Source organism: Vicia villosa, unplaced genomic scaffold, assembly GCF_029867415.1.
Source record: "Vicia villosa cultivar HV-30 ecotype Madison, WI unplaced genomic scaffold, Vvil1.0 ctg.001440F_1_1, whole genome shotgun sequence".
In the NCBI taxonomy this organism is placed as follows: domain Eukaryota; kingdom Viridiplantae; phylum Streptophyta; class Magnoliopsida; order Fabales; family Fabaceae; genus Vicia; species Vicia villosa.
Window position 1 is genome coordinate 196,600 of NW_026705619.1, and position 72,089 is coordinate 268,688.

A 72,089-nucleotide genomic window follows, 5' to 3' on the forward strand; every position below is an offset into this window, starting at 1 on the left:
TATTTTTTTAATTACCCCTTAAAATATGAATAGTTTTATGTTTTTGCCCCCTATGACCCTCTGTAAAATTGCTTTTTTGATTTACTCCCCGATTTTTCGTTGTTTTTTATACGTTTAGGATATACCCTAAAATTACAGGAGATAATCCAAAAAAAATTTTATAGAGAGATAACCTGAATCCCGCCTATATGACAGGGGCGACGTATGATTATCCCTTTATTTTATAATCGTTTAGTTTTATATTAAATGTTGTATTTGCATTGTTTGTGCTTTTTTATAAAAAAAAAATGCTTAATTAAGTTAGTAAAATTAATATTAGTTTTTAACTTTTTTATTAATTATAATAATTAAAATATATAAGTGAATAAAAATTTTAAGAGAAAATGTTATATGTACTGACAATATAAAATTTTTTTACATTGTCAACCAATCACCACCATGATTCCCGCTATACATACTTTAAATTTTAAATTACTGTTATGACATGGCTGAATAATCTATTGTTATTTGTTGACAATGTAAAATTATTTTACACTGTCAATGTATAATCCTTAAATCCACATATTAAATAAAAAATTAGAATTCACAAATATTTTAAAATTGGAATTATTTTGAAATTGAGAAAAAAATATATTTTTTATCATTTTTAATGAGATGGAAGCAATTAAATAATGTTGTATTTTCCAATTTATTTAAAAAAATAATAATTATGAACATGACGGGACATTTCTGATATTTAAGATTAAATTTTTTTGATATTTACCGTATTTGATGAGAAATTAAATTTATGTGTACTCAAATTTTTTTTATATTTATCTTATTTGATAAAAAATACAGCAATGCTATGTTTACACTAAAGTGTACACCTACACCGTATTGGTATATGTACGGACGACACTGTTCATGTACGGACGGTACTATTCACCGTCCGTACATGAACAGTGCAGTATTATATTAATATATTTTTTTTATGTTTTTTATTTATTTTTTTAAATGTTATTTTTTAAAAAAATACTTTTTTTATATTTTTAAAAAAAATATTTGACAATACCTGCAGATTTACTTTCGAATTTACCTGCATTTGAAATTACCTGCGGATTTACCTAAATTCGTAGGTAAATTCGCAAGTAAATCCGCGGATATTGTCAAATTCGTAGGTAAATCCGCAGGTATTGTCAAATCCGTAGGTAAATCCGCAAGTAAAATTTGCAGGTATTATCAAATCCGTAGGTAAATCCGTAGGTATTGTCAAATATTTTTTTAAAAAATTTAAAAAAAAATTTAAAAAAATAATATTTAAAAAAAATGTAAAAAAAAATTAATATAATATTGCACTGTTCATGTACGGACAGTGAATAGTACCGTCCGTACATGAACAGTGTCGTCCGTACATAGAGTGTAGGTGTACACTTTGGTGTACAAATAGCATTATTGTAAAAAATAATATACTTTTTGCTAAAAATTGATAAAGCTATGTGCAAAATCACCACATCTAAATCTGCTTCAATTTTGTTTTATAAAAAACGTAAAAACAAAATGCATTATTTTTTGGAGATATATATATATATATATATATATATATATATATATATATATATATATATATATATATATATATATATATATATATATATATATATATATATATAAATAGGGGATGTATCAAGTAGGAGGAATTTTTAAATAAGAGATAAGAGGATGCAATCCTAACCATTGAATTAATCAAGGAGAGAAATTAAATTATTTATTAAAATATTAATATAATTATTATTTCTCTCTCTTGATTAATTCAATGGTTAGCATTGAATCCTCTTATCTCTTATTTAAAAACCCTCCTACTTGATACATTCCCTATATATATATATATATATATATATATATATATATATATATATATATATATATATATATATATATATATATATATATATATATATATATATATATACACGCTAAAAAAAAGTTCACTTTAACAAAAAGTGAACATGAGAAATTAAATAATAAAAAATATAATTAAGCTAAAATGATAATAATTTAAAAGTAATGATTAATTTTAAAATTCTTAACTATGATCACCTCATTATATATGTAACTAAAAATACAATTAATTTTCTTATAAAACCAATTTGACAAACTGTTGAAAATGAAATGTTTAGTGCTGACTTGTCGTTTACTTCTAGTATAGATACGATGTTGATGATTGTTTACATTCATTTATTTTAGGGTAAACAGTGATTTATCCCGGTCATAAAGGTAAGATTCGGTTTATCTTTTATAATTATTTATTTTTTTAATTACCCCTTAAAATATGAATAGTTTTATGTTTTTGCCCCCTATGACCCTCTGTAAAATTGCTTTTTTGATTTACTCCCCGATTTTTCGTTGTTTTTTATACGTTTAGGATATACCCTAAAATTACAGGAGATAATCCAAAAAAAATTTTATAGAGAGATAACCTGAATCCCGCCTATATGACAGGGGCGACGTATGATTATCCCTTTATTTTATAATCGTTTAGTTTTATATTAAATGTTGTATTTGCATTGTTTGTGCTTTTTTATAAAAAAAAAAATGCTTAATTAAGTTAGTAAAATTAATATTAGTTTTTAACTTTTTTATTAATTATAATAATTAAAATATATAAGTGAATAAAAATTTTAAGAGAAAATGTTATATGTACTGACAATATAAAATTTTTTTACATTGTCAACCAATCACCACCATGATTCCCGCTATACATACTTTAAATTTTAAATTACTGTTATGACATGGCTGAATAATCTATTGTTATTTGTTGACAATGTAAAATTATTTTACACTGTCAATGTATAATCCTTAAATCCACATATTAAATAAAAAATTAGAATTCACAAATATTTTAAAATTGGAATTATTTTGAAATTGAGAAAAAAATATATTTTTTATCATTTTTAATGAGATGGAAGCAATTAAATAATGTTGTATTTTCCAATTTATTTAAAAAAATAATAATTATGAACATGACGGGACATTTCTGATATTTAAGATTAAATTTTTTTGATATTTACCGTATTTGATGAGAAATTAAATTTATGTGTACTCAAATTTTTTTGATATTTATCTTATTTGATAAAAAATACAGCAATGCTATGTTTACACTAAAGTGTACACCTACACCGTATTGGTATATGTACGGACGACACTGTTCATGTACGGACGGTACTATTCACCGTCCGTACATGAACAGTGCAGTATTATATTAATATATTTTTTTTATGTTTTTTATTTATTTTTTTAAATGTTATTTTTTAAAAAAATACTTTTTTTATATTTTTAAAAAAAATATTTGAGAATACCTGCAGATTTACTTTCGAATTTACCTGCATTTGAAATTACCTGCGGATTTACCTAAATTCGTAGGTAAATTCGCAAGTAAATCCGCGGATATTGTCAAATTCGTAGGTAAATCCGCAGGTATTGTCAAATCCGTAGGTAAATCCGCAAGTAAAATTTGCAGGTATTATCAAATCCGTAGGTAAATCCGTAGGTATTGTCAAATATTTTTTTAAAAAATTTAAAAAAAAAATTAAAAAAATAATATTTAAAAAAAATGTAAAAAAAAATTAATATAATATTGCACTGTTCATGTACGGACGGTGAATAGTACCGTCCGTACATGAACAGTGTCGTCCGTACATAGAGTGTAGGTGTACACTTTGGTGTACAAATAGCATTATTGTAAAAAATAATATACTTTTTGCTAAAAATTGATAAAGCTATGTGCAAAATCACCACATCTAAATCTGCTTCAATTTTGTTTTATAAAAAACGTAAAAACAAAATGCATTATTTTTTGGATATATATATATATATATATATATATATATATATATATATATATATATATATATATATATATATATATATATATATATATATATATATATATATATATATATATATATATAAGCAAATTTCTTAGATTGCAAAATCATAGTGGTGACTATGCGTGTATTATATATATATATTTTTTAAATATAAAATATTCTTTTATAAAATGCTTGCCGTGATGTTTGGTTTAGTTTGATGTTTCCTCGAAGTTGTATTTAATTGCTACAAGTGAAAATGATTGTTGGATTATATTATATATAAGTTGTGTGAGTGAAATTAAATTCCAATAGAAACAGAGAGAGAAGAGATGGAAAGATATTACAAATGTGTTGTACTGTTTTTGGGGTTGGTTATAATTCCACAATCATGCTTGTGTGCTAATTCAAATGTCCCTTGCATACAACAAGAGGTACAAGCTCTTCTTGATTTCAAAGCGTCCATTGCACAACACTCATCAAACAAACTTTCATCGTGGAAAGGCTCTCACTGTTGCCAATGGGAAGGCATTGGCTGTGACAATGTCACTGGACATGTTGTCAAACTTGATCTCAGAAATCCTTGTTACCCACCAAATTGGCGGCAACACTACCTTCAATATATTCCCTGTTTGCAAGTAATTGCTCCAAATGTCAGCTCGTCTTTGCTACAATTGGAACACTTGACTTATTTGGACTTGACTGGAAATGATTTTGGTGAGAGTTTATTTCCTATGTTCATCGGTTCCATGGGACGCCTTGAGCACCTCTCTCTCTCAGACGCTGAACTTAGCGGAAACATTCCCAACAGTTTCGGAAATCTTAAAAGCCTACAATTTCTTGATATCAGCTCTAATGACAATTTCAGTTACTCATTTCAAATAAGACAAGACACCAGTTGAATATCTAAACTTCATTCACTCAAACACCTTGACTTGAGTTCTGTTCCCATCAATGACCCACACTACTTGTTTCAGGTACTCAATTTACTTCCATCCTTGTCGCATCTTTCCTTGTATGATTGCCAACTTGACAATTCACTCATACCTCATTATGCTTTTCAAAACATGACAAATCTTGTCTATCTAGATCTCTCATTTAATAATATGCTTTCTGGTCCAATTCCTGAGGTTTTTCAAAACATGACTTCCATTGAATCACTCTATCTTTCTCGAAACAATATCAATTCTATTCCATTATGGTTTAGTGAATTAGACAAACTTACCCTTCTTGACCTTTCTGGCAATGGGCTTCGTGGTCAAATACCTTCTTATGCTTTCACGAACTTGTCATCACTTGTGCATCTTGATCTCTCCTATAACCAACTTGATTCAGTTTCGTCATTGTCATTTGACAACCTAAAAAAGCTTGTGTATCTTGATCTTTCATTCAATGAGTTCTATGGTCCAATTCCTGAGGTTTTTCAAAACATGACTTCCATTGAATCACTCCATCTTTCTGGAAACCATTTCACATTAGTTCCATCTTGGTTTTGCAACTTTCAAAAACTTACATATCTTGATCTTTCTATGAATGGCATCCATGGTCCAATTCCTGAAGGTCTTCGAAACTTGACTTCCATTAAAGTCCTAGACCTTAGGGATAATAGTTTAACTTCAATTCCATCGTGGTTTGTTGAGTTGAAGAGACTTGTGTACCTAGATCTTAGTTGGAATCAAATTACACTTAAAGAATACTTTCTATCATCCATCATAAATTCCATGTGCCGCCTAAAAACATTGATTTTATCAGGAATCCAGCTTTACACAGAATCAATGGAACACTTTGAAACATCTAAATGTACTAAATATGATTTGGAGTACTTGGAATTACGGCATAATGATATCAGTGGCCACCTGCCAACTTGGTTGGAGAAACTTGAAAATCTAAAATACCTTGATTTTACCTCAAGTTTTCTCCATGGACCTATCCCTGTGTCAATTGGAAAGTTGTCAAAGCTGCGTGAGCTATCTCTATCCGATAATACATTTGAAGGGCTTATTCCTGAAAGTATAGGTCAACTTGTCTATTTAACTAACTTAGATCTTTCTTCTAATAAGTTTGATGGTTCAGTTCCTCAAAGCCTATGGAGACTGACAAATCTAGAGTTTCTTGATCTTTCAAACAATTCTTTTAATGGGTTCATTCCGGAAAGTATTGGTCAACTTGGCTATTTAACTCACTTAGATCTTTCTTCCAATAAGTTTGATGGTTCAATTCCTCAAAACCTATGGAAACTGACAAATCTAAAGTTTCTTGATCTTTCAAACAATTCTTTTAATGGGGTCATTCCAGAAAGTATTGGTCAACTTGTCTTTTTAACTAAATTAGATCTTTCTTCAAATAAGTTTCATGGTTCAATTCCTCAAAGTCTATGGAAACTTGCAAATTTAGAGTCTATTGATCTTTCAAACAATTATTTTAATGGAATCATTTCTATAAGTCTTTGTCAACTTGTCAATTTGGATTCTTTAGATATTTCTTCAAACAAGTTGGATGGAATGATCTCTATGGAAAAAGGATGTCATTTAAAGTTGCAGTATTTGAATCTCTCTCATAATCAAATGACTGGTTCAATACCAAAAAACATTGGCCATATAATGTTGTATTTGGGAAATTTGTTTCTAGGAAACAACCACATAAATGGTTCAATCCCAATCTCTATGTGCCAAATGCAACTTACCAATCTTGATCTTTCAAAGAATAATTTATCTGGTGAAATTCCAAATTGTTGGGAGGATAGCCAAGGGTTGTCAGAGATAAATTTGTCATCAAACAAACTAACAGGAGAGTTCCCAAGCTCATTTGGGAATCTTCCCTTCCTGTTTTGGTTGCATTTGAACAATAATAGTCTTCAAGGAGAGATTCCAACATCGTTTAGAAATATGAAGCGATTGTTGCTTTTGGATCTTGGTGAGAATCAACTTTCTGGAAGTATACCATCATCATGGACAGAAAACACATTTCCTTTAGTGCAAATTATTCGACTACGGCATAACACGTTGAGTGGAAGCATTCCTTCACAGTTATGTCAACTCAAATCACTAAAAATTTTGGACCTCTCCAGAAACAAATTACAAGGTTCGATACCTCGATGCATAGGAAATCTGGAAGGAATGAAATTTGAAAAATCAATATCATCATCGATTCACATGCAGTCATACAAGTTAACATCATTGCCTCCACTAGCACCTCCAGCACTGTCTCAAGTATTTTCTGCAGATGCTCCTTCTATGGAGTGGCCCACTCAAGATCTCACAGAAAGGATGAAAGGAATGGAACTTGAATATACCAAAATCTTAAAACTTGTAGTCAACATTGACTTGTCAGAAAATAGATTGGTTGGATTTATTCCTAAAGAAATCGCATGGCTTACAGGATTGCATGGCTTGAACTTATCAAGAAATCAATTGAAAGGAGAGATTCCTGGGTTAATAGGAGAAATGAAATCACTAGAATCATTGGACATGTCTCATAACCAACTTTCTGGAAAAATTCCCAATACCATGTCTGCTATAACTTCATTGAGTTTTTTAAACTTATCTCACAATAACTTCTCAGGACCAATTCCTAAAGATAATCAGTTTTCAACTTTTAATGACCCGTCTATTTATGCTTACAACCCATACCTTTGTGGATCTCCACTTCCAAACATGTGCCCTGGTGATGTTTTGCATGGAGCTTCTGAAAGCAAAGGTAATGAAGATGAAGATGGGATAGAAAAAGTATGGTTCTACTTTGTGATAGCACTTGGCTTTGGGACTGGGTTATGGGGAGTTATTGGCACTTTGTGGTTCAAGAAGAAATGGAGACATTCTTACTTCAGATGGGTGGAAGATGTTGGTGATGATATATATGTGACAGTTGTAATAAAAGTGGCAAGGATAAAGAAGAAGATGAAGAGAAACCATGCACGAACATGAGTAGCTCTATGTTTATGTTTCTTGTTCACTTATTTCTTTTTACTGAATGTTTCATTTCATATTAGCATAAGGTTAATGCCACACTTTGTATTTGCTTTTCTTCTGAGTTAATTTTATCTTTATGATTGAAAAAAGTATGTGTCATTAAGTTTGTCTTTTGTTGTCTCCATCTCATATTCAACTCTTGTCATCCTTATCATAACATTAAGTTAATATCGTCAATAAAGCATTTGGATCTAAGTAAAATATTTCTGGAAATAATTGTGTTCTGACATGAGTGGAGCCATACAAACATCTATAACATTTAACCATGTGTGATATGTATTGATAGGGTAGGAAGATAGTATAAAAACAAAGTGAAAATGAGAGACAAAATAAAAGATGTTTCAAATGGCACGTAACATGTTATCAACACATCAAACATTTGTCTTATTGAGTTTCTCCATGCTGGCTGGCCAGAAATAAAACAAGACATCCACAACCACACGTCTTACATTGTATTCTCAAGCCTTCATTCTCCTCTTGCTTGTTTTTCACACCCTTCTTCCCTTTTCATAATGGCTCAGGTACTTATCTTCCCATTTGGGTTTCTGCACAATAATTTTTTCATTACTAATAATTAATAAAGTGACACCATAAACTGGTTATAGTTATATGAATAATCTGATTTAGAATTGTGTTAGTTTACTCCTTTTTCTGTCTGTTTTTTACATGTGCTATCACTCAATGGATCCGTAGCAGAAGGTGGTGTTAAAGGTCCTTACTATGACGGATGACAAAACAAAGAAGAAATCAATAGAAGCAGTTGCAGATATCTATGGTGGGTGTTAACTTAATTTAATTTTCATTTACTCAAATATATCTGTTTAGCAGAAAGTCAGTTTTCTCTGCAACGTATACACATTAATGGAATACAATAAAAGATGCATCCGTGTAAATGTTGGTACTTTGATAACAGGAGTTGATTCAATCGAGACAGATGTTAATGAACAGAAGTTAACAGTGATTGGCGAAATGGATACAGTGGCAGTAGTGAAGAAGCTGAAGAAAGTGGGGAAGGTAGATATAGTATCAGTGCTGAAGGAATTCCACGCAACACCAACTGCTGGACATTCTGGTCTCAAAGCCACACTAGCACGGATCTCTGCATCTTTTGGTTGGCCTGGTATCTACAAGGAAACAAAGTCTATGATTCAGCAGTGCAACGAATGTCAACACAACAAATACTTGACAGAAAAGAAGAAGGGACTATTACAACCGTTACCTGTACCAAAACAGGTGTGGGAGGACATCTCCATGGACTTCATCACACATTTACCTAATTCATTCGGACACACAACAATATGGGTCATCTGTGACCGTCTCACAAAATCTGCACACTTTATTGCCATGCCTTCTCATTTTACAGCACAGGATCTAGCTAAGCGCTTTACAGTGGAGATTGCACGCCTTCATGGTCAACCGAAGTCCATAGTGTCAGATCGGGATCCATTATTCCTCAGTACTTTCTGGAAAACGTTTTTCAAAGAGCAAGGAACAACATTAAAATACTATACCGCTTACCATCCTGAGACAGATGGTCAAACAGAAGTCATTAATAGATCGATTGGTACTTACCTTCGTTGCTTCGTCAGTTCTCAGCCACGAAAATGGTACACCTTTCTCCACCTTGCTGAATATTGGTACAACACTTCATACCACTCTGCCATTCAAATGACGCCGTTTCGAGCACTCTACGGTCGAGATCCCCCTTCCTTGATGGACTATATCACCGAATCCACTTCAGATCCAGCACTGAGAGACATTCTCCTACAGAGACAAGAGATATTCAAAACGTTAAACGAAAATTTGCAGAAAAGTAGGATCCAGATGGAAAAACAAGCCAACTCTAAAAGAAGAGAGTTTACCTTTCAGATCGGCGACCGCGTTCTTTTAAAACTCCAACCGTATCGTCAACAAACTGTCCAGAAACGCCAATCGCCAAAGCTTACATCTCGTTTCTTCGGTCCTTTCACAATCATTAAACGAATAGGTCATGTTGCTTACATGCTGGATCTTCCATCGTCTTCTCGCATACATCCGGTGTTCCATGTCTCCCTTTTACGACCGTACTATGGTTCCAATCCGATTCAAGATTTCAGACCCCTGCCGCCGCACCACCATCTTCCGATTCACACCGATCCGAACAGCGTACACAACGCGGATCAGAACAAGGTACTGCAACATAAAGACGAGGGGTTAGCATCAGAACACTCAACACACGTAAAGGAAGACCATCAACTTACAAAAGAACTTACCAGCACAAAGAAGCAATCGGAAGATAAAGAGAGAATGGGTGTGAAGGAAACTGAGTTGGAGTGTTTCGAAAGAGAAGTGGAGAACAAAAAAAGAGAGAACTTTGGCAAAGAGAAAGAAGGAAGTCCGAATGATTCTGAGAGAGAGAAGTACTTTAAGTGGTCTATGTGTTCCAAGTCTCAAGTTAACGTTCCTCTTCACGTTAACCAAGTACCAAGGGGGCCCACCACATGTGACTTATCCCATCCGCACAAGGCTCAAGACAGCACTTCACGTGATTACTCTGTCTCCAACGTTCCTTTTACAGCTCATACACAGCTGTTTTCCTCTTCATCCGCGACGCTCTCTCAGCATGACAAGTGTCCCTCCTCTTTCTCTCCAAACCCTAATGCTGGCATAAATGCACCCGGCCCAAATCTGCTGATTCCACATCAAGGCCCAACCGATTTTGCTTCTCCTAATCTGAACCTTGAGGACAAGGTTCTTATTGGGCCTATGAGTATTGATAAGAAGTTGGACAGGCCTAAGAGAGAAAAGAAAGTTTCAGTTTTACTCAAAGATTTTTATTATTAAGTAGGTGCTGTTAGTAGTTTTTATTGTCCCCTCTTTATGTTTTTGGGCCTATTACTTTTCAGCCCATTTAGTAGAGAAAAACCCTAACTATTTATATTGTAGTTTGCTGAATGTTGAAGCTATGAAGAAAATATGAAGTTTGTTTAATGTCAATTTCTTTTTATGCCATTTAGATTTAAATTTAACCTAGCTATATCTAACACTTTTCAACAAAAGCGTACTTAGACATCCGATTGAATTTGATTATTTCAGTGTTTGAACGAAATACTCTTCTGTGTGATTGGCCTCGGCTCTTTCCAATCTTTATACACGGAATATGAATCTGAAGAATGGTGATACTGAAATGGAATGATCTTGTCATGAAAACAATACCAATTAATTATACAATCAATAAAAAACATCCAAGCTTTGATACTATTTTATTAGTATTATTAAAATTCATCTTGAACTTGCGAATAATTGTGTGGATAAAATCACAACTCACACATGAATTGTTCTAGACCCCTTGATATTTTACCCCGCAATGCAATTTTAATATTAAATATGTAGCCAATAAATAAACAATTACAATTACCTTTTAGTACAAAGGATATGTTTTTCAATCTACATGTGGAATATCGAAGCAGGTTATGGCTGTCTTTGAAGCCACAAAGAAAAGCAACCAACTTAGGCAGCATAATTAATTACACACATTTGTCTCTGCAATATTTTTGGCTGTTTGCTCCGGACTCTTGGAAATGCACCAGCGAACTAGGAGACTTAGTCTTACAACTCAAAAATCAAAAGAACGTTTTTAATTATAGACCTTATCTCAAAATCATGAATGATTGACAAAAATTTCAGCTGATACAAAACAGTAAAGAATAACATACAAATAAAAATGACACCAATTCAAATATCAACAGACAAGAGAGATGAGCACAATAACTAAAAATATGTAATGGATAATGCAATAGTAGTAAAAACTTGGAAATAAAAGATAACATTTGAAAAAGATTATAACCAAACAGACATACTAAACACTACACAAAAAAAGATTTTCCCTCAACAGAACACTGCTGACTTTAAAGGTGCTAAAATTGATTTTTCAAACATACAAGAAGACAGCTTTCAAATCTAATATACTATAATTAGGGAGAAAGGAAGAGTCGTGTATCATTTCAGAAGCTAAGAGCATCTAGTGTACCAAATAATGGATGGACTATCAATCCTTTATCTACTTCCAAGTTATAAATGGTTACGGAAAAAAGCCAAAAAATGAAGTTACATTACTAGGGTTAATGTAAATTACATGGCCCATAAACAAAAAATTTGTTTCCGAACAAAAAAGTTTACTTCATAAAAGTAAAGTAAAGATGATTTCGCCACCCCAATAATAAGCCCTCTGCAAAGGAATCCCAACTAAAATAATGAACAATAAATGTTGATCATATGTTATACAAAATTGAGCATACAGGTTTACATTTTGGCTACTCAGTGTTGAAAGAATTATATATATCAGGGGATGAGAGACAACCACTTTTTTTTTCTCCAGCATCTAACCAGCCGAAGATGCGGCAGGTAGCTGGTCTAAGTTAATCAAACAAAGAGTCGATGCCCGATGAGTTAAAATATCCGATTTGAAAGTCTAATTTACGACTACATCTTAAACCCTTTGAATCTTGAAAGTAAGTGGGCATACTTCCCTGTCTCCATCATTTCTCTTATCACCTCACGAGCAAAAAGTACACTAATGTATTATAGACAACAGAGTTTGGATTACAACCTTTCCTTTCCATTTCCTTGAACTTTGAGAGTGCTTCATCAAATTTTCCTGCCATACATAACCCCCGAATCATGGAATTGTATGTAAAAACATTTGGAACTTGCTCCTCGGAAAGCATTTATTGAAACATTTCTGTGCTTTCTCAAACTCACCAGCCACTACATATCCAGTTATCTTGAAACTTGCTCCTTGGAAAGCATCTCTTGAAAACTATGTCGTGACTTGTGATATACCTTTTGTGACCTGGTTCTAAGCACCGCAACCTATAAGCTTTTACTCCATCAGAATACCCCATGAACATGCATCTCAAAGATCTAAGTTTGACTTTGTGAACAAAACGGTGACTATGGCCATGTGAGAAAGAAGATTATAACAAACTTGGAACAGAAAAGTAACAAAAAGTAACTGGATTGATAACAAACTTGGAACAGAAAAGTAACAAAAAGTAACTGGATTGAGCAAGCTAAGAGATGAAAAATACTGTTGCATTGATTGAATGATAAAGTGCAGGAGTCATTGATAGCCCTTGGATCTTATCATCATTTATCTAAAACTACCTTAAGCTTAAAATAAGAGATTAAATGCTATGAATAGATTTAAAGTAAAATCTAAAGGTTGAAATCAGTGCTGAACAGAAGGAGCAGGGGAAAGGCTGCAGAGGATCCAAATCCTTATTATCATTATTAAAATTATTATTACTACTATTATTATTATTATTATTATTATTATTATTATTATTATTATTATTATTATTATAAATGTGTTCAATAAATAGTTATAGAAGTAAAAGAAATCAACTAATGCAGTAGTTAATAAGTAGCTGCGGAAGGAAAAGAAATCAGTTAAAACAATATAGCTTAGTGGTTCATCCATTTGTAGATTATATTATTGTTATTATTATTATTATATTAATTTTTAAAATCTGAAAATTTTAATATTAATTTTTAAATTAACTAATTATACAGTACATATCTTTGTTGTTATTATTATATATTTTTCAATAGATTATATTATTTAGGCTTAAATGCACCTTTGGTCCCTGTAAGTTAGCGAGTTTTTGATTTTTGTCCCTGTATGTTTTTTTTCTTGGTATGAGTCCCTATATCATGCTTTTTGTTTGCGGTTTAGTCCCTAAAGACAAAATCCGCAGAAAAATCTGCAGGTTTTCCTGCGAATTTTCCTATGGATTTTGAATTTAGGGACTAAAACAAACGCGAAAGTGAAATATAAGGACTCAGTCCCAGAAAAAAAATTTACAGGGACGAAAATCAAATACTCGCTAACTTACAGGGACCAAAGGTGCTTTTAAGCCTATTATTTAATTAGTTTATAAAATAATTTAAAATGTCAATTAATTAAAATTATAAAAATATAAAAAAATGAGTACCATCGACTCTCATACCACTGTTGGGTCATCTTAGGGAGCAAGAGCTACACACAAGTGAAAGAGACACCACATATTCATCTAAAACCTTAAGGTAATAGGTGTATGAGTCGTCTAACTTATAAGATGCTCTACCTCTACTTTTCCAAGCAATGTGGGACTAACAACTCACACTTGCACACAACAATCATCTCAAAAATTAGTTTTGAAAATATAAATCCTTGATGATCTGATTGAGGACAAGAAAAAATTTAAGTTGGAGAGAATTTGATAAATGCTCAAAATCACACATTTTCACTTATGAATAATTAGCATTTATTAAATTAGAAAAGCATTTATCCATGAAAATATACACATTATGGTAAGAAATTGATTCTATTAATGATATGTATTGAATATTGCATGAATGCATCAAAAGGAGGAAAAGTTGGCAAAAAGGATGTCGTGTTTCGCTCCAGCAAGCTTGCAGCAAAGGCATGTTCGCTAAGCGAACTATGGTTCACTACGCGAACTTATCCAAAAACAAGAGAGAATCAAAACATCACAGTTCACTTATAGCGAGCAAAAGCAAAACAGCTACGAAGGTCTGATTCGCTAAGCAATGTCCCGATTCGCTTAGCGAAGCAAGTCAGAAGCAAAATCATCTCAGTTCGCTTGCAGCGAGGAGTAAGGAAGGTAGTTTGTTTAGCGAAATAGGACCTCGCTAAGCGAAATCTGGCGGTTCCTGGAAGGCGGTTTAACAATTCAAACTAAATGGAGAGGCAAGGTTAGTTTGCTTAGCGAACCTTTGCTCGCTTAGCGAACTTAGGCGGCCAGAACCAGTATAAAAGGAAGTCGAGTGCAACGTAGAATGATCATCATATTTTTATTTGTACCAGTTTGTAACAGTCACATATATTCTGTCCAAATAGATTTGTAATAGTATTTTAGGGAGGGAATCGAAGAATCGAGTAAGATACGCATCAAAGATCGAGGAATCATCATTGATGCTCATTCATCTCCAACTCTTCCTTTTTGTACAACCTACCATGAAAATGGCTACCTAATCTCATTCTCTTGCTGGGATATTGGACGAATCTACCGTAATTGTATGTATATTTACCGATTATATGCTTAATATAAACATGTTTCATGATTACTGATTATATCTTGCTATTGTTGTCAAATCATATGAATTCGAAATGTTAATGAGAATTACTTTGGAAATCACGAATCAAAAAGAAAGAATCGATTAAACACTAATTGCTAGACATAGAGTTGGGTTTAATATCCATTAAAAATACTTGATCTTTATATTGTTTAATCGGTTGAGACATCATCGATTCAACAAGATGATCGGAATTTTAGAACTTTCATGTAGACATACATGTTGTTTTTGAAAAGTATGTGGAAGTATGAATGAATACATGGTTATATCAAAAGTAATCAGTATATTGTATAAGTAGAGGACTCCAATTCCTGCAAACTTATCATTTCATAACTTTGCTTGTTTTTTACCGGTTTTGCTTTACATTTCGTTACTAAATCCAAAATTAAACTTTAAAACTTTCTAAAACGAACACTTAAACAACATTGATAACCTATAGTGTTGAAAATATCGCTCCGCTTGTTGTTTTGTCACTTTGAAGCTTGGATCTTATTGAGAAGCTTGGATCCAAAACTATTTTTTGGATATATATATATATATATATATATATATATATATATATATATATATATATATATATATATATATATATATATATATATATATATATATATATATATAGGGGACGACTCAAGTGAGAACACTTGGTTATTATGAGAAATGAGAACAATGAATCACGACCATTAAATTTTGATTTTGTTGATTTTAATGGACTAGATTGGTTTCTCTTTCTATGATCCTTAGTATTTATTTTAAATCAACATAGAAAGATAAACCAATCCAGTCCATTAAAATCATAGTGGTGACTATGGGTGTATTATATATATTTTTTTTAAATATAAAATATCCTTTTATAAAATGCTTGCCGTGATGTTTGGTTTAGTTTGATGTTTCCTGGAAGTTGTATTTAATTGCTACAAGTGAAAATGATTGTTGGATTATATTATATATAAGTTGTGTGAGTGAAATTAAATTCCAATAGAAACAGAGAGAGAAGAGATGGAAAGATATTACAAATGTGTTGTACTGTTTTTGGGGTTGGTTATAATTCCACAATCATGCTTGTGTGCTAATTCAAATGTCCCTTGCATACAACAAGAGGTACAAGCTCTTCTTGATTTCAAAGCGTCCATTGCACAACACTCATCAAACAAACTTTCATCGTGGAAAGGCTCTCACTGTTGCCAATGGGAAGGCATTGGCTGTGACAATGTCACTGGACATGTTGTCAAACTTGATCTCAGAAATCCTTGTTACCCACCAAATTGGCGGCAACACTACCTTCAATATATTCCCTGTTTGCAAGTAATTGCTCCAAATGTCAGCTCGTCTTTGCTACAATTAGAACACTTGACTTATTTGGACTTGACTGGAAATGATTTTGGTGAGAGTTTAATTCCTATGTTCATCGGTTCCATGGGACGCCTTGAGCACCTCTCTCTCTCAGACGCTGAACTTAGCGGAAACATTCCCAACAGTTTCGGAAATCTTAAAAGCCTACAATTTCTTGATATCAGCTCTAATGACAATTTCAGTTACTCATTTCAAATAAGAGAAGACATCAGTTGGATATCTAAACTTCATTCACTCAAACACCTTGACTTGAGTTCTGTTCCCATCAATGACCCACACTACTTGTTTCAGGTACTCAATTTACTTCCATCCTTGTCGCATCTTTCCTTGTATGATTGCCAACTTGACAATTCACTCATACCTCATTATGCTTTTCAAAACATGACAAATCTTGTCTATCTAGATCTCTCATTTAATAATATGCTTTCTGGTCCAATTCCTGAGGTTTTTCAAAACATGACTTCCATTGAATCACTCTATCTTTCTCGAAACAATATCAATTCTATTCCATTATGGTTTAGTGAATTAGACAAACTTACCCTTCTTGACCTTTCTGGCAATGGGCTTCGTGGTCAAATACCTTCTTATGCTTTCACAAACTTGTCATCACTTGTGCATCTTGATCTCTCCTATAACCAACTTGATTCAGTTTCGTCATTGTCATTTGGCAACCTAAAAAAGTTTGTGTATCTTGATCTTTCATTCAATGAGTTCTATGGTCCAATTCCTGAGGTTTTTCAAAACATGACTTCCATTGAATCACTCCATCTTTCTGGAAACCATTTCACATTAGTTCCATCTTGGTTTTGCAACTTTCAAAAACTTACATATCTTGATCTTTCTATGAATGGCATCCATGGTCCAATTCCTGAAGGTCTTCGAAACTTGACTTCCATTAAAGTCCTAGACCTTAGGGATAATAGTTTAACTTCAATTCCATCGTGGTTTGTTGAGTTGAAGAGACTTGTGTACCTAGATCTTAGTTGGAATCAAATTACACTTAAAGAATACTTTCTATCATCCATCATAAATTCCATGTGCCGCCTAAAAACATTGATTTTATCAGGAAACCAGCTTTACACAGAATCAATGGAACACTTTGAAACATCTAAATGTACTAAATATGATTTGGAGTACTTGGAATTACGGCATAATGATATCAGTGGCCACCTGCCAACTTGGTTGGAGAAACTTGAAAATCTAAAATACCTTGATTTTACCTCAAGTTTTCTCCATGGACCTATCCCTGTGTCAATTGGAAAGTTGTCAAAGCTGCGTGAGCTATCTCTATCCGATAATACATTTGAAGGGCTTATTCCTGAAAGTATAGGTCAACTTGTCTATTTAACTAACTTAGATCTTTCTTCTAATAAGTTTGATGGTTCAGTTCCTCAAAGCCTATGGAGACTGACAAATCTAGAGTTTCTTGATCTTTCAAACAATTCTTTTAATGGGTTCATTCCGGAAAGTATTGGTCAACTTGGCTATTTAACTCACTTAGATCTTTCTTCCAATAAGTTTGATGGTTCAATTCCTCAAAACCTATGGAAACTGACAAATCTAAAGTTTCTTGATCTTTCAAACAATTCTTTTAATGGGGTCATTCCAGAAAGTATTGGTCAACTTGTCTTTTTAACTAAATTAGATCTTTCTTCAAATAAGTTTCATGGTTCAATTCCTCAAAGTCTATGGAAACTTGCAAATTTAGAGTCTATTGATCTTTCAAACAATTATTTTAATGGAATCATTTCTATAAGTCTTTGTCAACTTGTCAATTTGGATTCTTTAGATATTTCTTCAAACAAGTTGGATGGAATGATCTCTATGGAAAAAGGATGTCATTTAAAGTTGCAGTATTTGAATCTCTCTCATAATCAAATGACTGGTTCAATACCAAAAAACATTGGCCATATAATGTTGTATTTGGGAAATTTGTTTCTAGGAAACAACCACATAAATGGTTCAATCCCAATCTCTATGTGCCAAATGCAACTTACCAATCTTGATCTTTCAAAGAATAATTTATCTGGTGAAATTCCGAATTGTTGGGAGGATAGCCAAGGGTTGTCAGAGATAAATTTGTCATCAAACAAACTAACAGGAGAGTTCCCAAGCTCATTTGGGAATCTTCCCTTCCTGTTTTGGTTGCATTTGAACAATAATAGTCTTCAAGGAGAGATTCCAACATCGTTTAGAAATATGAAGCGATTGTTGCTTTTGGATCTTGGTGAGAATCAACTTTCTGGAAGTATACCATCATCATGGACAGAAAACACATTTCCTTTAGTGCAAATTATTCGACTACGGCATAACACGTTGAGTGGAAGCATTCCTTCACAGTTATGTCAACTCAAATCACTAAAAATTTTGGACCTCTCCAGAAACAAATTACAAGGTTCGATACCTCGATGCATAGGAAATCTGGAAGGAATGAAATTTGAAAAATCAATATCATCATCGATTCACATGCAGTCATACAAGTTAACATCATTGCCTCCACTAGCACCTCCAGCACTGTCTCAAGTATTTTCTGCAGATGCTCCTTCTATGGAGTGGCCCACTCAAGATCTCACAGAAAGGATGAAAGGAATGGAACTTGAATATACCAAAATCTTAAAACTTGTAGTCAACATTGACTTGTCAGAAAATAGATTGGTTGGATTTATTCCTAAAGAAATCGCATGGCTTACAGGATTGCATGGCTTGAACTTATCAAGAAATCAATTGAAAGGAGAGATTCCTGGGTTAATAGGAGAAATGAAATCACTAGAATCATTGGACATGTCTCATAACCAACTTTCTGGAAAAATTCCCAATACCATGTCTGCTATAACTTCATTGAGTTTTTTAAACTTATCTCACAATAACTTCTCAGGACCAATTCCTAAAGATAATCAGTTTTCAACTTTTAATGACCCGTCTATTTATGCTTACAACCCATACCTTTGTGGATCTCCACTTCCAAACATGTGCCCTGGTGATGTTTTGCATGGAGCTTCTGAAAGCAAAGGTAATGAAGATGAAGATGGGATAGAAAAAGTATGGTTCTACTTTGTGATAGCACTTGGCTTTGGGACTGGGTTATGGGGAGTTATTGGCACTTTGTGGTTCAAGAAGAAATGGAGACATTCTTACTTCAGATGGGTGGAAGATGTTGGTGATGATATATATGTGACAGTTGTAATAAAAGTGGCAAGGATAAAGAAGAAGATGAAGAGAAACCATGCACGAACATGAGTAGCTCTATGTTTATGTTTCTTGTTCACTTATTTCTTTTTACTGAATGTTTCATTTCATATTAGCATAAGGTTAATGCCACACTTTGTATTTGCTTTTCTTCTGAGTTAATTTTATCTTTATGATTGAAAAAAGTATGTGTCATTAAGTTTGTCTTTTGTTGTCTCCATCTCATATTCAACTCTTGTCATCCTTATCATAACATTAAGTTAATATCGTCAATAAAGCATTTGGATCTAAGTAAAATATTTCTGGAAATAATTGTGTTCTGACATGAGTGGAGCCATACAAACATCTATAACATTTAACCATGTGTGATATGTATTGATAGGGTAGGAAGATAGTATAAAAACAAAGTGAAAATGAGAGACAAAATAAAAGATGTTTCAAATGGCACGTAACATGTTATCAACACATCAAACATTTGTCTTATTGAGTTTCTCCATGCTGGCTGGCCAGAAATAAAACAAGACATCCACAACCACACGTCTTACATTGTATTCTCAAGCCTTCATTCTCCTCTTGCTTGTTTTTCACACCCTTCTTCCCTTTTCATAATGGCTCAGGTACTTATCTTCCCATTTGGGTTTCTGCACAATAATTTTTTCATTACTAATAATTAATAAAGTGACACCATAAACTGGTTATAGTTATATGAATAATCTGATTTAGAATTGTGTTAGTTTACTCCTTTTTCTGTCTGTTTTTTACATGTGCTATCACTCAATGGATCCGTAGCAGAAGGTGGTGTTAAAGGTCCTTACTATGACGGATGACAAAACAAAGAAGAAATCAATAGAAGCAGTTGCAGATATCTATGGTGGGTGTTAACTTAATTTAATTTTCATTTACTCAAATATATCTGTTTAGCAGAAAGTCAGTTTTCTCTGCAACGTATACACATTAATGGAATACAATAAAAGATGCATCCGTGTAAATGTTGGTACTTTGATAACAGGAGTTGATTCAATCGAGACAGATGTTAATGAACAGAAGTTAACAGTGATTGGCGAAATGGATACAGTGGCAGTAGTGAAGAAGCTGAAGAAAGTGGGGAAGGTAGATATAGTATCAGTGCTGAAGGAATTCCACGCAACACCAACTGCTGGACATTCTGGTCTCAAAGCCACACTAGCACGGATCTCTGCATCTTTTGGTTGGCCTGGTATCTACAAGGAAACAAAGTCTATGATTCAGCAGTGCAACGAATGTCAACACAACAAATACTTGACAGAAAAGAAGAAGGGACTATTACAACCGTTACCTGTACCAAAACAGGTGTGGGAGGACATCTCCATGGACTTCATCACACATTTACCTAATTCATTCGGACACACAACAATATGGGTCATCTGTGACCGTCTCACAAAATCTGCACACTTTATTGCCATGCCTTCTCATTTTACAGCACAGGATCTAGCTAAGCGCTTTATAGTGGAGATTGCACGCCTTCATGGTCAACCGAAGTCCATAGTGTCAGATCGGGATCCATTATTCCTCAGTACTTTCTGGAAAACGTTTTTCAAAGAGCAAGGAACAACATTAAAATACTATACCGCTTACCATCCTGAGACAGATGGTCAAACAGAAGTCATTAATAGATCGATTGGTACTTACCTTCGTTGCTTCGTCAGTTCTCAGCCACGAAAATGGTACACCTTTCTCCACCTTGCTGAATATTGGTACAACACTTCATACCACTCTGCCATTCAAATGACGCCGTTTCGAGCACTCTACGGTCGAGATCCCCCTTCCTTGATGGACTATATCACCGAATCCACTTCAGATCCAGCACTGAGAGACATTCTCCTACAGAGACAAGAGATATTCAAAACGTTAAACGAAAATTTGCAGAAAAGTAGGATCCAGATGGAAAAACAAGCCAACTCTAAAAGAAGAGAGTTTACCTTTCAGATCGGCGACCGCGTTCTTTTAAAACTCCAACCGTATCGTCAACAAACTGTCCAGAAACGCCAATCGCCAAAGCTTACATCTCGTTTCTTCGGTCCTTTCACAATCATTAAACGAATAGGTCATGTTGCTTACATGCTGGATCTTCCATCGTCTTCTCGCATACATCCGGTGTTCCATGTCTCCCTTTTACGACCGTACTATGGTTCCAATCCGATTCAAGATTTCAGACCCCTGCCGCCGCACCACCATCTTCCGATTCACACCGATCCGAACAGCGTACACAACGCGGATCAGAACAAGGTACTGCAACATAAAGACGAGGGGTTAGCATCAGAACACTCAACACACGTAAAGGAAGACCATCAACTTACAAAAGAACTTACCAGCACAAAGAAGCAATCGGAAGATAAAGAGAGAATGGGTGTGAAGGAAACTGAGTTGGAGTGTTTCGAAAGAGAAGTGGAGAACAAAAAAAGAGAGAACTTTGGCAAAGAGAAAGAAGGAAGTCCGAATGATTCTGAGAGAGAGAAGTACTTTAAGTGGTCTATGTGTTCCAAGTCTCAAGTTAACGTTCCTCTTCACGTTAACCAAGTACCAAGGGGGCCCACCACATGTGACTTATCCCATCCGCACAAGGCTCAAGACAGCACTTCACGTGATTACTCTGTCTCCAACGTTCCTTTTACAGCTCATACACAGCTGTTTTCCTCTTCATCCGCGACGCTCTCTCAGCATGACAAGTGTCCCTCCTCTTTCTCTCCAAACCCTAATGCTGGCATAAATGCACCCGGCCCAAATCTGCTGATTCCACATCAAGGCCCAACCGATTTTGCTTCTCCTAATCTGAACCTTGAGGACAAGGTTCTTATTGGGCCTATGAGTATTGATAAGAAGTTGGACAGGCCTAAGAGAGAAAAGAAAGTTTCAGTTTTACTCAAAGATTTTTATTATTAAGTAGGTGCTGTTAGTAGTTTTTATTGTCCCCTCTTTATGTTTTTGGGCCTATTACTTTTCAGCCCATTTAGTAGAGAAAAACCCTAACTATTTATATTGTAGTTTGCTGAATGTTGAAGCTATGAAGAAAATATGAAGTTTGTTTAATGTCAATTTCTTTTTATGCCATTTAGATTTAAATTTAACCTAGCTATATCTAACACTTTTCAACAAAAGCGTACTTAGACATCCGATTGAATTTGATTATTTCAGTGTTTGAACGAAATACTCTTCTGTGTGATTGGCCTCGGCTCTTTCCAATCTTTATACACGGAATATGAATCTGAAGAATGGTGATACTGAAATGGAATGATCTTGTCATGAAAACAATACCAATTAATTATACAATCAATAAAAAACATCCAAGCTTTGATACTATTTTATTAGTATTATTAAAATTCATCTTGAACTTGCGAATAATTGTGTGGATAAAATCACAACTCACACATGAATTGTTCTAGACCCCTTGATATTTTACCCCGCAATGCAATTTTAATATTAAATATGTAGCCAATAAATAAACAATTACAATTACCTTTTAGTACAAAGGATATGTTTTTCAATCTACATGTGGAATATCGAAGCAGGTTATGGCTGTCTTTGAAGCCACAAAGAAAAGCAACCAACTTAGGCAGCATAATTAATTACACACATTTGTCTCTGCAATATTTTTGGCTGTTTGCTCCGGACTCTTGGAAATGCACCAGCGAACTAGGAGACTTAGTCTTACAACTCAAAAATCAAAAGAACGTTTTTAATTATAGACCTTATCTCAAAATCATGAATGATTGACAAAAATTTCAGCTGATACAAAACAGTAAAGAATAACATACAAATAAAAATGACACCAATTCAAATATCAACAGACAAGAGAGATGAGCACAATAACTAAAAATATGTAATGGATAATGCAATAGTAGTAAAAACTTGGAAATAAAAGATAACATTTGAAAAAGATTATAACCAAACAGACATACTAAACACTACACAAAAAAAGATTTTCCCTCAACAGAACACTGCTGACTTTAAAGGTGCTAAAATTGATTTTTCAAACATACAAGAAGACAGCTTTCAAATCTAATATACTATAATTAGGGAGAAAGGAAGAGTCGTGTATCATTTCAGAAGCTAAGAGCATCTAGTGTACCAAATAATGGATGGACTATCAATCCTTTATCTACTTCCAAGTTATAAATGGTTACGGAAAAAAGCCAAAAAATGAAGTTACATTACTAGGGTTAATGTAAATTACATGGCCCATAAACAAAAAATTTGTTTCCGAACAAAAAAGTTTACTTCATAAAAGTAAAGTAAAGATGATTTCGCCACCCCAATAATAAGCCCTCTGCAAAGGAATCCCAACTAAAATAATGAACAATAAATGTTGATCATATGTTATACAAAATTGAGCATACAGGTTTACATTTTGGCTACTCAGTGTTGAAAGAATTATATATATCAGGGGATGAGAGACAACCACTTTTTTTTTCTCCAGCATCTAACCAGCCGAAGATGCGGCAGGTAGCTGGTCTAAGTTAATCAAACAAAGAGTCGATGCCCGATGAGTTAAAATATCCGATTTGAAAGTCTAATTTACGACTACATCTTAAACCCTTTGAATCTTGAAAGTAAGTGGGCATACTTCCCTGTCTCCATCATTTCTCTTATCACCTCACGAGCAAAAAGTACACTAATGTATTATAGACAACAGAGTTTGGATTACAACCTTTCCTTTCCATTTCCTTGAACTTTGAGAGTGCTTCATCAAATTTTCCTGCCATACATAACCCCCGAATCATGGAATTGTATGTAAAAACATTTGGAACTTGCTCCTCGGAAAGCATTTATTGAAACATTTCTGTGCTTTCTCAAACTCACCAGCCACTACATATCCAGTTATCTTGAAACTTGCTCCTTGGAAAGCATCTCTTGAAAACTATGTCGTGACTTGTGATATACCTTTTGTGACCTGGTTCTAAGCACCGCAACCTATAAGCTTTTACTCCATCAGAATACCCCATGAACATGCATCTCAAAGATCTAAGTTTGACTTTGTGAACAAAACGGTGACTATGGCCATGTGAGAAAGAAGATTATAACAAACTTGGAACAGAAAAGTAACAAAAAGTAACTGGATTGATAACAAACTTGGAACAGAAAAGTAACAAAAAGTAACTGGATTGAGCAAGCTAAGAGATGAAAAATACTGTTGCATTGATTGAATGATAAAGTGCAGGAGTCATTGATAGCCCTTGGATCTTATCATCATTTATCTAAAACTACCTTAAGCTTAAAATAAGAGATTAAATGCTATGAATAGATTTAAAGTAAAATCTAAAGGTTGAAATCAGTGCTGAACAGAAGGAGCAGGGGAAAGGCTGCAGAGGATCCAAATCCTTATTATCATTATTAAAATTATTATTACTACTATTATTATTATTATTATTATTATTATTATTATTATTATTATTATTATTATTATAAATGTGTTCAATAAATAGTTATAGAAGTAAAAGAAATCAACTAATGCAGTAGTTAATAAGTAGCTGCGGAAGGAAAAGAAATCAGTTAAAACAATATAGCTTAGTGGTTCATCCATTTGTAGATTATATTATTGTTATTATTATTATTATATTAATTTTTAAAATCTGAAAATTTTAATATTAATTTTTAAATTAACTAATTATACAGTACATATCTTTGTTGTTATTATTATATATTTTTCAATAGATTATATTATTTAGGCTTAAATGCACCTTTGGTCCCTGTAAGTTAGCGAGTTTTTGATTTTTGTCCCTGTATGTTTTTTTTCTTGGTATGAGTCCCTATATCATGCTTTTTGTTTGCGGTTTAGTCCCTAAAGACAAAATCCGCAGAAAAATCTGCAGGTTTTCCTGCGAATTTTCCTATGGATTTTGAATTTAGGGACTAAAACAAACGCGAAAGTGAAATATAAGGACTTAGTCCCAGAAAAAAAATTTACAGGGACGAAAATCAAATACTCGCTAACTTACAGGGACCAAAGGTGCTTTTAAGCCTATTATTTAATTAGTTTATAAAATAATTTAAAATGTCAATTAATTAAAATTATAAAAATATAAAAAAATGAGTACCATCGACTCTCATACCACTGTTGGGTCATCTTAGGGAGCAAGAGCTACACACAAGTGAAAGAGACACCACATATTCATCTAAAACCTTAAGGTAATAGGTGTATGAGTCGTCTAACTTATAAGATGCTCTACCTCTACTTTTCCAAGCAATGTGGGACTAACAACTCACACTTGCACACAACAATCATCTCAAAAATTAGTTTTGAAAATATAAATCCTTGATGATCTGATTGAGGACAAGAAAAAATTTAAGTTGGAGAGAATTTGATAAATGCTCAAAATCACACATTTTCACTTATGAATAATTAGCATTTATTAAATTAGAAAAGCATTTATCCATGAAAATATACACATTATGGTAAGAAATTGATTCTATTAATGATATGTATTGAATATTGCATGAATGCATCAAAAGGAGGAAAAGTTGGCAAAAAGGATGTCGTGTTTCGCTCCAGCAAGCTTGCAGCAAAGGCATGTTCGCTAAGCGAACTATGGTTCACTACGCGAACTTATCCAAAAACAAGAGAGAATCAAAACATCACAGTTCACTTATAGCGAGCAAAAGCAAAACAGCTACGAAGGTCTGATTCGCTAAGCAATGTCCCGATTCGCTTAGCGAAGCAAGTCAGAAGCAAAATCATCTCAGTTCGCTTGCAGCGAGGAGTAAGGAAGGTAGTTTGTTTAGCTATCTATGAATGGCATCCATGGTCCAATTCCTGAAGGTCTTCGAAACTTGACTTCCATTAAAGTCCTAGACCTTAGGGATAATAGTTTAACTTCAATTCCATCGTGGTTTGTTGAGTTGAAGAGACTTGTGTACCTAGATCTTAGTTGGAATCAAATTACACTTCAAGAGCTACACATATTCATCCATATTGGGTCAAGAGCTACACACAAGTGAAAGAGACACCACATATTCATCTAAAACCTTAAGGTAATAGGTGTATGAGTCGTCTAACTTATAAGATGCTCTACCTCTACTTTTCCAAGCAATGTGGGACTAACAACTCACACTTGCACACAACAATCATCTCAAAAATTAGTTTTGAAAATATAAATCCTTGATGATCTGATTGAGGACAAGAAAAAATTTAAGTTGGAGAGAATTTGATAAATGCTCAAAATCACACATTTTCACTTATGAATAATTAGCATTTATTAAATTAGAAAAGCATTTATCCATGAAAATATACACATTATGGTAAGAAATTGATTCTATTAATGATATGTATTGAATATTGCATGAATGCATCAAAAGGAGGAAAAGTTGGCAAAAAGGATGTCGTGTTTCGCTCCAGCAAGCTTGCAGCAAAGGCATGTTCGCTAAGCGAACTATGGTTCACTACGCGAACTTATCCAAAAACAAGAGAGAATCAAAACATCACAGTTCACTTATAGCGAGCAAAAGCAAAACAGCTACGAAGGTCTGATTCGCTAAGCAATGTCCCGATTCGCTTAGCGAAGCAAGTCAGAAGCAAAATCATCTCAGTTCGCTTGCAGCGAGGAGTAAGGAAGGTAGTTTGTTTAGCGAAATAGGACCTCGCTAAGCGAAATCTGGCGGTTCCTGGAAGGCGGTTTAACAATTCAAACTAAATGGAGAGGCAAGGTTAGTTTGCTTAGCGAACCTTTGCTCGCTTAGCGAACTTAGGCGGCCAGAACCAGTATAAAAGGAAGTCGAGTGCAACGTAGAATGATCATCATATTTTTATTTGTACCAGTTTGTAACAGTCACATATATTCTGTCCAAATAGATTTGTAATAGTATTTTAGGGAGGGAATCGAAGAATCGAGTAAGATACGCATCAAAGATCGAGGAATCATCATTGATGCTCATTCATCTCCAACTCTTCCTTTTTGTACAACCTACCATGAAAATGGCTACCTAATCTCATTCTCTTGCTGGGATATTGGACGAATCTACCGTAATTGTATGTATATTTACCGATTATATGCTTAATATAAACATGTTTCATGATTACTGATTATATCTTGCTATTGTTGTCAAATCATATGAATTCGAAATGTTAATGAGAATTACTTTGGAAATCACGAATCAAAAAGAAAGAATCGATTAAACACTAATTGCTAGACATAGAGTTGGGTTTAATATCCATTAAAAATACTTGATCTTTATATTGTTTAATCGGTTGAGACATCATCGATTCAACAAGATGATCGGAATTTTAGAACTTTCATGTAGACATACATGTTGTTTTTGAAAAGTATGTGGAAGTATGAATGAATACATGGTTATATCAAAAGTAATCAGTATATTGTATAAGTAGAGGACTCCAATTCCTGCAAACTTATCATTTCATAACTTTGCTTGTTTTTTACCGGTTTTGCTTTACATTTCGTTACTAAATCCAAAATTAAACTTTAAAACTTTCTAAAACGAACACTTAAACAACATTGATAACCTATAGTGTTGAAAATATCGCTCCGCTTGTTGTTTTGTCACTTTGAAGCTTGGATCTTATTGAGAAGCTTGGATCCAAAACTATTTTTTGGAATATATATATATATATATATATATATATATATATATATATATATAGGGGACGACTCAAGTGAGAACACTTGGTTATTATGAGAAATGAGAACAATGAATCACGACCATTAAATTTTGATTTTGTTGATTTTAATGGACTAGATTGGTTTCTCTTTCTATGATCCTTAGTATTTATTTTAAATCAACATAGAAAGATAAACCAATCCAGTCCATTAAAATCATAGTGGTGACTATGGGTGTATTATATATATTTTTTTTAAATATAAAATATCCTTTTATAAAATGCTTGCCGTGATGTTTGGTTTAGTTTGATGTTTCCTGGAAGTTGTATTTAATTGCTACAAGTGAAAATGATTGTTGGATTATATTATATATAAGTTGTGTGAGTGAAATTAAATTCCAATAGAAACAGAGAGAGAAGAGATGGAAAGATATTACAAATGTGTTGTACTGTTTTTGGGGTTGGTTATAATTCCACAATCATGCTTGTGTGCTAATTCAAATGTCCCTTGCATACAACAAGAGGTACAAGCTCTTCTTGATTTCAAAGCGTCCATTGCACAACACTCATCAAACAAACTTTCATCGTGGAAAGGCTCTCACTGTTGCCAATGGGAAGGCATTGGCTGTGACAATGTCACTGGACATGTTGTCAAACTTGATCTCAGAAATCCTTGTTACCCACCAAATTGGCGGCAACACTACCTTCAATATATTCCCTGTTTGCAAGTAATTGCTCCAAATGTCAGCTCGTCTTTGCTACAATTAGAACACTTGACTTATTTGGACTTGACTGGAAATGATTTTGGTGAGAGTTTAATTCCTATGTTCATCGGTTCCATGGGACGCCTTGAGCACCTCTCTCTCTCAGACGCTGAACTTAGCGGAAACATTCCCAACAGTTTCGGAAATCTTAAAAGCCTACAATTTCTTGATATCAGCTCTAATGACAATTTCAGTTACTCATTTCAAATAAGAGAAGACATCAGTTGGATATCTAAACTTCATTCACTCAAACACCTTGACTTGAGTTCTGTTCCCATCAATGACCCACACTACTTGTTTCAGGTACTCAATTTACTTCCATCCTTGTCGCATCTTTCCTTGTATGATTGCCAACTTGACAATTCACTCATACCTCATTATGCTTTTCAAAACATGACAAATCTTGTCTATCTAGATCTCTCATTTAATAATATGCTTTCTGGTCCAATTCCTGAGGTTTTTCAAAACATGACTTCCATTGAATCACTCTATCTTTCTCGAAACAATATCAATTCTATTCCATTATGGTTTAGTGAATTAGACAAACTTACCCTTCTTGACCTTTCTGGCAATGGGCTTCGTGGTCAAATACCTTCTTATGCTTTCACAAACTTGTCATCACTTGTGCATCTTGATCTCTCCTATAACCAACTTGATTCAGTTTCGTCATTGTCATTTGGCAACCTAAAAAAGTTTGTGTATCTTGATCTTTCATTCAATGAGTTCTATGGTCCAATTCCTGAGGTTTTTCAAAACATGACTTCCATTGAATCACTCCATCTTTCTGGAAACCATTTCACATTAGTTCCATCTTGGTTTTGCAACTTTCAAAAACTTACATATCTTGATCTTTCTATGAATGGCATCCATGGTCCAATTCCTGAAGGTCTTCGAAACTTGACTTCCATTAAAGTCCTAGACCTTAGGGATAATAGTTTAACTTCAATTCCATCGTGGTTTGTTGAGTTGAAGAGACTTGTGTACCTAGATCTTAGTTGGAATCAAATTACACTTCAAGAGCTACACATATTCATCCATATTGGGTCAAGAGCTACACACAAGTGAAAGAGACACCACATATTCATCTAAAACCTTAAGGTAATAGGTGTATGAGTCGTCTAACTTATAAGATGCTCTACCTCTACTTTTCCAAGCAATGTGGGACTAACAACTCACACTTGCACACAACAATCATCTCAAAAATTAGTTTTGAAAATATAAATCCTTGATGATCTGATTGAGGACAAGAAAAAATTTAAGTTGGAGAGAATTTGATAAATGCTCAAAATCACACATTTTCACTTATGAATAATTAGCATTTATTAAATTAGAAAAGCATTTATCCATGAAAATATACACATTATGGTAAGAAATTGATTCTATTAATGATATGTATTGAATATTGCATGAATGCATCAAAAGGAGGAAAAGTTGGCAAAAAGGATGTCGTGTTTCGCTCCAGCAAGCTTGCAGCAAAGGCATGTTCGCTAAGCGAACTATGGTTCACTACGCGAACTTATCCAAAAACAAGAGAGAATCAAAACATCACAGTTCACTTATAGCGAGCAAAAGCAAAACAGCTACGAAGGTCTGATTCGCTAAGCAATGTCCCGATTCGCTTAGCGAAGCAAGTCAGAAGCAAAATCATCTCAGTTCGCTTGCAGCGAGGAGTAAGGAAGGTAGTTTGTTTAGCGAAATAGGACCTCGCTAAGCGAAATCTGGCGGTTCCTGGAAGGCGGTTTAACAATTCAAACTAAATGGAGAGGCAAGGTTAGTTTGCTTAGCGAACCTTTGCTCGCTTAGCGAACTTAGGCGGCCAGAACCAGTATAAAAGGAAGCCGAGTGCAACGTAGAATGATCATCATATTTTTATTTGTACCAGTTTGTAACAGTCACATATATTCTGTCCAAATAGATTTGTAATAGTATTTTAGGGAGGGAATCGAAGAATCGAGTAAGATACGCATCAAAGATCGAGGAATCATCATTGATGCTCATTCATCTCCAACTCTTCCTTTTTGTACAACCTACCATGAAAATGGCTACCTAATCTCATTCTCTTGCTGGGATATTGGACGAATCTACCGTAATTGTATGTATATTTACCGATTATATGCTTAATATAAACATGTTTCATGATTACTGATTATATCTTGCTATTGTTGTCAAATCATATGAATTCGAAATGTTAATGAGAATTACTTTGGAAATCACGAATCAAAAAGAAAGAATCGATTAAACACTAATTGCTAGACATAGAGTTGGGTTTAATATCCATTAAAAATACTTGATCTTTATATTGTTTAATCGGTTGAGACATCATCGATTCAACAAGATGATCGGAATTTTAGAACTTTCATGTAGACATACATGTTGTTTTTGAAAAGTATGTGGAAGTATGAATGAATACATGGTTATATCAAAAGTAATCAGTATATTGTATAAGTAGAGGACTCCAATTCCTGCAAACTTATCATTTCATAACTTTGCTTGTTTTTTACCGGTTTTGCTTTACATTTCGTTACTAAATCCAAAATTAAACTTTAAAACTTTCTAAAACGAACACTTAAACAACATTGATAACCTATAGTGTTGAAAATATCGCTCCGCTTGTTGTTTTGTCACTTTAAAGCTTGGATCTTATTGAGAAGCTTGGATCCAAAACTATTTTTTGGAATATATATATATATATATATATATATATATATATATATATATATATATATATATATATATATAGGGGACGACTCAAGTGAGAACACTTGGTTATTATGAGAAATGAGAACAATGAATCACGACCATTAAATTTTGATTTTGTTGATTTTAATGGACTAGATTGGTTTCTCTTTCTATGATCCTTAGTATTTATTTTAAATCAACATAGAAAGATAAACCAATCCAGTCCATTAAAATCATAGTGGTGACTATGGGTGTATTATATATATTTTTTTTAAATATAAAATATCCTTTTATAAAATGCTTGCCGTGATGTTTGGTTTAGTTTGATGTTTCCTGGAAGTTGTATTTAATTGCTACAAGTGAAAATGATTGTTGGATTATATTATATATAAGTTGTGTGAGTGAAATTAAATTCCAATAGAAACAGAGAGAGAAGAGATGGAAAGATATTACAAATGTGTTGTACTGTTTTTGGGGTTGGTTATAATTCCACAATCATGCTTGTGTGCTAATTCAAATGTCCCTTGCATACAACAAGAGGTACAAGCTCTTCTTGATTTCAAAGCGTCCATTGCACAACACTCATCAAACAAACTTTCATCGTGGAAAGGCTCTCACTGTTGCCAATGGGATGGCATTGGCTGTGACAATGTCACTGGACATGTTGTCAAACTTGATCTCAGAAATCCTTGTTACCCACCAAATTGGCGGCAACACTACCTTCAATATATTCCCTGTTTGCAAGTAATTGCTCCAAATGTCAGCTCGTCTTTGCTACAATTGGAACACTTGACTTATTTGGACTTGACTGGAAATGATTTTGGTGAGAGTTTAATTCCTATGTTCATCGGTTCCATGGGACGCCTTGAGCACCTCTCTCTCTCAGACGCTGAACTTAGCGGAAACATTCCCAACAGTTTCGGAAATCTTAAAAGCCTACAATTTCTTGATATCAGCTCTAATGACAATTTCAGTTACTCATTTCAAATAAGAGAAGACATTCGTTGGATATCTAAACTTCATTCACTCAAACACCTTGACTTGAGTTCTGTTCCCATCAATGACCCACACTACTTGTTTCAGGTACTCAATTTACTTCCATCCTTGTCGCATCTTTCCTTGTATGATTGCCAACTTGACAATTCACTCATACCTCATTATGCTTTTCAAAACATGACAAATCTTGTCTATCTAGATCTCTCATTTAATAATATGCTTTCTGGTCCAATTCCTGAGGTTTTTCAAAACATGACTTCCATTGAATCACTCTATCTTTCTCGAAACAATATCAATTCTATTCCATTATGGTTTAGTGAATTAGACAAACTTACCCTTCTTGACCTTTCTGGCAATGGGCTTCGTGGTCAAATACCTTCTTATGCTTTCACAAACTTGTCATCACTTGTGCATCTTGATCTCTCCTATAACCAACTTGATTCAGTTTCTTCATTGTCATTTGGCAACCTAAAAAAGTTTGTGTATCTTGATCTTTCATTCAATGAGTTCTATGGTCCAATTCCTGAGGTTTTTCAAAACATGACTTCCATTGAATCACTCCATCTTTCTGGAAACCATTTCACATTAGTTCCATCTTGGTTTTGCAACTTTCAAAAACTTACATATCTTGATCTTTCTATGAATGGCATCCATGGTCCAATTCCTGAAGGTCTTCGAAACTTGACTTCCATTAAAGTCCTAGACCTTAGGGATAATAGTTTAACTTCAATTCCATCGTGGTTTGTTGAGTTGAAGAGACTTGTGTACCTAGATCTTAGTTGGAATCAAATTACACTTAAAGAATACTTTCTATCATCCATCATAAATTCCATGTGCCGCCTAAAAACATTGATTTTATCAGGAAACCAGCTTTACACAGAATCAATGGAACACTTTGAAACATCTAAATGTACTAAATATGATTTGGAGTACTTGGAATTACGGCATAATGATATCAGTGGCCACCTGCCAACTTGGTTGGAGAAACTTGAAAATCTAAAATACCTTGATTTTACCTCAAGTTTTCTCCATGGACCTATCCCTGTGTCAATTGGAAAGTTGTCAAAGCTGCGTGAGCTATCTCTATCCGATAATACATTTGAAGGGCTTATTCCTGAAAGTATAGGTCAACTTGTCTATTTAACTAACTTAGATCTTTCTTCTAATAAGTTTGATGGTTCAGTTCCTCAAAGCCTATGGAGACTGACAAATCTAGAGTTTCTTGATCTTTCAAACAATTCTTTTAATGGGTTCATTCCGGAAAGTATTGGTCAACTTGGCTATTTAACTCACTTAGATCTTTCTTCCAATAAGTTTGATGGTTCAATTCCTCAAAACCTATGGAAACTGACAAATCTAAAGTTTCTTGATCTTTCAAACAATTCTTTTAATGGGGTCATTCCAGAAAGTATTGGTCAACTTGTCTTTTTAACTAAATTAGATCTTTCTTCAAATAAGTTTCATGGTTCAATTCCTCAAAGTCTATGGAAACTTGCAAATTTAGAGTCTATTGATCTTTCAAACAATTATTTTAATGGAATCATTTCTATAAGTCTTTGTCAACTTGTCAATTTGGATTCTTTAGATATTTCTTCAAACAAGTTGGATGGAATGATCTCTATGGAAAAAGGATGTCATTTAAAGTTGCAGTATTTGAATCTCTCTCATAATCAAATGACTGGTTCAATACCAAAAAACATTGGCCATATAATGTTGTATTTGGGAAATTTGTTTCTAGGAAACAACCACATAAATGGTTCAATCCCAATCTCTATGTGCCAAATGCAACTTACCAATCTTGATCTTTCAAAGAATAATTTATCTGGTGAAATTCCAAATTGTTGGGAGGATAGCCAAGGGTTGTCAGAGATAAATTTGTCATCAAACAAACTAACAGGAGAGTTCCCAAGCTCATTTGGGAATCTTCCCTTCCTGTTTTGGTTGCATTTGAACAATAATAGTCTTCAAGGAGAGATTCCAACATCGTTTAGAAATATGAAGCGATTGTTGCTTTTGGATCTTGGTGAGAATCAACTTTCTGGAAGTATACCATCATCATGGACAGAAAACACATTTCCTTTAGTGCAAATTATTCGACTACGGCATAACACGTTGAGTGGAAGCATTCCTTCACAGTTATGTCAACTCAAATCACTAAAAATTTTGGACCTCTCCAGAAACAAATTACAAGGTTCGATACCTCGATGCATAGGAAATCTGGAAGGAATGAAATTTGAAAAATCAATATCATCATCGATTCACATGCAGTCATACAAGTTAACATCATTGCCTCCACTAGCACCTCCAGCACTGTCTCAAGTATTTTCTGCAGATGCTCCTTCTATGGAGTGGCCCACTCAAGATCTCACAGAAAGGATGAAAGGAATGGAACTTGAATATACCAAAATCTTAAAACTTGTAGTCAACATTGACTTGTCAGAAAATAGATTGGTTGGATTTATTCCTAAAGAAATCGCATGGCTTACAGGATTGCATGGCTTGAACTTATCAAGAAATCAATTGAAAGGAGAGATTCCTGGGTTAATAGGAGAAATGAAATCACTAGAATCATTGGACATGTCTCATAACCAACTTTCTGGAAAAATTCCCAATACCATGTCTGCTATAACTTCATTGAGTTTTTTAAACTTATCTCACAATAACTTCTCAGGACCAATTCCTAAAGATAATCAGTTTTCAACTTTTAATGACCCGTCTATTTATGCTTACAACCCATACCTTTGTGGATCTCCACTTCCAAACATGTGCCCTGGTGATGTTTTGCATGGAGCTTCTGAAAGCAAAGGTAATGAAGATGAAGATGGGATAGAAAAAGTATGGTTCTACTTTGTGATAGCACTTGGCTTTGGGACTGGGTTATGGGGAGTTATTGGCACTTTGTGGTTCAAGAAGAAATGGAGACATTCTTACTTCAGATGGGTGGAAGATGTTGGTGATGATATATATGTGACAGTTGTAATAAAAGTGGCAAGGATAAAGAAGAAGATGAAGAGAAACCATGCACGAACATGAGTAGCTCTATGTTTATGTTTCTTGTTCACTTATTTCTTTTTACTGAATGTTTCATTTCATATTAGCATAAGGTTAATGCCACACTTTGTATTTGCTTTTCTTCTGAGTTAATTTTATCTTTATGATTGAAAAAAGTATGTGTCATTAAGTTTGTCTTTTGTTGTCTCCATCTCAGACTATTTACAATGGTTTCCAAATTCAACACCCTACTTTTTCACTTTTTATACTCCACATCATCTTCTCTCTCTTCCACCTAATAATTCAACACACATTTAACTTTTACTCACTACAATAGTTTTGTTTAATAAAATTCAACACTCTACTTTACCACCATTCACAACACACTGAAAATTCAAATAATCACAACAACCAATAGGATTTTGCAAAATATTGTATGTGGCCCCCACTCTCATTCATTCAACATGTTGAATTCTTTCAACACAAAGTAATCCACGTCATATTAAATAAGCTATTAAACATATCATTGCATGAATTCAACAGTTGAAAAAAAATTTCAACACCCCCATTGTACATAGTCTCATATTCAACTCTTGTCATCCTTATCATAACATTAAGTTAATATCGTCAATAAAGCATTTGGATCTAAGTAAAATATTTCTGGAAATAATTGTGTTCTGACATGAGTGGAGCCATACAAACATCTATAACATTTAACCATGTGTGATTTGTATTGATAGGGTAGGAAGATAGTATAAAAACAAAGTGAAATGAGAGACAAAATAAAAGATGTTTCAAATGGCACGTAACAATGTTATCAACACATCAAACATTTGTCTTATTGAGTTTCTCCATGCTGGCTGGCCAGAAATAAAACAAGACATCCACAACCACAACCACACGTCTTACATTGTATTCTCAAGCCTTCATTCTCCTCTTGCTTGTTTTTCACACCCTTCTTCCCTTTTCACAATGGCTCAGGTACTTATCTTCCCATTTGGGTTTCTGCACAATAATTTTTTCATTATTAATAATTAAAGTGGCAACATAAACTGTTTAGTTATAGTTATATGAATAATCTGATTTAGAATTGTGTTTGTTTACTCCTTTTTCTGTCTGTTTACATGTGCTATCACTCAATGGATCCGTAGCAGAAGGTGGTGTTAAAGGTCCTTACTATGACGGATGACAAAACAAAGAAGAAATCAATAGAAGCAGTTGCAGATATCTATGGTGGGTGTTAACTCATTTACTCAAATATATCTGTTTAGCAGAAAGTCAGTTTTCTCTGCAACGTATACACATTAATGGAATACAATAAAAGATGCATCCGTGTAAATGTTGGTACTTTGATAACAGGAGTTGATTCAATTGAGACAGATGTTAATGAACAGAAGTTAACAGTGATTGGCGAAATGGATACAGTGGCAGTAGTGAAGAAGCTAAAGAAAGTGGGGAAGGTAGATATAGTATCAGTTGGACCTGCCGTAGAAGAGAAGAAAGAAGAGAAGAAAGAAGAAAAGGAAGAGAAAAAGGAAGAGAAACAAGAGGAGAAAAAATAAAGACAACAATACACATCATTGGATTTTCAAATTCTCTCTTTACATTGCCCAAGGAGCTAATGACTTATGAATGTGATAATATATTTATCTATGCATTTGACTCATGCTTGTAAAGAATGATATAACTACATGCAAAGAATGATATATTTGTGGAATGAAAGAGAAACATAAGACCAAACCAAAAAATAAAAGGGGACAAAAGAAGATTAGGAGGTTTTTATATGAAATAATAAAGGGACCTTTCTCTATGACTAAATTTTAAAGATATAACCATTGTGAATCACCTAAATGTCTTCATGATGCTAAAATTTAATTAACTAACTTAGCATGCAAGATAATTCTAGGGAAAAGTGCTGGGATTACCCTGAAAGCAAAGCAAGGTACAATGGCTTCAGCTCCCTTTTCAACAAAAGCGTACTTAGAAATCCGATTGAATTGATTATTTCAGGGTTTGAACGAAATTCTTTTCAGTGTGTGATTGGCCTCGGTTCTTTCCAATCTTTATGCACAGGATGCCTCGTGGATCTTATGGAATTCTTAATAGTAACTTTAACTGATATGGTGAATATGAATCTGAAGAATGGCTTTACTGAAATGGAATGATCCTGTCATGAAAACAATACCAATTAAATACAATCAATAAAAAAAATCTAAGCTTTGATACTATTTTATTAGTATTATTAAAATTCATCTTGAACTTGCGATTAATTGCGTGAATAAAATCACAACTCACACAAGAATTGTTCTAGACCCCTTGATATTCTATCCCACAATGCAATTCAAGCTAACTAGGCTATACATTTAAAGTAGATACTCAAAGATTGTGTTTTTCATTATTCTTGTTTCCATGCATTCATATGTATGGGGGAAAATCTTAGTATACGAACATTTTATTAATTCAAAGTACATAAAATATAATTCCATCACTTCAAGTATGTTTTCTTGGATGATAGAACCAAATAAACACGATAAATTGGAAGAACAAAAAGCTCAACAAGATTTGCAGATAAACCAAAGCAAATTACAAGCAGATAGCCACAGATACTCAGTCCCCAAAACTTGGATGACGAACACACTTACGATAAGGACTCTGAATTGTGAGAAGCATAAGCAGAAAACTGAAGTACCTCCACCATTATCAGTCTGTGCTTTCTTGTAAATAACAGAACTGGGCTTGGAAAACTGTTAATTACAAGACAATTTTAGTGCAGATTCAAAAGTAAATCTAATAGTTTTACAACAACAAAAATAGAGTCTTGTGAGTGTTAATTGAAAAAATTACCGAAGATTCGGCAGCTTTATTTATTATTGTTTACCAACATAATAAATAACCATGACTGTTTAGTTTGGACTTAGCATAGCATCCTAACTGTTTGTACTTTGTGATCCTACTATGCATATTGACAGAAGTCTGTCTTTTTATATGCAAAAAAATGAAATGCAGAGGCATCAATCTGGGGAAGGAATCCCAACTAGTCTGGCACCCTGGGCTCTGCTCTAACAATCATCTGCAGCATACCAAGTATATGTCAAAAATCGAAAATCAAATACCAAAAATCTGGGGGCATAGAATAAACCCGTGCAAACAGCTAATTATTGAAATATGTAAGTAGGCAAACCTGTCCTATAGTGGAAAAATCCTATCTAATAAATTAGGAACTAAATCTCACCAATCAAAGTCGGGAACAGAAGAAGCGTGTCTTGTTTGAGCACAGCAAATATAGAGCCAATAAATAAACCATGACAATAACCTTTTAATACAAAGGATATGTTTTTCATGGAATATATAAGGAGACTATGGCTGTCTTGAAGCTACAAAGAAAAGCAACCAATTTGGGCCTGATTTTGGAAGGTAGCATAATTAAACACACAATTGTATTTGCAATATTTTTGGCTGTTTGCTCCGGACTCTTGGAAATGCACCAACAAACCAGGTGACTTAGTCGTACAACTAAAAGATAAGCGAACATTTTTAATTATAGATCTCATCTCGAAATCATGAATGATTGACATAAATTTCAGCTGATGCAAAACAGTAAAGAATAACATACAAATGAAAATGAGACCACTTCAAATATCAACAGACAAGAGGGATGAGCACAATAACTGAAATAAGTAATGGATAATGCAATATTGGAAATATCAGATACCGTTTGAAAAAATTTATAACCAAACAGACATACTAAATACTATACGAACAACGATTTTCCCTCAACAGAACACTGTTGACTTTACAGGTGCTAAAAATGATTTTTCAAACATACAAGACAGCTTTCAAATCTAATATACTACAATTAGGGAGAAAGGAAGGCTCGTGTATCATTTCCAGAAGCCAAGAGTACCTAGTGCACCAAATAATGGATGGACTGTCAAGCATATGGATTATCAATTCTTTATCTACTTCCAAGTTATAAATGATTATGGAAAAAGCCAAACAACGAAGTTACATTACTAGAGTTACCGTAAATTACTTGGCCCATAAACAAAATTTGGTTGCCAAAGGTACATAAAGTTTACTTTATAAAAGTAAAGTAAAGATGATATCGGCACCCCAAGTATAAGCTCTTTGCAATATGCAGGCACATAAGAATTAAAAGAATCACAACTAAAATAATGAACAACAAATGTTGATCATATGTTATACAAAATTGGGCATACAGGTTTACATTTTGGCTACTCAGTGTTGAAAGAATTATATATATCAGGGGATGGGAGGCAACCTACTTTTTTTCTCCAGCATCTAACCAGCTGAAGACGTAGCAGGTAGTTGGTCTAGGTTAACCAAACAAAGAGTCAAATGCCCCGTGAGTTAAAAAGTCCGATTTGCAAGTCTAATTTACGACTACATCTTAAACCCTTTGAATCTTGAAAGTAAGTGGGCATACTTCCCTGTCTCCATCATTTGTCTTATCACCTCACGAGCATCAGCAACCCTTCCGGCATTCCGCAAACAATCCACTAATGTAATATAGACAATAGAGTTTGGACTACAACCTTTCTTTTCCATTTCCTTGAACATTGAGAGTGCTTCATCAAATTTTCCTGCCATACAAAACCCCCGAATCATGGAATTGTAAGTAAAAACATTTGGAACTTGCTCCTTGGAAATCATCTCTTGAAACATTCCCTGTGCTTTCTCAAGCTCACCAGCCACTACATATCCCGTTATCATAACAGTGTAAGCCACCACATCTGGCATGCACCCGTTCTTTGTCATTTCATCGAAAAAATATTTGCAAGCATCCAAATTCCCGGCTCTGCTGAGTCCATCTATCAATGTGGTAAAATGAAGTACCGTTGGCTCTATACCTGTTTCTCTCATGTGATTTAAAAGATTAAGAGCGGCAAGTGGTTTATCCCCTTTACCAAGAGCATGAAGAAGAATGTTGAAAGTATGAAAATCCGGAGAAAATCCATTTCTACCCATCTCGTCAAGCAGTATGTGAAACTGATCCACCTTTCCAAGTCTATACTTGGCATACATAACAATATTATAAGTCAAAACATCTGACAAAAAACCATCAAGCAACATCTGTTCATAAACCCACTCAATCAAATTGTATTGGTTTAATACAAGAAAACTATGTAGAATTGCATTGTAGGAATGCTTAAAAGGCCTATAGCTAAAGTTCTTCGATTTTATGAACCTCTCCACCAACGTCTTAGCCAACCCTGCCTCGCCACAAGTCCGAACCAAAACATTGAAAGTACGCGCAGTAGCCGGATAACCTTTCTCAATCATCTCATCAACCAACCTCCACACCGCCCTAAACTCTTCGCATTGAGCATATATGTTCATAATCAAGTGATAGGCATTCGCAGTGTGCCGGTAATCCTCTTGCTGACTACACCACACGAAAAACTTATAAGCCAGCTTTGCACACCTGGTCTTATTTTCAGTATTTATGCTCTTCAAAATTCCGAAGAGAACCTCTCTAACAAGAATCCCCGAAGGTCTTATACTCAACTCCTCTAAAATCAATCTAGCATCAAGACCAGGACCATCTTGTCTTAAAACCTCAAGGGCCTTCTTAGCATCTAACTTCACAGAATCTAAGAACCCTTTTCTAAGTGAAAAGGGCTTCTGATCACAGTTTGAATCATTGATCCTTTCATCTAAAGTAGAATCAAAATCTGAAACTATTTTTTTCAAAGGCTCCTCAATGCATTCAAACCCATTATTACCATCAAACGTGTGGCTACATAATCTCCGACGAATAACAAAAAAATGGGAAATTTTGTTGACTACCCTTTTCCTTAGACCTAAAAGGGCTACTGAATTCATAGTTTGAATTCCAACCCATCATCTCTGCACCTCTGAAATCTAGGTGGTTAATCGCGGCCAATAGTGGCGCGATTGCGGCGGTACGGAACAGAGTCGCCGCTGGCCGCTACAGTGATGCCAGGTGGGACGCGCATCACTGTCGCGGCTTCCTCATATGCATTTCACGATAACAACAATGAAGGTTTTTTACAAACAAAAATGGACAGAGAAACCTGAAGAATCACGGTAGAAGGAGAAGGATGAGTGAAATCACCATACGCACGAGGATGAATCTGCGGCGTGGTTGAATTGCTAGGTTAAAGGAAAAGGAAGAAATCGAACTTTGGATGTTTTGCTAGATTGAACGAAGAAGTAAAACCCTGGCCCTTAAAACCCAAAATGTGAAAATAAACAAACAAAAGTACTTCAAAAAAAAAAATTTCTTATTTTTGTCTAAAACAAAAATAGTTTAATAACTTTAATTTAAATACGACTACATTTTGTTGGATTTCTATTTTTAAGTGATTAATTTTTAAATAACTAGTTTGATATATTTCTTTATATGAATAATTATTTAAAGAGCAGTGCTATATGGTGCGAAAATTTTCTTCCCGAAACTTCACGAAGGGGCACATGCTTAGAAATTGGCTATACTTTTGAAATATTGCTACTTAAAATTATTTTTCAATAAATAAAAAGATAGATAAGCGGCATGGTATGTAATGTATAATCATGGTTGGAAATTGGAATGTATCTCATCACTATTTTTTATGTGACTATTTTCATCTATTTTATATGGTTATTTTCATCTACTCTTTTAACTAGATAGCTAGTATTAGTATTAAAAAATGATAGAAAATCTAATTGACATCTGTATCTATTGTCTTTTATTTTATGAGTATAGTCTTTGGCAATGATGAAGTTCTACACTAAAGTGAAAGTGAGAATAATTTTTATGTAACAATATTCTTATGGTTTTCACGAATTATTTTTCGTGCCATTAAGCATTTTCCTTATTTAAATTATAAGAGATGGATATAGTGATGAAGAAAAGATTGCTAATAAGAGGTAAGGTGTAAATAAACTAGTTTGAATAATTTATTGATTGATAAATGAAATGATTTTTAACAAGTTTATCATCAATTAATTGGAAGTAAAATATTTTAAAAATCGGATCGAACCGGTCGGTCGAACTGGTTAGACTTGGAACGGAAGGGGTCATCGGTCTGGTCTGATTGTTGGACCAGATATGCTATTGCACCAAATTTTTTGAGATATTTTGATAGGGTTTGAAAGAAAACCCAATCGCCATGGGCTCCTCTAGTGTTGGCTATCGACATGGAGACTTCCATGGTCAGTTTTCTTTCCTTGAAAACTCATATGTCTCCATCACAACCCCAAGCACAAAGGAAATCTTTTACACCAGCTCTTCAAAATGTGTGTGAAATCTCTAATTTTTCTAAACCTTGCCTCAAAAGTAACTGTCTCTCGATCAAGATACCTGAAAAGGCTTACAGAGCAGGACTCAAACGCTATAAGAATAATTTATATGGAAGATTGATCACTAGTAAAGGTAATGTTCCATTGAAGACATCAGAATTATGTTACAATCTCATGAAATTATGGAGTCCAATCATTAATTGGGATTTAACTCCTTTGGGATGGGGAAATTTTGAATTTTCACTCAAATCAAAGGAGGATCTCAACAAAGTTTGGAGTGTAGAGACATGTGATTTTAAGCTATTTCTCATGTGTTTATTTGCATGGACGTTGGATTTAAGACCTAAAAATTTGAAGATTACACATGCTCAGGTGTGGCTAAGGATGCACGGTCTGCTATTAGATTATTAGGAACCAACTACTTTATTTGCAATTGTTTCTGGTATTGTCACTCCTTTATCAATTGCTGAGTTTATAAGAAAAAGAGCATAGGGACATGCATGCAATCACAGTGCCCGAAGTAAAAACAATGATGATATCTATCTTGGCTACGTCTTGGAAAAATGAAAATATAGAAGACACGCTACAAATAGTAATTATCACACCAAAAGTAAGATTTGCCGTGGAAATATGTACAAAGCATTTATTGCTAGTTTCAACGGCTATGCTCCAACGGTATTATACCAAATCTATATAAAGAGCAAACTTCGAACTTAAAGAATGTGTGTGGCAATACAGTGCACCAGAATACATGTAAGAGGCAATGCATTTTATGAATTTACTCAAATGGAGTAATGAGGGCTTGAATTACATGAGAAGAAAACACCAAAACAAATGATCATACACTCTACATCAAAATGACTTAGAAATTCTTATGAATATGGAATTGCTGCTCAACGGTGAAATTATTAAGTCTAAGTTCATGAAAGTGTTACTCGCCCATCAAGAGCATCATGATCAGCATCAAAGGATGGAGATGAAGATTAAATCAATAAGAAATCTGAAGCATGAGTTATTGTTCTTAGTCTGTGTTCAGAAGAATGATGATGGAGATCCAATCAAAGAAGCATTCCAAATCAAGAAGCCAATATTATGCTTCTCAAACAAAGAAGAGAAGATCTTAACTAGAAGATGAAACAAAGAAGACTACAAGATATTCTAACTCTTGTAAGAATATGTAGAACACAATAGTTGTTGCTTACATTGTGTTTATCCCTTAAAACTTCATATTATTGTTTATACACCATAAGCTGTTAATTGTCAGTGTGTCAAACAATATGTACCTAAAACATGTAGGAGTAATCTGCTTATGTAAGAAGCATTCATGTAAGTCTCCGTAAGAACAATTCTTGTTTGAATTGGTATTCCTTGAGTATCCTTCTAATGTGAATACTTAAGAGGGCCACGAGATCTAGTTAGACTCTTGGAGGTTTCTAAGTAAATGAACGTTATATCTCGTGAAGATCACTGAACGGTTCACTTTCTATTGTTAGACACTTGCGGGTAGCTTGTGCAGATGGTTAGTCACGAAAGTTAGTTGTGCATTTGTAATTAAGATTGATTATAGTGGATTAAGTCCTTGAAGAAGGAAAAATCACCTAAGGAGGGTGGACTGGAAGTAACCTTATTAAGAAGGTGAACCAGGATAAAATGAATGTGCCTATTACTCTCTAGCTTTTCTTTAATTAAGAACTACCATGCATATATTCATCAGAAAAGCTATAAAGAAGTCAGAAGTTTTGAGAAAGATGTGTAACCAAATGACTGTGTATCACTTCAGTTAGGCAGCGTTATCTTATACATGTTTCCATCATACCTTCCCAAGCATATACAAGAGTATGATAAACTAGAAAGAAAAGTTTTAGAAGAAAGGGAAAGAAATAATGAAGAACACAATTCAAACCCCCCTTTTCTTGTGTTTTTCTCCACCTTCATTTCTGAACCGTAGGATTACACACACACACACACACCTCGGACAAATACTCAGCTCCCCTTAAAGTATTTGCAATCAGACACATGAAAACATCGTGGATCATAGGTTCTGACAACCTTCTTCATTCATACCAGGGAATTCTTCATCATGACCAGTATTCACACCACTTATGCTAGATTAGGCTAGTGACTTGTCTCCATACTCCACAACTGGATTGATGTTCCAACGTCATTTCAGACAACAGTTTCCCATGGTTTTAGAGACAACATTACTTGGTCATCAATAGATATCAAATAACTTATTATACTTGATAGTCCTTTTCGCAGCTCATTCAGGGTAGCACACAAACCTAAACACCATGGAGAAAACACACCCTCACATGTTTTCTGAAATAAAAAGTTCAGAAAGTAATTTTGCATCCACATTTGATATACACCCAGCTCCCGACAAGGTTTTTATCATCAGTAACATGCACATCTTTAAGAACCTCTTTTTGCAGATACACAAATTTCATGTCTGACCTTGAGGTGTTGAATACAACCATATTGATCATGACAACCATACCATGATCAGTCTGTCTTCTTTTGCCTCATTCTTCAAGGCACAAGGATGCCCTTCAATCCTTGCAGAAACAAGTGTTCCATCATGTGAGGACACCACATATTTATTACATTGTTTCAGTTAAGTCCCTTATTTAATATTTTTGTTTCACTTACATCGTTGTACTGCAATATTAGATACCACAATTGATAACACGAATTACATTCAACCCATTTTATTTAACCAACATTGAAATTGCATAGTTTCATAACATCAAATTACATATTGTTTTGAGCACAACCCTATTTGAAATACATGGTTAAAAATACTAAATTAAACCCTAAACTAATAATGTCAAGTACCATTGCAATTTTCAACATTCCTCTTGTGCTCAAAACCTCATTCTTCAACTTGAATATTTTCTTCCTTTGTCTTTCAATCTTCAAATCACTTGCATCAACAACTTCATCACCTATCCACTTGAAAAACTTGCATCCCTTCTCCAATTGATTTATGTAATTTCTACAACCCTAAAATGTTTTCTCAACATTCACATTGTTCAAATCTGTAACAGCACGAATAACACACTCTTCTTGGCACCAACAATCTCTCCTTTTGTTTCTTATGACCAGAGATGCATATGACCCGCAACTTTGGTTGTTTGATTTTGAATATGTGTTGGAATTCATTGACATCTTAGTAGAAATTATGAAGAAGATGGTTTGGATGAAGATGATTCTTGAAGAAATTTGGAAGAAGAAGGATGAAGGAAGAAGATGAATAGGCCCTAATGTTTTTCAAAAAACGTGACAGCATTCAAATTGAGAAACATGGAGCTTACAACGTTAATATAAGTCCTTGCTGAGTCACGAGTGAAAATTAATCTTTATTGTCATGTCACATCAGGCTAGTTAACTTTTTTCAATCAAATTAACAAAATGAATTAAGTTAACTAACAAAACCATTAGTAAGGAACTGAGTTGTAACGCTTATTAAAATAAGTACTAAAATAAAATCTGAAATTAAGATAATAAACTTCACCACTAAATAAACCTTCTTAAAAATATTGTCAAAAATCTCCATTAAAAGATATATATATATATATATATATATATATATATATATATATATATATATATATATATATATATATATATATATATATATATATATATATATATATATATATATATATATATATATATATATATATATATATATATATATATATATATATATATATATATATATATATATATATATATATATATATATATATATATATATATATATATATATATATATATATATATATATATATATATATATATATATATATATATATATATATATATATAACCATCACTCTAGCTTACATAGGCCTTGACTTTTTTTTGGAAGACATCAGAAAATAGATATGGAAACACGAAAATATCACCATGACAAATACTACTATTGAATTTTATTAATTGATTAAAATAAAAAAGACACAGTACACTCATATATAAATACTTCATCTTATAACCACATCCATGCAAAAATAGCATATAGTAATTTCCACACTCATACAAACGTTAACTCTTTATATAGAACAATGAACAACTATCTGATTACAATAAACAGAATCACTTCACAAATTTATAAGGAAATTTATTCTGGTAACTTGTTCTTCAATCAATTGGATTACTGAATCCTTCCTTCATCCACAACTTTGCCATCATGTTTCACTTCTGCAACAGAATCCTTATTCTTTGATAAGTCTTCAGTACCAATTCCTGCACCTATAACAAAACCATCAAAATCAGAACCATATCATAAGATACATAATATACATATAAGTTATAACACAGCATTATGCAAAATGTAGTAGAAAAAGAATTACCATGTGGTGATGGATTCTCCTCAGATTTGGCAAACCAAGATCCAACATAACCCGTAACCCTGTCAACCATACCTTTTCCTGGACTAGCCACATTGCTTTCTTCACCAAACACTTTCTCTGGCTTCTCAACTTCACTATCAACCTTTCCATCCTCACTTTTCAACGGCTCGTCTTTCCCTTTATGTAAAGCTTCTGTAATCACCTCAGCAAGTGCCTTATCTTCTTCACCAGGCCTTGACTTCTCATTGAAATAGTCCCTCACAGCAGCCCCTTTGTCCGTTTCAGTTCCATCATTTGTATTACTACCAGTGCTAGTTCCATAACCACCGAGCTTAAGAGCTTCATCGTTTTCGCTAGTGAGAGTTTTATCAGCTGTTGTTGCAGAACCGAATTCATTTTCATCTGCGTAGCTTTTGTTGTGCTTTGGTTGTGTCTCCACTGATTCTCCATAACCTGGTTGTTTTTCAGCAGTGTTGGTGACAGTGTTGAAAGATTCTTCAGTTTCTGAGGGGTTTTCGTGGTTTTTATTGATTCCTTTGGATACTGTTTCTTGAGAAAACTCATTATGACTTTTTGATGCATCAAAGAAGTGCGGCACAGGCTGACGAATATCATGGCTTCCAGCAGAAGCAGGATATTCAGTGTCAGTAACAGATGGCTGAATATTTAGTTCTCTGATAGGTTTTGGCTCATCACCATCATGCACATTCAATCTCTCTAGAGATTCCTCAAGTGGTGTAAAGTCTTTTACCTCATCACTTCCTGTAAACAAACAAAAAATTAGTACACCATTAATATATTGATACAGAATGCAGTGATCTATATAGCAAAACCAAAAAACGGAGTTCTGAAATTTTGTTGAATCGGCCTACTTAGTACTTACCAACACCACTTGGATCAGTGTCTCTGGTTTGATAACCGGGAATAGTATATGCCTCAGTTCTACTTCCTTGATCTTGAGAATCTTTCTCCGAAAATTCCTGGTTTCTATTGATATCTGTCGATACCGTTTCCTGAGGATATTCATTCTTAGTTTTTGTTGCATCAGAGAAGTGTGGCACAAACTGATCATGGCTTGCAGCAGAAGGAGGGTATTCAGTGTCAGCAACACGTGGCTGGATTTTTGGTTTTGACTCATCATCATGAACATTCAATCTCTCAAGAGATTCCTCAAGTGGTTTACTGTCTTTTAATTCACCTTCTTCACTTGGATAAGTGTCACTGGTTTGATACTTGGGAAGAGTATGTGCCTCAATTCCTCTTCCTTGTTCTTCAAATTCTTCTGAAAATCCAGGCCTCTCCAAATTGGCCTTGAATTGATCTGGTTTATCTTCCTCAGCAAATGGTTTGGCTATGTTTTGATTGGTTTCTGCGGTTGTTGTTGAAACACCTTCAAATAGTGAATCGCGATGAGGTTCTTCTCCCTTAACTTTTGCACCTTCAAAACCAATTCCTGAATTTCCGAAATTTTCATCTTGCTTGTATTCAGATGAAAGTGTAGCATTTTTAACATCTTCACTTGGATAAGTGTCATTGGTTTGATGCTTGGGAAGATTATATGCCTCAGTTCTACTTCCTTGTTCTTCAAAATCTTCCGAAAATCCCGGCCTCTCCGAATTGGCCTTGAATTGCTCAGGTTGATCTTCCACAGAAAATGGTTTGGCTATGTTTTGATTGGTGTCAGAGGTTGTTGATGAAAAACCTTCAAATAGTGAATCGCGACGAGGTTCTTCTCCCTTAACTTTTGCACCTTCAAAACCAACTCCAGAATTTCCAAAATTTTCATCTTGCTTGTATTCAGCTGGAGGTGTAGCATTTTTAACATCTTCACTGGGATAAGTGTCACTGGTTTGATGCTTGGGAAGAGTATATGCCTCAGTTCTACTTCCTTGTTCTTCAAAATCGTCCGAAAATCCAGGCCTCTCCGAATTGGTCTTGAATTGATCTGGCTTATCTTCCTCAGCAAATGGTTTAGCTATGTTTTGATTGGTGTCAGAGGTGGTTGATGAAAAACCTTCAAAGAGTGAATCGTGACGAGGTTCTTCTCCCTTAATTTTCGCACCTTCAAAACCAACTCCTGAATTTCCAAAATTTTCATCTTGCTTGTATTCAGGTGGAGGTGTAGTATTTTTAACATCTTCACTTGGATAAGTGTCATTGGTTTGATACTTGGGATTAGATGCCTCAGTTCTATTTACTTGTTCATCAAAATCTTCTTTCGAAAATCCCAACCTCGCCAAATCGGCCTTGAATTGATCTGGCTTATCTCTCACAGAAAATGGTTTGGCTGTGTTTTGATCGGACTCAATGTTTGTTGAAGAAACACCTTTAACCAGTGAATCGTGACGAGGTTCTTCTCCTACAACTTTTGCACCTTCAAAACCAATTCCTGAATTTCCTAAATTTTCATCTTGCTCAGATTCAAATCTAGGTGTAGCACTTTTAACATCTTCACTGTCATAAACTTTACAATATCCAAACATATATAATAAAAAAGTTTCAGAATTCTTTTCATATTAATATTGAAACAAAAGCTTGTAGAATTTTTTTTTCTCACCTTCAACATTTGGATCAGTGTCTCTGGCTTGATACTTGGGAAGATCATATGCATCAGTTCTACTCCCTTGTTCTTGAGAATCTTTCGTCGAAACTACCGGCCTCTCGAAATCGGCCTTGAATTGATCTGGCTTCTCTTCTAGATCAAATGCTTTGGCCTTGTCAGTTGCTATGTTTTGATTGATTCCAGTAGTTGAAGAAACACCTTCAACTGATGGATCACGACGAGGTTCTTCGCCTACATCTTTTGAACCTTCCAAATTAAATACCGAATTTCTTAAATTTTCAACTTTCTCATAATCGGTTGTAGGTGTTGCACTTGTAACATCTCTACTACCATAATCTGTACAACATCCAAACACATAATTGAAAAAGTTTCAGAATCATTTTCATGTTGATATAGTAACAAAAATTTGTAGATTCTTATTTAAAATAAGTATCTAAAACCTACGTGCCATTAAGACATACTCTAGATACCAGATACTTGAGTCTCGATGTGTCAGTGTCTGTGTCGTGTCATGTCTACATATTCATAGTCTAATATATTCTGATTGCAAAGAATGTAAAGAAGAACATACTTGGTGCTTTATGACCTAGTGGCTCTTGAACATTTTCTTTCCCCTCATCCAAGTCACCATCATCATCTTCATCATCATCATCTTCAGTAGCATGCTGAATTTCACTGTCATGTCCACTAGTTTGATCAGGTGTTTGTGGACTATGCCCAGTAATACTGTTCTTGATTTTCCTAGCCCTTGCCTTCACCCTACTCATAACAGATTTCTTCTCAGGCTCAGTGTGCTCTTCTGCATCATGTGTCACCACTACATCCAAAAAATTTGAAACATAAACAAAATATATAACCATAATTGTTTCAGATAATATTCAATCTATCATATGATTTTCTTACCATGTTGTGAATCAAGGTTCTGTTCATCCTTGTTCTCAACCACTTTACTTTGAACTACTCGTGATGAATCCATGACTGATTGGTTTTGTAGTAACAAAAACAAGAAAAGAAAGTACTATAATAGAAAGAACATATAAGCTTTCTTTTTATAGAGAGAAAAAAACCACCACCATGAAACTGATTTATGAGACACGTGTCACGTAACCGACAGTTGACAGTTGTTGAGTATATTTGTACACGTGGAGTGATACAATTGGTAGTTTTATCATAGAAAAAACGGTTCCGTGTGTGAAAAGGGGTAATAGAAGAGTATGGATGAAAATGAAACCGTACATGCGTCGACATGAAATGTATAATTTTTTAAAGAGATATTATGTTACGTCGACATTAAATAGGATGTTTATAAAAATGATAATTAGGATTTAGGAGTGTCTGTCGACATTGTAAGATGAAGTGGACTGTTCTTGGTGTCACTTTCCAAATAATGTTTCGGTTAGGAAAATGTTACTTTTTAGATTTCTAATTTAGGAGGGTCCAGCCTTGCAGTGGCGGATCTAGAACATTTTGTAGATGGGGGCAAGAAAAATTTTAAAAATAAAATTAAATGTTCATAAAATAATTTGAACTTTTATAAATTACAAATGTTTTTTATCTATATTTTATTTTGTGAATGAATTATATTATATTATCAATGTTTAAAAAAAAAGTAAACATAACATCTTCTTTTCTATGAATTTATTTTTATATTTGTAATTCAATTAATCACACATTTTGTTAAAATAAACAAAGTTAAAAATTGAAATCCATTTTACTTTTTGTTGAAGAAACTTTCACTCTCTTAATTGATAATAGAATTTTTTGAAAAAAAAATATTCGGATATTCTTAATTTTAGGATGATAGCAGAATATTTTATTATTATTTATGATATTAATAGAATTTTTTTAATAAAACTTCAATAATATATTTTTTAATAATGTTGACTACAATGTTAATCAATTTTTCCATTCAATAAAAAGTTCATAAATATTTTCTTTTAAACTTATGAGTTATTAAACAATATAAAATTAATAAAATATTTGACACTTAACCCTTTCAACTATATTTATAAAAATAATATAAAATAGATAATCTAATGTATTTGTTTTAAAACTCATACTAAAAGACTTTTTTTTAAAATAACCTTAGGTAAAGTATAATTAAAACATATAGGTAGCAGATTGTGTTGTTTTAATTAGTAGGAGCAAGTTTTTATTGAAATTGACAAAAACATTAATTAAACATTAAATTAATATACATAATTTAGTATTCATGGTTATTATGCTTGTGGGGGCAAGAGCCCCCAAATCCCACAACATAGATCCGCCCCTGCAGCCTTGCTGGATTATTTTACAAGTAAACTATTGGTGCTTTTGAGTTATGGACAAAAATAAATAAATTGGAACACATAATAACAAGTATAACTAAACAAAATAGTTCAACTAAAATTGAACCTTAATTAATGTTCAAATTAAAATTCATTTAAAGACTAAAAATAAAAACAAGTAATAGAATATCACTTATATTTGTTTTGTTTTTGTTTTGAACTAGATTATAGGATGACTAATTGTCTAGTTTGACGATAAAAATTACTGTAAAATGTTACAGATGCGGCTTAGATAGTTCTCCAAGGGGAGTATCTGCAAAATATATTAATATTCCAGCGTGCAAGTCAAAATTGTATCTGAGGATGACTGAGAGTTACTCCTCCTATATGTATGAGATGATTGTATTTGCTTATATGTTGTTTGACGTGCAGCGCGGATGATGATTTTGACTCAATATGAAGGGGGAGATGCGTAATGATGCATGACGTGGTTCACGGGCGCCGCACATTGACGTATACTTTAGAGAGATTGGGTTTATGTAGATTCGGCTGGTCTTATGGTGGTTGGCCAACATGATTCTTTTTGGGGAATACTTATCTCACCCCATGGGATGCGTCTCACACGCTTGAAAATCTAAAAATATCTTTATTGGTGCCGAGAGATGAATCTCGGGACGCATACATAATCACACTAGCTTTTGAAATTCAACCACACACTCCATTTTTGTCAAAATTTGGTCTGCATATGCATTTCCGTAAAAATTCTAGGATGTATTCGGAGATGCATCTCCGAAATACTTCCTAAAATCATTTAAAGGTATTGGAAACGTGTTTATTGCACATGATGGAGGATATTTCGAAGATACATCTCCAAAAGTTTTCCCTGTGTATTTTCAAGGCAGCAACATTTTCTAATTTTGACATTTTATTAGGGCAACTCATATTTTAGGTCATAAACTAAAAAGAATTTAATTGAAATGCACTAACGGTGTAAAGAAATTTTACACGATCAATAAATGTCAAAATTACGTTTGACTTTTATTTTAAATATATTTAAAGTTATGATTATGAATGGTTGTGATAATTTGATTGTGTAAAACTGTTTACACTGTCAGTTCATAACAATTAATCTCAATTAAAAAACAACAAATACATTAATTAATTCAAATATGCTACACAAACATTAAAAAAATTATACATTAGTTAAAGTAAAATCAAAATTTACTGACCATACATAACTTATTTCAAAAATACAAAAAATAGGGACAGTCATGACTTTTTACCATGGTGAAAGAAAAAATGTATTTTTTTTCTTAAACTCAATATTTGGCGTTAAAACTAAAACACTTATATTTACCGATGGCAGTGTGATCCAAAAGGATGTTTAGAGAATAATGGTTTGATTAATGAAGTCCTTATCGGTTACAAAATAATTACATGAAATTAATAGCAACGGCTTAGGATGAATAACTTGTAACTTTTTTCCCTCAGTCCACGGTAAAATCACTTCAAAATTCATAAAGAATGATTGATTCTTCTCCATAATGATTTCTATCTACTCAAGTTGTTCACATTACAATTCATTTTTTAAACTTGGAATTGTTTCTAATTTGTAATCCCACTATTTTTTATAAACAATTTACGTATTTTAAGATCTAAGTCTTCCCCACTAGGCCCCCACACAATTGAAATTGCAAGAACTTGTAAAACTTCTCTAAATAGTAAATAAAGAACAAAAAAAAAAAGCATGATGATTCGAAATATGGCTCATTCAAATCAATCTTTTAGGAAATCAGACACAAGATCTTTTGCACCATGATTAGAATCATCCAAATATCTAAAAACTCAAATTTGAAGCATGTTTAATAACAATTTCAGATAATCTTGCCTTGCTATAGTTGACTTGATTAAATTACTTAAGATGAGAAGCTTTTTACAGAAGCACGCATCATCAACTTAATAAATGAACATGTCAATACAACTATCCTCCTTTGTGTTAACCCTTCTTACAGATACTTCTGCAAGCTACAGGTATTCTTAAGCCACTTGAAATGATACTCTACCTACCATCTTTTCTTCAACATAGGGTGCCTAAACTTTTTCTTTCTAATGATTCAATTTGTGATCCTGTAATATCTTGTCTAGCTACTCAATTAATGTAACACTGATATTTTCATAGATATACACAGTGGAACAAAAAGTCATGAATGGTTTGCAAACTATAAGGAAAAGCTTATAGAAGAAGTTATCGTTCTTCACCGTTGCTATTTAGCATGAAAGATATTTATTTGAAACATAAAATCTAGTATCGGACTTGTGTTTTCTTACATTGTACAATCAAGATGCATGGTCGCGTCATACACAGCAACAGGAAGCTTATCAGATAGCATTCCATGGCGCGAATCTTCGTGAATAATTCTTTGATCCCTCTAAATTTCTTTGTAACAATAGTTTGTTGGAACTTCGAATTAAATTATACTGAGAAAATATGGATATGAAGAAATGATTATAAAGGTAACTTGAGAATTATTTGTATATTTCCAGACTTCATAGTCTGTTTTCTTTCTTTTTATTCTGTCCACATTCTCAATCACAGGTCTCATTATTGTTACATTGCATACAAAGAATGTCAAACTGAATATAAATAAACCAAATGCCACATGCGGCCTATACGAGACTCCGACATCAATTTATACGGCATGAATTTTGGAGTCTCGTGTTTCAGAGATCTCTCGCCAATGCATCGTACGGGCATAAATATTGGACGTGCAGCCAGTGGATTTCGGATGAGATTAAAGAAAGACTGTTAGTTGATGTGCAGGATATATAGGTAGCAAGAGAAGTGCAAAAAATACAGGTTAAATATGGTCCCACCATTCTGGTAATCATGATCATATCCCGCTTCATTTGTAACCCTTGTATGAAACACCACACCTGTAAAAATTTCTAGTTCTTCTTACCGTTCTTGAGATTGCGTACGGCCATAACAAGTTGTTGTCTTTCTCCCTCTACCTCTGCGAATTTCAGACTAATCTCTGAATATCTTTCTTCCATTTCTTTCAGTTCTGTTTCCATAGTCGTGTTCTTTCCCTTTAGAACTTCCACTTCTTTCAATAATTCCTTTGAAAGGCGTTCAGCCTCACTGTCAGTGTTAGGAGACAAAAAAATTCTACAAGTTAGTACTTAACTACAAATGTTTTGTTTAAGGAATGGATTGAGGGTTCATGACTGTATGCAAGATAACTAGGAATTCAGATGGAAATAAATGAATCTGATATTACCTTTCTTCAGACTTGCTAATAGCAGCAGTACTTGCAGCATCAATTCCCTATTCATGTTACAAATATAAACAGTATAAGTTATTCTGGGGCATCAATATCAAATAATTTGTGCAAAGTTCAATATCAAATAATTTGTGCAAAGTACCAATAAAGTTAATTATTGATCGAATATTTTCTTTTAGCACATTTTATGTTTGAGATCTGCTTATTGACCTTGTCATATATTATCATCACCCTCACTCAGTAAAGTTGAATTTATAAACAACATTATGAGAAATACTACAAAGATGTGTACTTCAAATATTTTCTCTCCAGTATAAAAAAATGTTACATCTATAAAGCACACACAGACTCTCACAGACATCTGACAGGAACACGTCAGCACCACTAATGTAATGTAACAGACATGAGATACTTCTAGATATATGAGTATTTGATCTTCGCCTATCCATCTACTCTAGACATGAGATTGCTTCAACACATCTTTAACCATTTTAGATGTATTTGAAATTTGTCCAAGAAATGTATAAGGCTTGTCGGAGCAAAGAAAAAACTTTTTCAGGACACTTGTTTGAATTGTCCGACATGTGTCATATGAGTGTTATATACGGGTGTTGGTTACCGATTCACAAAGTGTCGAAGCAAAGAAAAAAAACTATTTTTTGGGGATACTTGTTTGAGTTTACCACACGTGTCGTACATGTGTCATACAAGTATTGGACACTCCTAACCCTAGAAGTGTCCGTACTTCATATCATATCAGTTTGGAAACTGAACTCCTTGGAATCTAAGGTTATTGTTAATTTCCTTTCTATTCATGATTTAGGGACACTACCTAATAAACTCATCAGAGGGATGCTACCACTTAACCTGCCATTACAGGCAACAGTAATAAATATGTTCTTTATATTATCTGATAAGTAAGGCTCCCGAGAAATTACCTTATGCATTTCTGATTTTGACTTCTTAACATTACCCTTAGCAGCCTCATTGTCTCTTGAAGTCAGATTCATATGTAAAGCTGCACCTCGTCCTTTGTTATTCTTGAGCTTCTTTTCCATAGCACTTAGTTCTGCTTCTTTCTTCTTAAGCTCTCCTTCTAATTGAGATATATGTTTCTTCATATTTTCTTTGTCCACTTGTTCTTTCTGCAAACTGTGTTTTATTTCCTTGTGCTGGATCTCAAGCAATTGAATTTTCTTTGAAAATGTATCATCCTTTTCATCCCTGAGCCTTTGTGCACCCTCGAGTTCTTTTGTCTTCACTTCTAGCTCTCGTGACATCTGTTCTATTGTTTTGTCTTTAGAATTTATTTGTTTCAAGAGCTCTTCCACTTTCGTTTCATGTTGATCTGTAATAAGCCTGAGCTCTTGATTGCATTTCTGGAGCGTTTCTTCCATAAGCTTGTTGTGGTTCCGCAGTTCATCAGCTTCTGCAACTTCTTTCGCGATCATCTTTTCGTTCTCTTCAACTTTGCATGCCATTTCAACAGAAAGTGATTTATATTCCTCCTGAAGACGTTCAGACGCGATAGCATTATTGTGTCTTGTTTTTCTCAGTGACTCTTCCGCTTGTATGGCCCGTTCTTCCTGCTCGGTTTTTGCACTTTGCAGGGCATGGAGATCTTCTTTGTATTTATCTGCTTGTAATCTCAGTTCTTTCTCCAAAGACTTAACATCATTTTCAAGTTCCTTGATGGAGACCAAAGATGATGAAAATTCATCTTCCTGTATCTCTATCTTCTCTTCAAGTCTCTTTACTTGAGATTCAAGTTGTTGTATCGTAACTAAAGAAGCCGAGTGCTCATTTTGTAACATGATGTGTTGTGCTTCATCTTGCTTTAATTTCAAAGATATATCTGCATTTTCATTCTCAAGAATATCATACTCCAATGTGAGCTCTTTTAAAAGCACGCTTAGCTCCTCGCGTTGCTTACCGCAATTCTCTATTTCAATATTCTGTTCTGCAATTTTCTGCCGCAAAGCATCTAATTCTGTGTCAATATCATGCTCTTTAGCAATCTTTTGAGATTTCATTTTGGACGATAGATCCAATATTTCCTTGTTCTTTTGTTCCAGCATTTCTTCAAGGTCTGTCACAGCCAAAAGAAGTTCAGAATTTGAGTTCTGTGTTTTCAGCAGTTGCAATTGAAGATTTCCACTCGTTTCTTTTTCATAAACAAGCTCTTCCTTTAATGCCTCTATCTGAATCCTACAATTTTCAATATCAGACTTCATCGTTTTAGAGGCTTTAGTCTCATTATTTACACCATTGAAGCTCTGTTGCGACCTGAGTTGCTCATATTTAGTTTTGAGCGAATCTCTCTCGTCTCTGAGTCCATTGATTTGTCTCGATAAATTCTGTCCCCGACTGCTTTCTTTTTCTACCTGCTTCCGAAGTGCTTGTAACTCAAGTTCCGATAGTTCTGCCTGCCTCTTCAGAGAAGCAATTTCATTTTTGAGATTTTCAGCCGCATTGCCTGAAGGCTCTTGTAATCTTTCTCTTGGAATATTCTCTTCCGCACTGTTTGTCCAGTCGCCTAAACTTCCGTCTGATGCTGAACCCATTGACCATCCTGTATTCGACCTCTTATGCACTTGATTTTGAGTTGCGTTGGTCTCAACTGACCCTCTTGGTGGCATCGAGTTCTGTCTGAAGCTATGAGGATCATCCCATGAAGCTACCTTAGGACTGATGCCATTAGATGCATTCTGTTCCGAATACTCAGATCTACTCTTGGCCAAGCTCTCATTCTATAAGATAACAATAAAAACTAAGGTAAGTATGATTTTATTAAGTACTTTTTTTCCCATAACCCATCCTCATAACAAGTTTAGAAAAGTTGCAACAGTTTTAACGGTTAAGTGCTTATGTCAGTAGATAAGTTCAAATAAGTCAATCCAAACACAGACAATTAATATAATAGCTATGATATACAAGTAGCTTACAAGACCTTACTTCATCAAGATTGTAACTTTCATCTGTACTGCCATAGCTCAGTTGATGTCTCAAGGTTCCATCATTATGAAGTCCCACAGATCCATTATCTTCCCCATTTCTGCAAATAAGTAAGATTTTTAGTTCATATAGAAGAGAAGTCAAAGGGGAAAAACTGCAATGGTTAAATTAACAGTATGTTATAGTTTATTTTCACCTTTCAGCAGCATATCCTTCAACATTCTGAATGGTTACCTGTTTCAACAACTCTTATGTGAGAAGTTATGAATTCAATAAGAGATCACTTTTCATATAGTGTAGGTGTATAATCCATTTTTTGTATGTAGAGAAGTCTCACGTTTTTTGAGGCCCTGTGTAGATTAGTCTCCGTTTAACTATGACAAATCAAATAAAGGCCCTATTTAACTATGGTTTAACTGAGACAGACATTTTATGAGGCTCTATTTAACCTTAGTTTAACCGTGACAAATTTTGAGCCCTGTGTGGTAGCCTGCCTAGCCCGCCCTCAAATACGGCCCTGATTATATGATGACTTTAAAGATAAATTGTGATTGATTTACTGTGTAAAAAAGAGATAGAGGGTACTAACATGTAAAACTACGCCTGAATTGGCAAACTTCAATGGTAGAGAAACAGTAACAGGCTCAGTTTCTGTTAAAAAATCAGCAAAATCAACCGAAGCTTCTCCCAAATAGCCAGATTTCGAAGAACCCTAGAAAGATCCATAAAAAAGATTCAGACTTTCCAACAAACAATCCTTTAATACAAATTGCATCTACAAATTCTTACAGTTGAAACAATGAAATGGTAGATTTTTTCATGGAGAATTCCAGATTTTAAATCCCTAACAAGTTTAACCGGTTCAAAAACTGGATTCTCCCATAAACAAGTCCCATCTTGTACAGCAGTTTTCTCTAATTTCACCGTTGTTTTTCCAACATCATCTGGCACCAATGATACCATCAGTGCAGACTTTTTCATCTTCGGAACCTAATCAAAATCAGATTCATAAAAAAAAACACAAGATCAGACACTGTCCGCAGAATCTATACCAACATTATAAAAAAAAAACAAACATTTGTATATTTTAAACATCCTAGGAAACATGTTTTTTTTTCAGAAATTTGTAAATTTCAAACATCCTAGGAAACATGTTTTTTTTCTTTCAGAAAACTAAGTTTTTTTTTTACTTACCTGGGTTGCTTGAAAATCCAATTTGAAGACAGCTTTGATCTTGTTTTTCTTGCTCCATGATTTGAACATTTTTTTTTTGACAGATAAATACGGTGGTTACTGGTTGTAGTGTTGTGGATGTAAAACACAAGTTTCTTATAAGATAAACATTATTGGTGAGCTAAGATGGGAAATGCAATGTTGTGATTTGTGAAAATCTGGAATTTATTTTTGTGATAAAGTGTGTTAATGAGTTGAATTGAAGAATGAGGTGTTACGATTTTTGTGAATGCAAAGAGTCTTGTGAAGTCAATCCGGATTTGTTGGTTGATTGAGATGCTGAACTTGTATGATTAGCAAAGTAATAAAAAACAAGAAATTAAAATTTTATAGTACATAGTATAAGAATAAGAAGAAGGTTCTGATGAATCGCTTTATTTTAATTTTTTTTGCTTTTTAGCAAGGACAGGGAAAATGGATTCCTTATTGTATTTAAAAATTGGTGGCCATTGGATTTGGATCTTGGTTTGTAAAATATGTAGATTTTGATTTTATTAATAAAAAAAATTAATTGTATTATTCTAATTTTTTTTTTGGGTACGTAATTCGAATCATTGTATCTTGATCCAATAGTTATCAGAAGTGTCAATTTTTTTTTTTTTTACTAAAAAGATATTCATTCATTCAAATTAAAAAATACATCGATCATTACAAATTCAAGATCGCTAAAAACGGAAAAAGGTGAATCTGTAAACAATCTTGCAACAGCTAGGTTAATAGCATACAACGGCAAACTGAAAGTGCCTACAAATATGACAAAATAAAAGTCACCAGAATATTCATACTTCTGGATCTGCAACATTGACGCTCAAGTCTTCCTCAAATCTGCAATGATTTGAAGTAAATGTGTCAATCTGAACCAACAAACACCGTACTAAGACGGGAAAACCAACAAACACCGTACTAAGACGGGAAAACCAACAAACACCGCACAAGACGATGAAAACTTAAAAACACACAAAAGAAGAAGCAAATTTATATGGATAACCACTTATTTAAATAAAAAGAGAAAGAAAACGGTGTTGAGGGAGGGTGATTTCTAGCCAAAAATGGCCAAAAACCACCCCTACGTTGGAATAATGAAAAGAGAGAAAAGTTTAGAGGAGAGAAAAGTTTAGAGATCTGTGGTTATCAGAAGTGTCAATTAGATGTATATAGATCCAAAAGAAAACTCAAAATGGAAATATTAGCCTAACAAAGTAATGTGTTATGTAAATAAGGCCTAAATCAGATTTGTAGGTTAAATAAAGCCAAAATACCATATGACAATGCTTAGCATAATAAAGTAATTGTTTCTAATTAATATAATAAAAGTTAAACAGAGATGGAAGCTAACAGAAAATAAGCTGTTTTACTATTTTTGTTTGTTTGTTTCGCTTTTTTAAATGATTTTTATTTTTATATATATATATATATATATATATATATATATATATATATATATATATATATATATATATATATATATATATAAATTTTGTAAAAAAAAGTAATAAATAATTTTTTGTAAAATGTTATTTTAAAAATTTCATCTTTTTACTATAATTTTTTATATTAAATTTCAAAAATTCTTTAAATTTGAAGTTATTACAGATAGTTTTTTTATTAAAATTATTTTCGAAATATTATGTAATTTTGATTGTGTTTTAATTTTTAATAGTACATATTTATGTTACTAAATATTAAAATTTGTCTTTTAATTTTAATAAAGGAATTAAAAAAAATTAATATTTTAATTTTTTATGAAAATCATTTAAAAAAACTTTTTTTAAGTTAAAACAAATGCCCAAATTTTTAGATGACAAAATCAATTATTCAAAAAATCACATTTATCATCCTAGATTACTAGATCCGTAGATCACACAATACATGAGTTTTTGAAAGTCTCTAGGGTAAGAAGTCAAAAATAATAAATATAAATGATATTGAGAGTACTACATGTTTTTTTAATAGATTTTTTGGGTGATTTAAAATTCCAAGTAAAAATTGTTACCGTTACATATTAATGAACCCAAGATCTATCTTGGTATGAGGGGTTTAGAGTAGGTTGATATGATAACTCATTAATAGGAATAAAAACTCAACAAGTTTAGAATAGATGTTTAAATCAGTAGCTAGATTGTAACTTTTTCAAGTTCTAGCATTTAACAATGACATTTCATTTGACCAAATTTACCGATGAAATTGAATGGGGTTAAGTAAAAACGGAGAGAACTGAGAACAGCAATGTCCATGTGTTTCTGAGCTATTATGTTTGATAAGCAACAACCCACCAAAACATAAATGCTACACCTTTTCTGCTGCAAAGGACATGATGAAGAAAGTTTTATTAAAAATGAGTTGTAAATGTAAGGTGGGTTGGTCCCCCTCTAATATATTCAGCATTTTTTCAACATAGTAGTAAAGTACTAATTATATATCTTTAAGTGGCAATAAGCAAATTAAAATAATACAGTTCTTATTAAAAATAAAATACAATCAACAAACTTCATTAAGCAATGAAAAGAAAACTAAGCATTTGTATTTGCACATGCCACTGTCGGTGCCCAAACAGATCCTTCTCATATACAAATTTATGTATATAATGTTCAATATAATTTTATATATAAGTTTATGTATATAATGTAAAGGGAAATGCTAACAAGTGCCCCAGGGGCACTCTTTAATAGCTTTAAAAAGTAAGTTTTTCCTAATGTAAAATATAATAATCTATAAAAACGAACAGATATATATCAATTCAACACTCATCATCAACTATAAAGTGGTGGAAGTAGAACCCTTAAAAAGAATTATTTTTTCACACATGATTATGGATTTAAAGTTAACTATATTTTCTCTTCTAATTATACATGTTCTCATTTTTAATGCTTAAAAAAAATTCTTTAATCTTGATTTTTTAGATTTTTTCTTACTAATTTTAGTTTATGTTAATTTTTACAAAAAATTATGTTCTAAATAATTTTTTTGAACGAAATCTTTTTGTTAACATTTTGAAATATTGCTAATTTAATTTTTAATTTAAAATTACAAATAAATAAAGTAAAAATTAATAATGAAGTTAATAATATTTTAAAATCTTATCATGTAATTTTTTGAAACATGATATATTAGATTTTATTTTAAAAATAAAAAAAAGATTAAAGATTGAAATTGATAATAAAAGACTTAGATAGTCAAAGTTTAGAAAGACTATAAATAAATTCTATATATTTAAAAAGATTAAAAAATATTTTAACTTATAGATATATTATTGTTATTATTATTACTAATTGTCGGTATCGTTTGTATTTATGTATTTTTATTTATAAGTTAATCATTTAAAAATATATATAATTTAATTTAATTTAGATATACTTTTTATCAATAAATTGTAATGATTTATAAATTGTTGTCCATTCAAAGTTTAAATACACTAAAATTTTGATGTCAGAGATAAAGAATATTGACAACTACGCAAATTACTTCAAGCAACAAATAATATAATAAGCAAGAATAAAAAATATATATTTATTTCAATTTGAAGAAATTGATTTATGTATGAAGGAGAGAGTAGTTCTTCAATTTAATATTCTTTAAAAAAAATTACAAAAGATTATAATGAGTTAAAAAAAATCATTTTGAATTCTCAAATTAACTCTTATTTTTCACTCAAATTTTCAATATAAGAATTGCATACATCTAAGATGTATAAAGAATTTCTCAAATCTCTATGATAATCCTAAAAGGCGCCCAAACCCCAAAAATAAAATTTTAAAAATTTCTGCACTTTGCTTCGTTCGATATCATATGCACCACGTGTTAACAACAAATGAGAGGGAACCATATTTATAATTGTCAAAACTTTAACGAGTCCAAGATATGATCTATTAGCAAACGGACATGCGAACAAGCTCAAGACCAACCTGGAATGTGCCAACTGACCTCCGACTCTTTTTCGTTGAACGGTTGTCATCTCCAAAGTGTTGGCGTTCTCCGATCGTCAGCTCCATCATGTCGCCGCCATATCGCCGAAAAAATTGACAGTATCGAAAACATGTTCTCTCACTTGAGATTTTAAGGTATGTTACAACAATTTTCGGCCTTGACTTTAGAAAAATAGAGGTGTCAATTTAACCACCAATCACCTTATTGCTCTCTCCGAAGCTTGAATCACTCTTCAACAAATATGATTAAGTCCAAACAATAATTGAATCTTGGCAATGCTTTGGCGAACATATTTGTTGAATTTTCTTTTGAGGACACTTTTTGAAACTGAATCCCTTTTAACTATATCATATTCCTTATAAAGTGTAAACGGATATCAATGTATTTTATCCTCTCATGATAAATTTGATGATTGGCCAAGTGAATGGTACTTTGACTATCATGATTTATCTTCACACATTTTTTAGTAATCCATAATTCCCTAATCATGTCTTTCAGTCATATGGCTTCCTTGATCCCTTCAACACGGGAAATATATTACGCATGAGTAGTAGGTAACACGGCCATTGATTATTGATTGGATTCTAGCTTATAGGTATCCCAAACAACCTAAATAAAAACAATTTAAGAATTTTCTAGTGTCCACGTTACCTACATAGTATGAATCAACAAAATTCTCTAAAGTTCATTCCTATTAATTTGACTTTGTTTACTTTAAATCCATATTTAGAAAATCATTCAAGTACATCAACGCCCACTTCAAAGTTTCCCAATGAACCATGTTAGGATTTTCCATAAATTGATTACTATGTTGACTGCATATGCTACGCTTGGTATACTACAAACCATACCATAGATAATGATTTCAATTCCACTTGCATAAGGAGTACTCTCAATTATCTTCTTCTTTTCAAGTTGTAGCAACCTGCCTAAAATTTTACTTAGAGAGTCGCCACCTATTCTACCAAGGCGAATAGGAAACCTTACGCAGACGCGAGATTCGGGGTAAGTTATTATAATCAGGCTGAGGGAAGGTGTTAGGCACCCCCAGCCATTTCCTAAAGGATAATAATTCAAAGATCAGGGTTTCATGACAGGGTTCATAAAGAAATATGGCAAACAGAATTATAATGACATGATTAGAATTTTGAAGAGGGGGACTCGCCTTGTTGGCAAGTGCCTACGTACCTCCTTAGGGAGGATCAGAGTCTACGTAGTTCGGGGAAGGTTGTACGCCATTAGAATTGAATTTGATTAGAGATGTATTTTTTAGAGGCTTTTTGAATAGCCTATCGTAGTTTGATGATTTTGTAGTTTTGAATGGATTTTAGAATTATTTTAGGATTCGGGCGTACAACCCTGATTTGGCACAATTAACCGCAATGATCAATAGGTTTGATCACCATAGTTAAGAGATTAGGGGTTTTGCACCATTACCAATTCAAATCGATTGATTCGATTATCACTAATAATGAATTAATGTGTTTTATTATTTTTGTGAATTCTATTTTGTATTGTTACCCTTCATAACCGATTAACACGATTACAAATAATAACAAATTAAATTTATAACAAAGGCGAGATTAATCATCACAATCAATAAGATAATTGCAACCATTTAATCAAATATAATTTGATTTTTATTTTAATAATATTTTAATTAAAATCATTGTTAACCATAGCGATCAATCGATTTAATCGGCACGAATAACAAATTGAAAATTTTTAATATAATCATTATATATTTATTTTATAATAAAAAATAATTATAATACAATTAATATATATTAAAAATAAGTATTTTAATTAAAATAAAACAAAATAATTAAAATTTATTAAGTTTATTAAGGTTATGATTCAGTGTGGTTATTGTGAGGGTTTATAGTATGAGCATTAATCCTAGGGCGCTGGATCTAAGAGGTGGTTGGATTAAGGGTCCAGATCTGAGGGTTTACGAAACAGGCTATGGTATTGCATACACAGGATCCAGAGTTGTTAATTTCAGAAAAAAATATATGTTGGAGGGAGGGCTCGAACCTGCGACCCTCCACTCCCATACGCATCACACCACCAACGCACCACGCATGCATATGCGTTTAGAGTACGCTTCACAACGATAATAAAAAAAACCAAGACACGTTTGGACAAACGCGCACGAAATTCAAAAGGACCAGTGGCACGTTGCCACGCAACCTTCTTCCCCACCCAGACCTGTAAATCTCTGCAACAGTAGCTACGAATTGGCTACGAATTGTTCGTAGCAAACCCAGAACACGAAAATAACGAATAGGGCATACGTTTGAATAAATTTGGCGCGACCCTATCAACTTACTCGTCTCAACCATGCGAACCAGGCTATATCATTAATTGACCTTAATTTAACTCCCATAAAAAACCCCCAAATTGAAACCCTAAAACCTTGCTCGGCCTCCAATGGCCGATCACGTTATAATGCCTGAAAACTCAATTAACCGGCCCAGAAACATTCACAACAATGAAATATAGCCAAACATACAAACAAAACATCATGAATATGTGTGTATTATGCTAATCGATCAAGTTTTCGAAACTACATACCTCAGTCAATTGGAGGATTATCTGGGGGTGTTGATGTAGTGCACTTATCCAGACACGTTCCAAATCTCCCGAGGAAGCTTTTGGAACCTTCAAATCTCGTTGAAACGTCTTGAATCTCCAAAACCGAATTCACTCTTTTTGAAGAATTTTGAGTTCTTGCAATGTTCACCTCTGCAGCCAATTTTCAACCCCTATTCATGTGATCTCTCTTAGGTACTTATAAGCCACGAATTAGGTTTAGAAAAGAGCCTAAAAAACTTTTGAATCCAATCTTCCCTTTTTGAGAAATTTGATTTGTTTTCTTGAATAATAAGCTACTATTTTGGCCAAGATTTGATTTACTCTTCCTTAATCCAATCATCACGAAATTAACAAATATATTTTGCCATTAACATTGATTGAAAATCAACAAAATATATTTTCTAACAAAATATTTAATTTTCTTACTTATTTAAATCATAAAATCAACTTTTAATGAAATAAATATCTAAAAAAATTAAATAATATGTTTAAATTTCGTGGCATCTTATTTTGAGCATGCTAGTAACTTGTGGACCAAGTTTGTACCATAAAAACATAGGCCCATTTGCAAGATTTCTCAATTTGAACCCTTCTTTTTCACATTTGGCCCTCTAGAATCATCTAACTTTGATCAAACATATCTCACTCAATTTTTAAGCTATGAGGGAGATCTAATACTTTTTAGAAACCTCAAGAGGTCCTCTACAAGCCACTTTGGAACATATTTCTCATTTGAAGCTTTTATCTTGACCATATTCTCTTTGGGAAAAAACTGCTTCTGAAGGATGCCTGAAAATGACCTGTAATATTTTGCCTCGTATCTTTTAAATGAAGCATTTCTAGCCTTGGCTTGTGAGACACAAAGTTGTAGAGAATCCAATTTCCTTCAAAATAGGCTTTGAGTGGGGCATTTTTGATGTTCCATGTGAAAGTTATGCCCAGTCAAAGTTGGATTGACTTTCTCCTAAAGAAACCCTAATTTGAACCTTTTTGTATTTGTTCATCTCTGAGTTTCTATTAATGGAATCATGATCAATTCTTGATCAAATGATGATTATGCATCCTACACTTGATGTTTGCCTAATGATCATGGTTTGAATCATGCTTTGATTGTAATTGACCCTCCAGTTTGAATCAGTTGACTGTGAATTATCTTGATCATTTGAGTGAGCAAGGTTTTGGAGTTTGCTTTTAAACCTTGTTATGAGAGAAGTGTGGGAGGTAAATTTTGGGGTATGACAGCTGCCCCTATTTAATTACCTTGGATCGAATGACAAGAGTGTATGGACCTCGCGTCCTTCAGATCGAAGAGTTATTAAATACTGGAAGACCCCTAAATTTGTCCCGTGTTTGAGTTATGCGAAAGAACCGCCCTGCTAACGCCTGAGTCTTACATAGCGGGAGCTATTCTTTTAGTGAGTTTCTGTAATTCATGAACCCCAGGGGATTACTTGCCATAGTTCTGACAAGTCTGCCTGTATCAAAACGATTCTTCGCGAGGGTTATCGCGAATACTCCTGCACCAACGATTCTTCGCGAGGGTTATCGCGAATGTTCTTGCACCAATAAGTTCTTCGCGAGGGTTATCGCGAATGTTCTTGCACCAATAAGTTCTTCGCGAGGGTTATCGCGAATATTCCTGCACCAATAAGTTCTTCGCGAGGGTTATCGCGAATATTCCTGCACCAATAAGTTCTTCGCGAGGGTTATCGCGAATATTCCTGCACCAATAGGTTCTTCGCGAGGGTTATCGCGAATATTCTTGCACCAATAGGTTCTTCGCGAGGGTTATCGCGAATATTCCTGCACCAATAAGTTCTTCGCGAGGGTTATCGCGAATATTCTTGCACCAATAGGTTCTTCGCGAGGGTTATCGCGAATATTCCTGCACCAATAGATTCTTCGCGAGGGTTATCGCGAATATTCTTGCACCAATAAGTTCTTCGCGAGGGTTATCGCGAATGTACCTGCACCAATGGACTGCTTACCCTGATTTGGGTGAGGCTACCTGCATAGACGTTTGTTTGTGAATGCGTATGCATCATGTTTATGCATTGTGCGCATGCCCCTGTTGTTTTTATAATGTATATGTATGAATGTTTACACATGTATATGTTGCATGTATGTTAATGAATGTGTGCAATAATTCTTAGTCTCATCTCCTTATCACCCATTGCCTTTGTTTAATTCTTTTCGAGATGTTGGGGAGTCCTAGCTCGGATTGTATTCGAATAACTTATTGCCCCTGTCTTTTGTGAAAGAACCATATGTATCAGCGTGGGGCGTATGTAGCCTTTCGGAGATTTCATAATCTTTGTTTTTGTTTTTGTATTGAAAGTTTGTAAGTTTCTCATATTAAATCCAGGTTTAAGTTTGAAAATAGTTTGTCTTTTGCAAATGGTATTGAAATAAGAAAGTGAAGCGCAGTATGCAAAAAGGGAAATTTTATTGATATTGCCTTGAATTGGCGAGTGTACAGAAATGCGAAGAAAGAAAATGACAAATAGGAATGATATTAATACTACCGTTGCTCTTTTTTTGTTATCGAGGGCCCCAATAATCCTTCGACCTCAGAAGTAGATGATTGCACGACCCCCATCCTTCATAATTTGTATTTGGCTTATGTCCGGTATCCTGCTTTTGCTAGGCATAATACTTCTTGACCGCATCCGAGTTGATTGGGTGCGGTAGCTCATCCCCTTCCATTGTAGTGAGGATTAATGCCCCTCCTGAGAACACCGTTTTTACAATATATGGGCCTTCGTAGTTAGGTGTCCATTTCCCACGAGCGTCAAGTCGAGGTAATAGTATCTTCTTGAGGACAATGTCACCTTCTTTGTAAGTTCGAGGTCGGACCTTCTTATCGAACGCTTTCTTCATCCTCTTCTGATAGAGTTGTCCGTGACACAAAGTTGTCAATCGCTTTTCTTCAATGAGATTAAGCTGATCAAAACGAGTTTTTACCCATTCCGATTCTTCTAACTTTGTGTCAGCTATGACTCTTAATGACGGGATCTCCACTTCAATTGGGAGGACTGCTTCCATACCGTAGACTAGGGAGAATGGGGTTGCCCCTGTAGATGTGCGCACCGAGGTCCTGTAACCGTGTAGGGCGAAGGGAAGCATTTCATGCCAATCCTTGTATGTTTTCACCATCTTTTGTATTATCTTTTTGATATTTTTGTTTGCAGCTTCGACAGCGCCGTTCATTTTAGGCCTGTATGGTGAAGAATTGTGGTGTTCAATCTTGAACTCCTCGCACAGCTCCCTCATCATGTTATTGTTCAGATTCGACCCATTATCGGTGATAATCCTGCTTGGAACCCCATACCGACATATGATATTATGCTTGATGAACCGAGCGACTACTTGTCTCGTCATGTTGGTGTAAGAGGCAGCTTCAACCCATTTGGTGAAGTAGTCTATGGCAACCAATATGAATCGGTGCCAATTTGAAGCTTTCGGTTCTATCATTCCTATCATGTCAATTCCCCACATTGCAAATGGCCATGGTGAACTCAAAACGTTCAACGGATTTGGCGGTACGTGTACCTTGTCAGCATAAATCTGGCACTTGTGACATGTCCTTGCATATTGGAAACAGTCGGCCTCCATTGTTAACCAGTAATACCCTGCTCGCAGTATTTTTCTAGCCATTGAATGTCCATTTGCATGAGTTCCGAAGGTTCCTTCATGTACCTCCCTGATAATCTCCCTGGCCTCGTTTTTGTCCACACACCTTAATAACACGGAGTCGTAGTTCCTTTTGTACAGGATGTTTCCACTTAGGAAGAACTTGGATGTTAGTCTTCTTAGTGTCTTCTTATCGATTGTTGAGGTGTTCTCCGGGTATTCTTGTTTCTCCAGGTACCTTTTAATGTCATGGGTGCTTTCCATATTTACTGGGATGCAATTCTCAGCAGGCATCGTGGCAATTGGAACCTTAGGTGGTTGCTTGTACAATGGGTTAACCTTCGGGAAAGGCAACAGGCGATCTTTAACTCTATTTTCAACCCAATCTGTGTAGGCTTGTTTGGCAACGGCATTCTTTCCACCTAGAGAAATCTGATCACTTGTATGGATGTCATTCCAGGCACTCATCACTTTTTCTAAACCTTTTAGATCGGTTCCCTTCTCAAAGCAAACGGATTCAAATATTTCTTTGTCTAAAGGCTGTTTTTCAAGTGCAAAACCCAATTGACGCAGCGCTAGCTTAGGATTGTAATTGATAACACCTTTTGTTCCTATGAGGGGAACATTGTCAAAAGTACCACAGCTAGTTATAACTTTCTCTACGTCCATCCCAGTAGGACACCAGACAATGTCATTTCCAGTAAGCCCCATGATCCTTTGATGCCATTTCTGAGTAGAAGTAATGAAAGGACCACTTGTAGGAAGGTGGGACTTAAACCAGGTGTATAACAACGGCAAACAATTTCTTATGGCTCCTCCTTTCCCATATCGAGAGTGAACAGAATAGTACGCATCGGCTAGCAAAGTAGGGACCGGATTCTTCTCCACAAAAAGACATATAGCAGCCAGATCAACGAACTTGTGAATGTTAGGGAACATCACGATCCCATAAATCAAAACGGCCAGAAGGGCGTTGAAGGCCTCCCACATCTTTTTGTTAGCCAACTCCTGGGCCCTCTCAACCAAGAAACTCATATAGAAACCATGGGTGTTACCATTCTTCTTCCAATTCCCAAGGACGTCTTCTATGCTCAAATAAAGAGCGTTGGCAATGTTGTTCAAATCAGGTTTCTCTGGGACACACACGAAAGGAACCTTGTGTTGAATCTTGATATTGAGAAAGTGAGAGTACTCCTCGAGAGTGGGAGCCAACTGATAGCCTGAGAAGGTGAAACAACGCAAGTCAGGATCATAGAACTGGAGAAGAGTAGATAAACCCCATTCGTCGACGTGTGAGTCCAAAAGAGTCAAGATGTTTCCATAATTCTCAGTGAACACAGTTTTATTATGACCAGTGATCAATCCACCCAATTGCCCCAACTGAATCAAGCCTTCGCGATGGAAACTGTAAGTGTGAGTACGCCTTGTAGCTTCTCTGGTAGCGGTCACGTTGTTAGCCATCCTGGGTGAAAAGTAATAACCTCGGATACCCTGAAAAATGGCATGCATATGAGAAATAATACTATTTTCTTTTCTTTTTTTCTTTTTCTTCTTTTTTTTTATTACATCTTTTCTTCCTCTTTTTTTTTTGAAAATAAATATGCTATGATGAAAATGATGCAATGGAGTTTCTCCCAATATGAGAGAGTTGTTGTGTCGTCTCTGAGCAGAATCACAAGTCATAAGGTCAAAGGTTCGGCATAGGTGCCACACAGCCATAAGAACAATAGTCACCAACAGAACAGAATAGTCACCAACGGTACCTGTCATGTATATCCCTCCCCACTCACAGGTGAATCTAGGTCAGGGTAAGGTCATGAAACGCAGTATACGGTCCGCCCGAAGGTAAGCATCATCACAGCGCGGATGCGGGTGACGATAATACCTCCGTTTGAAACCACTACTCTGCTCGTAGTCACATGATCCATCCCGAGACGTACACCTCGAGACAAACCATGCTCCCACTCTATCCTAGGGTACCTAAAGTGCACTCATAGCCTGGGTATTGGGCCTTTTACCTCATAGAACATCCCACCCAACCTGCAAAACAGAACAGAAGACCCCAAGGAACACAGAATATAATCCATATGCATGATGTGCAGACAGAAATAACATGATATGCAAGCGGAAAAATAAACATGCAAGCATATATACAAGGTATAGACATAAAAGCAAATAAACACCCAGTAAATAAACAAACAAACGCAGGTTAGGATCGACTCACTAAGGATGGACCAGCAACAGGTCTAGCAACATCCCCAGCAGAGTCGCCAGCTGTCGCACGCTCGCGAAAAATGAACAGAGTCGCCACCAATATATTTATCCCATAAGGGAAAGGAATATCAGGAAACCTAACAAAGGAAGGAACAGGGTCTTGCGACCAGAGAATCAAGGTACGGGAGTCGGTTACGCGAGGGGAAGGTATTAGCACCCCTCGCGCCCATCGTACTCGATGGTATCCACCTATGTTTGTTTCTATCTAAAGGGTGTATATCTACGTCTATCTATATCTAAATGCGAAATGAA

The 72,089-nt window shown here is 34.1% G+C and overlaps 6 protein-coding genes, 2 long non-coding RNA genes and 2 pseudogenes across 12 annotated transcripts; 7 read left to right on the plus strand and 3 right to left on the minus strand.

The window, feature by feature from the left end:
* Positions 1-4,177: 4,177 nt before the first annotated feature.
* On the plus strand, positions 4,178-7,942 carry LOC131635162 (receptor-like protein EIX2; annotated as a pseudogene).
* A 156-nt stretch (positions 7,943-8,098) lies between these two features.
* Positions 8,099-8,767, plus strand: LOC131635163 (uncharacterized). The gene is made up of 3 exons (XR_009293744.1): positions 8,099-8,334; positions 8,510-8,588; positions 8,727-8,767. It is a non-coding gene; the product is annotated as an uncharacterized LOC131635163 (long non-coding RNA).
* Positions 8,768-15,931: 7,164 nt separating this feature from the next.
* On the plus strand, positions 15,932-19,696 carry LOC131635159 (receptor-like protein EIX1). The gene has a single exon (XM_058905764.1). It carries the CDS (start codon positions 15,932-15,934, stop codon positions 19,520-19,522), a length of 3,591 nt encoding a protein of 1,196 aa, XP_058761747.1. The 3' UTR covers positions 19,523-19,696.
* A 127-nt stretch (positions 19,697-19,823) lies between these two features.
* Positions 19,824-20,521, plus strand: LOC131635160 (uncharacterized). The gene is made up of 3 exons (XR_009293743.1): positions 19,824-20,088; positions 20,264-20,342; positions 20,481-20,521. It is a non-coding gene; the product is annotated as an uncharacterized LOC131635160 (long non-coding RNA).
* Positions 20,522-28,477: 7,956 nt separating this feature from the next.
* On the plus strand, positions 28,478-29,884 carry LOC131635176 (receptor-like protein 12). The gene has a single exon (XM_058905776.1). It carries the CDS (start codon positions 28,478-28,480, stop codon positions 29,882-29,884), a length of 1,407 nt encoding a protein of 468 aa, XP_058761759.1.
* Positions 29,885-31,936: 2,052 nt separating this feature from the next.
* Positions 31,937-35,701, plus strand: LOC131635189 (receptor-like protein EIX1; annotated as a pseudogene).
* A 573-nt stretch (positions 35,702-36,274) lies between these two features.
* Positions 36,275-37,436, plus strand: LOC131635192 (heavy metal-associated isoprenylated plant protein 39-like). 2 transcript variants are annotated; one of them, XM_058905791.1, is made up of 3 exons: positions 36,275-36,466; positions 36,637-36,718; positions 36,845-37,436. In XM_058905791.1, the coding sequence occupies exons 1-3, from the start codon at positions 36,275-36,277 to the stop codon at positions 37,045-37,047; spliced, it is 477 nt and encodes a 158-aa protein (XP_058761774.1). In that variant the 3' UTR covers positions 37,048-37,436. The 2 variants fall into 2 exon arrangements, with proteins under 2 accessions (XP_058761774.1, XP_058761775.1); XM_058905792.1 differs by having other exon boundaries at positions 36,640-36,718.
* LOC131635190 (pentatricopeptide repeat-containing protein At1g55630-like) lies at positions 36,354-41,736 on the minus strand. 4 transcript variants are annotated; one of them, XM_058905789.1, is made up of 6 exons: positions 39,772-41,736; positions 38,718-38,859; positions 38,330-38,555; positions 38,128-38,229; positions 37,411-37,652; positions 36,354-36,490 (listed from the first exon to the last, which is right to left on the minus strand). In XM_058905789.1, exon 1 carries the CDS (start codon positions 41,330-41,332, stop codon positions 39,890-39,892), a length of 1,443 nt encoding a protein of 480 aa, XP_058761772.1. In that variant the 5' UTR covers positions 41,333-41,736; the 3' UTR covers positions 36,354-36,490; positions 37,411-37,652; positions 38,128-38,229; positions 38,330-38,555; positions 38,718-38,859; positions 39,772-39,889. The 4 variants fall into 4 exon arrangements, with proteins under 4 accessions (XP_058761772.1, XP_058761771.1, XP_058761770.1 ...); XM_058905788.1 differs by having other exon boundaries at positions 38,175-38,229; positions 38,718-38,998; XM_058905787.1 differs by having other exon boundaries at positions 38,718-38,998.
* Positions 41,737-46,722: 4,986 nt separating this feature from the next.
* Positions 46,723-50,729, minus strand: LOC131635188 (uncharacterized). Its single transcript, XM_058905786.1, has 6 exons — positions 50,573-50,729; positions 50,241-50,486; positions 49,664-50,005; positions 47,990-49,570; positions 47,107-47,868; positions 46,723-47,005 (listed from the first exon to the last, which is right to left on the minus strand). The coding sequence occupies exons 1-6, from the start codon at positions 50,643-50,645 to the stop codon at positions 46,908-46,910; spliced, it is 3,102 nt and encodes a 1,033-aa protein (XP_058761769.1). The 5' UTR covers positions 50,646-50,729; the 3' UTR covers positions 46,723-46,907.
* Positions 50,730-54,439: 3,710 nt separating this feature from the next.
* Positions 54,440-59,803, minus strand: LOC131635185 (uncharacterized). The gene is made up of 8 exons (XM_058905782.1): positions 59,370-59,803; positions 58,965-59,165; positions 58,765-58,887; positions 58,372-58,409; positions 58,176-58,275; positions 56,159-57,970; positions 55,218-55,264; positions 54,440-55,078 (listed from the first exon to the last, which is right to left on the minus strand). Exons 1-8 carry the CDS (start codon positions 59,436-59,438, stop codon positions 54,883-54,885), a joined length of 2,586 nt encoding a protein of 861 aa, XP_058761765.1. The 5' UTR covers positions 59,439-59,803; the 3' UTR covers positions 54,440-54,882.
* Positions 59,804-72,089: the final 12,286 nt, after the last annotated feature.

Excerpts from the sequence above, each read along its gene's own strand:
- LOC131635159 (XM_058905764.1), top strand. The coding sequence starts at position 15,932 with ATGGAAAGATATTACAAATGTGTTGTACTGTTTTTGGGGTTGGTTATA.
- LOC131635176 (XM_058905776.1), top strand. The coding sequence starts at position 28,478 with ATGGAAAGATATTACAAATGTGTTGTACTGTTTTTGGGGTTGGTTATA.
- LOC131635192 (XM_058905791.1), top strand. The coding sequence starts at position 36,275 with ATGTTTCAAATGGCACGTAACAATGTTATCAACACATCAAACATTTGT. Across the intron at positions 36,467-36,636 it reads CCCTTTTCACAATGGCTCAG|CAGAAGGTGGTGTTAAAGGT; the intron begins GTACTTATCTTC and ends ATGGATCCGTAG. Across the intron at positions 36,719-36,844 it reads AGCAGTTGCAGATATCTATG|GAGTTGATTCAATTGAGACA; the intron begins GTGGGTGTTAAC and ends CTTTGATAACAG.
- LOC131635190 (XM_058905790.1), bottom strand. The coding sequence starts at position 41,332 with ATGAATTCAGTAGCCCTTTTAGGTCTAAGGAAAAGGGTAGTCAACAAA.
- LOC131635188 (XM_058905786.1), bottom strand. The coding sequence starts at position 50,645 with ATGGATTCATCACGAGTAGTTCAAAGTAAAGTGGTTGAGAACAAGGAT. Across the intron at positions 50,006-50,240 it reads ACTAGGTCATAAAGCACCAA|ATTATGGTAGTAGAGATGTT; the intron begins GTATGTTCTTCT and ends GATGTTGTACAG. Across the intron at positions 47,006-47,106 it reads GGAGAATCCATCACCACATG|GTGCAGGAATTGGTACTGAA; the intron begins GTAATTCTTTTT and ends GTTTTGTTATAG.
- LOC131635185 (XM_058905782.1), bottom strand. The coding sequence starts at position 59,438 with ATGTTCAAATCATGGAGCAAGAAAAACAAGATCAAAGCTGTCTTCAAA. Across the intron at positions 58,276-58,371 it reads GAAGGATATGCTGCTGAAAG|AAATGGGGAAGATAATGGAT; the intron begins GTGAAAATAAAC and ends ACTTATTTGCAG. Across the intron at positions 57,971-58,175 it reads AAAGTTACAATCTTGATGAA|AATGAGAGCTTGGCCAAGAG; the intron begins GTAAGGTCTTGT and ends GTTATCTTATAG.